Source organism: Cryptomeria japonica, chromosome 7 (genome assembly GCF_030272615.1).
Source record: "Cryptomeria japonica chromosome 7, Sugi_1.0, whole genome shotgun sequence".
In the NCBI taxonomy this organism is placed as follows: Eukaryota; Viridiplantae; Streptophyta; class Pinopsida; order Cupressales; family Cupressaceae; genus Cryptomeria; species Cryptomeria japonica.
The window spans coordinates 306,239,491-306,311,579 of NC_081411.1; the positions used below are offsets into that span (position 1 = coordinate 306,239,491).

Below are 72,089 nucleotides of genomic sequence, written 5' to 3' on the forward strand. Positions count from 1 at the left end.
TTGCATGAATTCCCTGAGATCTTTGCTTGGACATACTCTGACATGCCTGGTATAGATCCTAAGATTGTCACTCATAATATTGTCTTAGTTCCCGATGCTAAGCCCGTGAAACAAAAGATTCAAAAAATGAATCCTAAGGTGGCTCTGCTTGTTAAGACTGAGATTGAAAAGTTATTGGAGGCTGGATTTATCCGCCCTATTGACTATTGCCCATGGATTTCAAATATTGTCACTGTGGCTAAACTAGACAACAAAATAAGAATGTGTACCGACTTTCGGGATCTAAATAAGGCTTCTTTAAAAGATTATTTTCCTCTTCCAAATATTGACATGATAGTTGATTCTACGGCAGGACATGCCTTGTTATCCTTCATGGATGGTTTTTCAGGATACAATCAAATTTTTATTAACCCTCAAGATCAATTCAAAACTGCTTTCACCACTCCTTGGGGTACGTTTTGTTGGATAATGATGCCTTTTGGACTTAAAAATGCTGGTGCAACTTATCAACGAGCGATGACCCTTATCTTTCATGATTATATGCATAAGATTTTAGAGGATTATGTTGATGATATTTTAGCCAAATCATTTCTTCGCATGGATCATATTAAAATCCTTCGTCAAATCTTTGAAAGAATTCGTAAATATCACATGCGCTTGAACCCCCGAAAATGTGTTTTTGGTGTGGATAGTGGAAAACTATTAGGATTCATAGTTTCACATCATGGGATTGAGGTGGACACTAAGAAAATAGATGCTATTGTCAACATGCCACCTCCTAGAAATGTGTCTCAACTTAAAAGCTTACAAGGAAAGATTCAAGCCATTCGTAGGTTCGTGTCTCAACTTGCGGATCGTACCTTTCCTTTTATTAAACTTCTTAAAAAGGATATCACTTTTCAATGGAACAAAGATTGTCAGCAAGCATTTGAAGATTTAAAAGTGTATTTGGCTAGTCCTCCTATTCTTCAACCTGCCGAACCTTCTAAACCCTTCCTTCTATATACAGCTGCTTCTTCTCATGCTCTCGTAGCGTTGTTGGCACAACATGATAAAGATGGTAAGGAATGTCTGGTTTATTACATAAGTCGTACCTTACTCGATTATGAGACCTGATATTTTGCGATAGAAAGACAATGCTTGGCCTTGGTGTTTGTGACTCAGAAATTGAGACATTATCTTTTAAATTTAGAAGTCCACGTCATGGTAAATTTGATCCTTTGAAGCATCTTTTCTCTAAAACTGATTTATTAGGATGCCTAGCTAAGTGGGTTATGATGTTAACTGAATTTGACCTTAAATTTGTTTCACAAAGAGCAATTAAAGGACAAGCATTGACCGATCACTTAGTTGAGGCCCCTTCACCTTTCTCCTTCCCTAACCCTGAGTCTTTTCCCGATAACTTCATTCTTTCTATAGAGAAAGATGAAACTTGGGAGTTATACTTTGATGGCTCTAAGTGTCGTACGGGATCAGGGGCAGGTGTTGTTCTGATTTCTCCTACAAAGAAATCCATTCCCTTATCCTATCGTCTAAATTTCCTGTGTACCAATAACATTGCTGAGTATGAGGCTCTTATAGAAGGAATAAAAGCAGCCTTAGCTCTGAATATAAAACACATACATATCTATGGAGATTCGCAATTGATTATAAGACAAGTAACAGGATTGTATCAGGCAAAACAAGACAAATTATCACAATATAAAGACCTTGCCATCTCTTTATTACAAAAATTCGATTCTTATACCATGGAACCGGTTCCTCGAAAAGATAATCGACATGCGGACGTAATGGCATGTGTGGCTTCTCTTGTGTCTTTAGAGGACCCTGTGGTTGATCTTAAATTTGTTATTCACAACCTCATTTCTCTAGCTATTGTAGATGATCCTAGTCTGGTAACATGTTGTGACTTTATAGACTCAGATGAATGGTACTCGCATATTGTAAGATATTTGACCGATGGTACCTTTCCTGATTCCGCTAATAAGAACACTAGGGCTAGAATCCGCAAGCTGTCTGCTAGATATATCATTCTTTCTAATGTTCTTTACCGAAGGGGTTATGATGGTCTTCTCCTTTGCTGTCTTAACAAATCAGAAATCCCCGTTGCTCTTGAAGAGGCACATTCAGGTGCCTATGGGGGGCATTTTGGAGGCAAATCCTTGGTTCATAGATTGCTTCGTATGGGATACTATTGGCAAACTATGCAGAAGGATTCCTTTTCATTTGTTAAAAAATGTCATCAATGTCAACAACACAATAATCTGATTCATGCTCTTGCCCAAGAACTTCGTTCTCAAGTAGCTTCTTGGCCTTTCTCCGCATGGGGTTTGGATCTCATTGGTAAAATCTCTCCTCCTTCATCTCAAGGACACACCTTCATTATAACCGCAACAGATTACTTTACGAAGTGGGTAGAAGCTATTCCCCTTCGCTCTACCACTGCTGAAGTGATTTGTCAATTTCTTGTAGAAAACATCATTTCTCGATTCGGGATACCTTCCACTATAATCTCAGATAATGGGACATCATTTAAGAACAAGGACATGAAGAAATTCCTCGAGAAGTATCATATCAAACATCAATTTTCTACACCATACTATCCTCAGTCAAATGGTCAAGCTGAATCATCCAATAAAATAATTGAACAAATTCTTCGCAAAACCGTGAATAAGCATGGTAAGGATTGGAGTAACCAGCTAATCTATGCTCTTTGGGCCTATCGAATGAGTGTACGAATTGCTACGGGAACTACTCCTTATAATCTTGTTTATGGTGCTGACGCTATTATGCCCTTAGAGTTAGAGATTCCATCACTTAGGGTTTCTCTCAAAGGTATAGTAGATGATGACTCTTATAGAGAACAACGACTTCAACAGCTTGAGATGCTTGATGAATAGCGTATAAACGCTCTTGAGCATATTCAAGCGTATCACAAAACTCTACAACGAAGCTATAATGATAAGGTTATTCAACGTTCCTTCTCAGTAGGTGACTTAGTCCTCTATGAGAATCAGCGCAATGTGAATGCCTTACCTGCAGAAAAGGGAAAATTTAGTCCTAATTGGCTTGGACCATATATCGTTATTGAGGATTATGGATCAGGTGCTTACAAAATAGCGGATGTAGACGGTACGCCTCTTAAAGAACCTATCAATGCTATGCACTTGCGTAGATATTATGCTTAATTCTTCATTCCTTATTTATCTTCTTTTCAGTTCTTCAACATTGGATAATATGTTAGTATCTCCTAATTAGAGCAAAATAGAATTAAATGTTATGGTGTTTAATCTATATTGCTTCGTTCTTGACAAGCGTGTCTTCTTATTCCATAGTTTGTCTTGAATTCATTTATGTAAATTGTAAAAGATTTACATTTCCATTATGCTAGCTTATTATACAGTGTCTTTATGTGTTAAGTAGAATCATATCATGTTGTGTTTAAGTTCAAAATTAAATCACATTAGTTATATGATTCTTAGACTTAATGCATATCTCTTCCCTATCATCAATGTAGTACTTGATTAAATATTTTAATTAAGTCACACATGTATCAATTTAATCATGGAGCATTGAGAAATCAATCACATGGAAATTAAATCCTGAATATACATGTACACCTACCAAATGTATTAGATTTAATCAAAGCAAAATATACATTGTTTTAAGCATTAAAGATAACACATTTGAGACAAAAGAGAAGCATGTATATATACATATATATATGTGGATCGTATACAAATATAGGTCACTGTACATCCAAAATGTGATCGCTCCTACATCATAAAATCATCTCCTATCCCTAGGGCTGGTGGCTGGAGAATGTCGACTAGATGCTCCCTCCTGATCCAGCCGTGAAGGTGGACCCATGGGTGTGTAGCGCGATACAGACCGTGAGTGAATCCGAGAGGAACTCCTACGATCCCTATCCATAAGGATCGCGCGATAGGTGGTAGCCTCGGCCTGAGCTGCTGCTAGATCTCGCTGCGCCCGCTGAAGGTCCTCTGATAGGACTCTCTCTCTCTCCCTCCATATGTCTACCTGTACTCGGAATGGGGAAAACAATTCCTCATGCCGACCCGCGTTCCCCTAAGGCCTATAAGCAATTTCTGTGAGGAACTGGGGATCTGTGCTATCGTGGAAATGTCTGTCACTGCCTGCTGAATCAGGGAACGCCACTCCTGCACATTAGCTATGGCAGTAGAACAGATTTTTGTATTAGTACCATTCTATATCATCAAAACATTAATCAATCAATATAAACCTACTATACCTGGATCTCCCTCACGCCAGTAGGGATCATGATATGGTAGCATCTGTGACTGGGAACTACTAGGCTCCCCTCGCTCGAATAATCTGTGCATGATGGGTGTAGGCTGGACGGTACTAGGAACAGGTCTCCGTATCGCCTCATGTTCCCCCTATTGGGGAATAAGAGGAGGATCCAGAGCTATGGTATCGTCTCCTGAAGCTGCATCTGACTCCTCCTCATCATCTCTATCCTCCTCCTCCTCGTCGTCCACCTCATCCTCGTCCTCCTCCTCGTCCACATCCTCACCTGCATCCTCGTTCTCCTCATCTCTATCTGTGTCCTCCTCCTCCTCCTCCTCGGCACTAGGCTGATCTCCTGTAGGTGGATCAGGATCTCCTACCTCCTCATGACCCTCTCCCTCCTCTGGCTCCTCTGACCTGGATCCCTAGTCCTCATCTCGGTCTCCATGTCTCCATGGGCCTGGATGGCCTGTTGGGTGATCTGGTGGAAAGATAGGCCCTGGGTATGATCTCATAAACCATGAAACATACCTGCGCTATGCTCTAGGCTCTGCAGAGTAATCAGTGACTACATCCTGATTAGACCCCTCTATATCTGTAGTCTCAATGTCATCTATCGTCGGTCTCGCTACTGCTCTAGGTCTGGGAAGGACTCGTGAGTGTCGAGTATAGATGGGCACATCGGCTGGAACACACTGCTCTAGCCCAAACTGCCTCTGTACTTGGTCGAAGTAGAATGGGACTATGATGTGTGAATATCGTCCTTGCAATAGGTGGTTCCTTTGTAGGCATGCTAACTGTCTCTCCATCCCATCCCATCTGTGCATCCGCAGGTACGGTCTCCACACTGTCACCTCGGCTATCAATCTATCAAAAATCACTCTCCAATATAACAAATCTCCAAATCTCCACTCGCTGGTAAGTGGATAAGCAAACACCCTAGGTCGCTCGCTAGTCATACTCAGCAGAAAGCCAACAGGCCTAGTGCATGTGAAGTGCTCTAAAATCCACACCTGCAGAAGTGTGCATGTCATCAAACTGCAACCCTGTCCAAATACATACTCCTCAAGGTCGTGATAGAGATGTGCAAGCATACTCTGACCCCAAGCATACACTCTCCTGTGTCTCTCCATAGCTCTGATGCACCATGTGAGACCCCCATGCATGTGCGTACCTCGCCCATTAGGGCAGATGGCTAGTGCTATGATGGCGATCATAAGGCATCTCAGAAGGGGCACTTCCCCTATAGGATGTAAGAGCCAGCTGACCATGATGTGACCTCTCGTCTCGCTCGGCATGACTCTCCCTATGCAATATACCTGCTCTCTTTGATGATCCTCCGCTGACCGATCGGTCGCGTATGTAACAGTCGCTCCTCTGATAGGAAGATGAAGTATATGGTACACATCCTCGAGTGTAACCATTAGCTCCCTTACTGGAAGATGAAATGTGCATGTGTCAGGATCCCATCGCTCCATCAATGCCATCAGCATCACAGGATGGAACTGAATGGCTGGCATGAGGATCACATACCATAATCCCATGATCGACAATGTGTCTCTCTCTGCCTGAGTCAGCCGTGGAATTTGATCTCGCAAACTGCGAAGAATATGTCCCGTCGTATGCTCTCTCATGTATGGGAGACCCTGCAACACAAAAACACAACCGTCATCAGTACTCGATCATCAAAATCGCTCATGCAAACTGTCGAACATTGTATGCCAACCCTAAAATCCCTCGCCAAGCCCTGATTGGGACCATGTCGCCCTGTCAGGGACCATGGCACCCTGGGGGGACCAGGGTGCCCCACAGGGACCATGGCGCCCTGGGTGGGGCTCGGTTTGGACTTCAGGACCCGCAAACGATCACAGAAAAGTCAAAATGCGGAAAATCAAAAGTCAAACATTCAGTCAACTGACCTCGTCCAGTGGCTTGTCGTCAATCACGGCCTGGCGCAGGATCTCAATCCTCGTGGGACGCTCCGATCATCGTGAAGGCATGATGATGGCTATGTGGGCTCCGCTGCAATGAACAGTATTCAGAAATCAACAAAGTGACAAATGCAAATGTCACTTTCAAGGTATATACTTTCATTTCTTTATCTTTACTTTCGAAACCCTAATTTTCCTCTATCATTCATTTTATCATAACTTGGGTTTCGGAGATGTGATTTTTGAGCCGTTTGTTGCATCAGAATCGTATTTTCATTCCCCTACTCTTGGGATGTTCCAAAAAGTGCTCTGATGAAGCCTATTTAGTGAACGTCCCTCATTAATACTCTCTTACACAATTTGTCGCAAGTAAACATGCTACCCTATTTCACCTTCCAAATAAGCAAGTCGAAACAGGGGGGGCATATAGCTACTCACAGATTTCATCACTTTCCTTAGTAAGCATTAGGTGATTTTGTGATCTAACGTGTGTTTTGTAGGGTGCGGTTCCTAACTGTGTACTGCAGATACCGCTGGGGGCTTCGTCCGACAACTTATGGATATATACTTTTTCAAATGATGTTTACTTTTCTCTACTTTAACTTGCATATGCACGTAGTACTCATATGACCGCTAAAGTGGGGGCTAAATGTAGCGTCGTAAATTGTACGCACTCGCTAGGGTGGTACAATTTCACACTTAGTTTAGCACCCGCCTTAGTGCATTTTACATTTTGCATTGCATTTCTCCTTTAGCACTTAATTAATCAAATTAATTAGGTCTAAGGTCCTATTTCATCATCTTCTACATCATAAAGTTGGGCCCTTTCGTTAAAGCGTGCCCTTTTCATTTTATTCCTCCAATACATCATGCAATAAAAAACCCTAATTAAGTCCTATTTTGAACTTGGGGGCTTGGTTTCCGGGGTCAAAACATCTCAAAATCACCTGTAACTTCGGGATTCTCTCTAAAATCATCATATCCGACGGCCCTGAAAATTTGGTGAAAAGTTGTCAGGACTGTGGCGCCCGGAGTGCACATGGTCCTGGACATTTTTCCCGAAATTTTAGGAGCACAATCCAATCATAAAATAAAGCTTAATCCCAAGAAATTGGTGGGATATTCAATCTCTAGGTCGGCCAAAAGATGAAATTACGACCTAGGGTTTCCTACATAAGAGCTCTCTTTCTTCATTTGAAAGGATCCGATTTCTATTTTCAGGAACCTCATATGCAGCGAAAGAGAAGATCTTTGAAGACTTCAACAACATTCAACATCCCTCTATCAAGCACTTATCAAATTCATTCATCCACTTAGGGCTTGGAAGGCATTGAAGAACAACAGGAGATTACCGACTGAAGATTGGCTAGTACCCCTCCCTTGAGGGTTGGGTATGATTTCATGTTGTTTTCATGTCTTTTCATAAGCTTCAATATATCATTTATTCATGCTTTAGATCACTTTGCATCTTGATTTAGAGCATTTACATTATCATTTACAAGCAATTAGGGTTTACTTTCTAGGTTGCTCTACTTTGCTTTCTTGCATTTTAGGACCTTGCACACACACTATGTCTGCACACACAATACATTTTACAAAACAACTTGGCTATTCGTGGAGGTGGAAATCACCGAAGCGAGGGTTTGACTAAGGCAAAACCCTATATAGCCACCCATACCATTTTCAGATATTAGTACAGGTTTGGGGACTCGGACGATGCCGCAGGATACAGATCCGGGAAGAGCAGGTTGAGACAGCACTCCGCACCAAATTGCAGAGCAAAAGATCGGGACAGGGGCACTGGGTGCCCTGGTCCTGCCAGGACAGGGACGCTGGGCGCCCTGGTCCCTGGGACAGAGGCGCTGGGCGCCCTGGTCCTCCGGACAGATAGCATTTTCGACAGTGTTCCAGAGTGTAAAACAACAGTTTTCGGTGTAGTTTTCGGGACAGAATCAGGACAGTGGCGCCCGTGCCCCCATCTCGAACATTTTTAGTTCGATTTTGACTCCGGGTACACATCTGCATTCTTATTTCATCCTTGTATTTACAGCTGTTCATTGTTTAATCTCGATTCTGCAATCTTGTTATTAGTTCATACTTGCATTTTGGGATTAGGACTTGAACTTGCATCATTTTATCTTTCAATTTCAACGAAGGAATAGAAATCCTAATAGGTAGCCCGTGGCTCTCTCTTTCACAAGAAGAAGTAGCGAATTGTGTGATACCTCTAGGCTCTTTCGTATTCCGTAATGTGTGTCAAAAGGTAGGATTAGGGCATGTTAACCTAGTCTCGCTTTTTCCCCTACACAAGAATTTACAATAATATTATTGAATTGATTTGATTGTATATATAAATTATTTCAAGTTGTCATTTCATTGACTACCCATAGCGCTAGTTGGAAACTGTAAAACCCTACCCTTTTTCTTAAAGCCCTCTGGTTCAAGATTTGACCTATACATCCATGTATGCAATTATTTTTATTATTGCCATATCTCTGGTTAGTTTTCTATTTTTAGGCATATGTTTATTTATTTATATTATTTATTGCTATATTTTTTCCTTTAAAATTTCTTTTGAGCACTCTTAAAATCTAGAAACAGTAATATCTATTCACTTTATTAGGAAGTGTAAGTTTCTATATCATGGTCTCCTTTTTTGTTGAATATATATCTGTAACTTTAGGAATGACTAACAACCTACTTATGTGTTTAAATACAAAATATTTTTTAAAATCTATATGTTGAACACTAGATGTCACTTAAAGTGGGGGGGGGGGGACAGTGAATCAGTGATTTTCAAACTTTTCCCTTTTCTATCCTATGTGTGTATACTGGTTAACAGATCTAACATAAAGCAGACATACTGGTTAGATGACAAACTAACACAAATGCAATCACACATAAAGGGGACATCACATAACATTAGATGTACGAGGAAAACCCAATATGAGAAAAACCATAGTGAGAAGTGTTGTTGGAGACTATTGCTCCAATCCACCCTCACAATGAAAACATTTGTTACAACATTTAGGGAACCAACCCAAGGAGTACCACTGCTACTTTATGGCACCAACCCAAGGAGCACCAACCCCTGATTTTAGGGCACCAATCCAAGGAGTACCACTCCTAATTTAGGGAACCAACCAAAGGAGTACCAACCCCTTATTTTAGGGCACCAACCCAAAGAGCACCAACCCCTGCACTGATCTCCAACTCAGTGATTACAAAATCATATTTTGAATACAAAAGTTATCTTCTTGTTACAAAATAGCTTTGTAACTCTCATGTATGTCTCTCCATCGATTCTCCTCTCTATGGATCTCTGTCGGTTCTCTATTTACCTTTTATTTGTAGGAACCTTATCTCTTGCTACAACCCACTCTCTACTGCACCTTTCTCTTAGTTGCAGCTTTGCTAGTTCAGCCTATTCTTATTATCTTTCAATTCTGGTCTCTGAGGGTTTTGCTCTCTATCGGTTCTCTTTTCTCTCTTACACACTGCTACTATCCACTACCAGTCTTGATAACTTAGTCAAATGTCTACCATCTGATTCCTGGCGGTTCTCAGCTTGCCTTCTCTGCAATCTTTTGTAGCCCTTCTCTGTCAGTTTAGTCACCAACCGATGTACTCTTCTGTTAGACTCAATGGCAGACTACCAGTTGCCTCACTCTTGCTGGTTGAACTCTACAACCCAATTCTCTCTCTCACACAGTCTCTCCTCTGATTCTCATTGATAACTTGACTGATTTCTCCTCTCCTGCAACAGCACCAACAATATCTTTGGCTCACACTCTTATAGCCATATTTTCCCACCTAAACGTGAGTTTGAACATTGGCACGCTAGGGTATCCGCCATGCACTGAATCTGTATCTAATCTGATCTTTGATCATCATGCCATATCAAATCCAATTTGATATCATGCCCTTGATCAATTTTTCAGCATTCAATCAATGAGCATTACCCATCTGTTTACCTTGCAAAATACGTCTTCTCTGTTTAGCCATTTGTAGCATATTTCTTGACCTTCTGTCTGATCGATCATGTGAGTGATGCAATTTCCTTTATCCTCTTTGATCTACAAGATCAATCTTTTCTTAATCTCTTTTGCTTCCTTCATCTTGAGCCACAATCCTCTGCCTTTATTCCTTGAGCTTCATAGTCACCAACAACTTCATCAACTCACCACACCGACCTGTGCATGCATGCCACTTCACCTCCACGTGGCCCCTTTGTCGACATCCACCTTTGCTAGGTCAATTATATTAGTTTGGATAGGATCACCAACCAGCCACACGACTGGGTTCATCTACCAGTTCACAGACCCTATTGATTATACCCTGGCTGGTCTATCTACAACCTTGCACTCTACTTCTCTTTTGGTGGAGTACGTAAACTGGCCAGCACACAAGCCAACCCACCTCATGCACATCTTCATTAGATGGAAGCCTTCTGCATCTGCACTTTATCAGCATTAAGGATGGACATACTTACTAGTAAATACCTTGATGACACCATGTCATCAATATTCAACATGCTCCATCATTTTGCAACTACTCAACCTTGCCTTCTTCATTCAATACACCAGTTCTGCTATTAACATGTTTGTCAAAATGATAAACATATCCTTCCTTCTTTGTACAAGAAAATCATCATTATCTACCCTGCTCATCCGTTGCATATCTTTGATCTCACGCACCTAAGGCAACTTAGTGTTTCACCAGTTGATCTGGTGTGAGACATCAAACACCTACCTTCTACTCTTTTGTCTTATCTCGAAGGACTATGATGCATTCCATGCATAATAGGAGATAAGCTCCACTTACTAGTGGGAGTGGATCCTTGTCATCTGCATCCTACAATGTGCCAATGTGGCTTCCTTGTTTGACCATGCATATCTTCAAATGGGCACATGTGATCCGTTTGGGCACATTCACTGTCAGTCATATCTTTAAATGGTAACTGCATCTTTATCCAGTGGGAGTCCTATTCTTTCGCATCAACACAACATACAGGTGGCTTGCACATACTTCACCTTCGATGTATGATGTGATTTTGGTAACATTTCTCCTCTTCATCACAATCAACAACCTAGCATCTTTGTCTCTTGTTGGTTGGCAACCATGCACTTCCAACATGTCACTTACTGGTCTGCAGTCTTTATGTCTTCAACACAAGTTAACACTAACTTGTATACTGGTGACTCCAATGGCATTTCTTCTAAATGATCCACTCTTCCTTACCAGTTACCTACTTATCTAGATGACATTAATGACACCATTTCTGGTATTCATCAATGACAACACTTCTCATTAATTTCCCATATCAGTTGTCATCCTATATTGGCTGACATCAATGACAACACAATACCAATAATCTCCCCCTTTGGCGTTGATGTCAACACATACAGTATCCAGCATACTACAAATTCTCTCTCCCCTTTGTGTGATCCATGGATTCTCACACATTTAGTGTGCAACATACTACAAAATATCTCTCCCTCTTTGACAACAATGGCAACAGGCATGGCCATGGTTTCTCTCCTCCTTGTGTCTAGTGGGCATTGACAATTTTATAAACCCCTTTTTCTCAACTAGATGCATCTCCTCCTTTGACCATCATATGTTTCATCCTCTCAAATCACAACACTTGAGATGGAGGGCTTAACCACCAACTGACACCAATTTCTCAACAACCAAGTGTATATGCAAACTGAAAACACATGCATATACAAGAATGAAGCCAATTTAAGGCACATGTGTTAGTGAATACAATATACCTACCAGTTAGACTACATAATCTCCCTTTGATATGTGGAAGCCATTGTGACCCCAAAATGCTGATATCGAGTATTGAGGTTAACACTGATACCAATTTTATCTCTTCTGATACCAAATGTATGTTCTCTTGTGCAAGTAAGTCTCCCTATTTTCAAGCAACACTCCCTGTGGTCCAGTTGTGATTTCAATAGAATAGAAATTGAAATATCTCACAACCTCGGATACTTACAAAAACACCATCACACTGGTACAAAGATAGACACTTGCACATCCTTTTTGTCTAGCAAATCTGGTACAAGTCAGAAATCGTGGCTGTCAAGTCCTCCCAAGTCATGCATCTCAGGTCCTCATTGCAAGTCAGATTTAGAACCAAAGCCAAACTGCACTGTATACTAGTTGAGGTATGCATATGTGATCAATTAGATGATCTATCAGCTCCATTATATCTAGCACAACATATGACATGATCTTGGATGTACACAATGCCATAAAATATCATCATCATGCCATAAATCAAATCGGTTAGCCCACAAAGAATACATGCATACATGATCAACAAACAGACCACTAATGTCATTTAGGTCTTCTCCAATACCACCTGAGACATAAAATACTCATTCCATACTATTGGGGCTAATGCAATGATCCTGAACCTCATTGTCTTACATAACCTATAAGTACCTGTTAACATGCATACTAATAACATCCTGCACGTATCGGTTTCTTGTGCCTGTCCATCATCACTACCGGAGAACCTACCTATAACTCTTGTCTTCTTGTGTCAATTTGCATCTGATCCCAATTGTAAATTTTCCAACCATTGACACATGTAGTAGTGATCCATCTTTCATATATAGGTGTGTAGACAAGGCAACCACTATACACTCTTACCATCTCATTATCTTCCTTCATATCGACAGCATCTTGTTCTTCCATGTATCCTCTTTCACTGAGGGGGTGAATGATATGGTTAGTGTACTACTCCCCCTAATCTCATGCATCTCCTTTAATCCTTAAGAGATATCACATGTGCATTGAATGCACAGTGTCGGTACATGGTTGCATCTTCTTGCTTCTTCTTCCCATTTTCAATCTTGGGAGCAGGTATTACCTTCTTTTGCTGATGGGTCCTTGCATTGTCAAATTCTGCCACATGACTGGAAACATTGCTATAGAAGAAAACAACATTCATGCCACATGGATGATTGGGGGATCTTTTGTGAAACTGGTTAGACCACCTTCTTCTATTCTTGTTGTAACTGATTACTAGAATTGGTGGGCCTCTATATCCTAAAGGGATATTACTCCTTTGGTTCCATGCAGGTCTTCGACTTCCATATGTTCTATATCCATTTCTATGTTGAGCATATATACTATATTGGTTGTCATATGACTGCAAGTTCATCCTGCTACAGTTATAACTTTTATGGCCAAGGCCATTAAATTTCCAACATATGACATTATTGTTTCTAGGAAGAACATATTGTTTATTCCTAAACCCCATTCTGCATTTATCTTCTCTATTGCCATATTCCTTGCATGCAAAACAATAACCAGAGAAAGGGGGCACATAACTTATAGATTTGTTTTGTCATGTGTGTGGAGATCTTACCGATTTAGTATTTCCATTTTTGCTTCTCCAGGGATAGATTTTGGATTGTCCACGTTAAACAACTCTTCCATCCAATCTCTTATGTTCCCACACTTGCTTTGTCTTGTGGGTGGTAGTATTTCCTTGTCTTCTACTAGTATGGGGTCTTCTTTGTTGTCTTCTCATGTTATATCTTCTAGTGAAGCTGCCTTCTGCCATCTTTCCTTTTCCTTTGGGATCTACATTGTTTCTCCTTCTTGCAACACCAGTCTTCATCCTTTGCTTCATGTCTTCATCGGTTGTGGTTAGATCAACCTTCTTTCTTTCAGAATCTCTAACTATGAAGGTATAATCCTTGTCATTTCCATTTGAGGAGACAAATTTAATATCTTTGTGGGAGGTCTCCTTTCTTGTAGAGCACTCACTGGTATCCTTGGAATGCTTTTTCTTCTTCAACATTTTTTCCAAGGCATCACTGCTGCCATCGAACCAGATTCTTACCTTGAGGTCATCCTGAAATTTCTCAAGGTCATTTTGGAGAATCTCCATTTCTCCTTCTAGCTATTGATGCTCTTTATGTTTTTCCTCTATCTTAGATGCTAGATCTTTACACCTACATTCCTTGGTGTTTTCTTGTTGAGTCTTCAATTCTGAAATACATTTCTTAGATTCTTCAAGGAATTTGATTAACCGGTTCTATTCCACAACTGCGGCATTCTTGAATAACTTGTATTCATTCCTCACTCTCCTAAGTTCTTCCAGTGCACTTAGAAGTTCTCCTTCAAGGTCAACTTTGGCTTCATCTTATTCTTTACCTTCATTATCACTACCAAACACATGTCATTGGGAGGAATGATTTGCATGATCATTCATAGATGTGTGACTCTCATCTTCTAATTCTTGAGCCATGAAGAGGTGGGTTTCATCTTCATCATTATTGCACCTTGTAACAGATTTATATTCATCACCTATAGATACATGAGTTGCATTTCTCATCTTGTCTTCACAAACTGATTCTACAGTGGTAGGCTCATTTCTATAGAGCTTCTTCAATTTGTCTCATAGGCTTTTTGTCGATCTGCATTTGTCCACTTGTGAGGAGGCATCATCTGATAACCCACAGAGTATAGCCTTCATTGCTATATCATTACACCAGTTTCTTCTTTCTACATTTGCATCGGAGAGAGGACTAACTTTACTAGGGCAGACATTTACAACTGACATCCACACATCATTCCCTAAAGAGGATAGGTAGACTTCCATCCTACAACACCAAAAAGGAAAATTTGAACCATCAAATACAGGAGTAAGGATTGACACAAAACAAACCATTGTGTTCAAATACCAAAATCTACCCAAGCTAGAGAAATCTTATTAACCAAGAACCTAGGCTCTAATACCAATTGTTGAACACTAGATGTCACTGAGAGGAGAGGTGAATCAGTTATTTCCAAACTTTTCCCTTTTCTATCCTATGTGTGTATATTGATTAACAGGTCTAACATAAATAAGAGATACCGGTTCGATGGGGGACAAACACAAATGCAATCACACAAAAAAGGGACACCACATAACATCAGATGTATGAGGAAAACCAAAGATGGGAAAAAAATCGGTGAGAAGTGCTGCTAGAGACTACTGCTCAAATCCACCCTCACAATGAAAACCTTTGTTACAAAATTTACGGCACCAACCCAAGGAGTACCACTCCTAGTTGAGGGCACCAACCCAAGGAGCACCAACCCCTACATCGAGCTCCAACACAATGATTACTAAATCATATTTTGAATAGAAGTTATCTTCTTGTTACAAAAGAACTTTGTAACTCTCATATATGTCTCTCCACCAGTTCTCCTCTTTATGGATGTTTGTTGGTTCTCTATTTTGACCAGTTTGCCTACAACCTTGCATTCTGATTCTCTTTTGGTGGAGCACCCAAACCGGTCAACATACATATAGAACCGACACATGGTGACTATGTGGACTATACATATGCTAATGTGTCCACCTTCATGGCTTGTATGGCCGCTGACCTGGCGCCTTGTGCGTTGACTGAGTGCTAATGGCACAGGTAGTACTGATACGTGGTGTTGGCGTCAGCAAAAAGGTTCCTATGCTTGCATGAATTCTAACTCAAAGAGGGAGTCATGGGATGGGACTGATGTGCGCCGTGGATGGGAGGAGTGGTAGAAGGAAGTGATGCGGTTGGTTGGGAGCAACTTCATAGTCTGACAAGTGGGAGGAGTAGACGATCGGTAGGAGTCGGACGCAGTGGAAGAATATGGGTGATCGGCTAGCGACGTTGAATGGAGGAGAACGAGAATCTTGGGCCGACAACATTGACCACTTGAGTTGTTGGGAGTCAACACCAGCGGTAGCCAAAGGAGCTGCTTTGGGGCAGTCATGGGGTGTCGGAAGACAAGAGTACAGGTGGCAGTGTTGGCATGGTTTGGCTAGAGGACCAACGACGACGACTAGAGCACCATAGGCTATAGACAGAGTACGGTGTTGGGGGGGTTAAATCCTCGCATAATATATATATATATATATATATAATTTATTTTTAAAAATAAATAAAAATTTTACAATAACAAAAAAAATTGCAATTTTTTTTTTAATTAAAAATGAAAAAAAAAAAATTCATAGAAAAAATAATAATAATTAAAAATAAAAATCATACCATACTAGCCTAATAGGCTAAATTTTTTCCTCCAACACCTAAAATCTTTTCACCAAATATAGGCAATTTTATACTCAAAATTCATGGAAACAGCCTCCCGAACTCAACTGTGATGTCCAAATCACCATAGGATGCACCTATAATGAGAATCCCCCAAATGTGAAATTGAAGCCTCCAAAATGACTAATCAATGAAGCCCCCTAGGCTCTGATATCAGGTGAGATTTTGTCAAGATCAAGAGCTCAATGAAAAGTACAAAATAGTCTCTGATATCATGTGAGATTTTGTCAAGATCAAGAGCTCAATGAAAAGTACAAAATAGTGAGACAAAATATTGATAGGAATAAACTATATTCTACCAAGAGCAAATACTGACAACAGGATCATCAAAAGTTATGTATAGAAAGAATATGAGCCTGCTTATATAGGTAAGGCTATATGGATATGTGAGCACACAAACATTACATGTGGCTCAATGAGAAGCAGGGGTAGGTAGGAAATAGGTGTGGTAAGTAAGAGAAACAATAAAATATTCCACATGAGGTGGATAACCCACCGAAGTTGGAATTATTGTCCCACAATAAGTGGATATGATAAAGTAATAACATGATCACACCATTAAAGGTGGAAATCTCCTACAACACACTATCTGAATGTGGCACAAACACCCAAGCGTCTCATATGCAAAATACTATTATATGCATGTACCTAAGTAAAATTAAGTTAGGTGTAATAATATCCAACATGAATAAATAATTACACCAACACAAACATCAAACTAAAAACAACGAAATTTGGATAGAGAAGATTTATTTACCATCAATCGTTCTTTAATTGAGGGCATAAAATATCAATGCCATTTCCACATGAAATTAAACATGTCTTTACATGATATTTAAAGACAACGACACTTTTTAGAAAAGGGGTTAAAATTTAATAGTTATCTCTATATATTTTAAACTACTATTTATGGTGAAAGTGGTAACAACAACATTGAAAGACTGGATAGATTCTACCACAAAACCCTAGCCTAACAACGACAAAGATCCACCATAACATTTGAAGATTACTTAAGACAATGTAAATCAACAAAAACCAAAAAAATGATACCATCACATGTCCAATAGGGTTTGAATCTCCATTCTTCCTAGCTCCATTGATCTTGCGTGATATATTTGCTCTTAGATTTTATGTGTGCAGAAGAGCTTAATAAAGAAGGGAAATGTGGTTCCAAGTAGCCTTGATCGCATATGAAAGTTTGAAAGCATCGTTTAGGAGGATTGATAATGAAGGGAGTATCTCCTTATATAGAAGATACTGTAAGAAATGGAAAGATAAGATTAAGAGGTGTAAAAAGATAAATGGTCGGCTAGGATTAGAGGGTAGGTAGAAGAAAAAGGAAAATAGTGAGAGGGTAGGTAGTGTAGGAATCAAGAGATGAATGACATGTGTCATGGGTAGAAAAGGCTAATGAATTAATTAAATAAATGAAGATTTATTTAATTAACAGAAGAAATGCAATCAATTAAATAAATAAGATATTTATTTAATTTAGGAAAAGGTAAATTTAAATAAATAAATTTGTTTATTTAAATGAGAAATAAGGCTAGAAGAGGATAAATGAATTAATTAATTAAATAAATATTTATTTAATTAATAGAAGAAATAGGCTTAAAATAATTAAATAAATAAAAATATTTATTTAATTAGATAGGACAATTTTAGGTGTCTACAACAATATTAGTTGTTTATATATATAATATTATTTTTTTAAAATTATAATAATAAATTGATTTTGGAATAAAATAAATATATTATTAAAAATTTAACGTTTTCATTTTAGTATTTAATATATAATAATGTATAATATATAAATATTTGACTTTTATATATATGTGTGGAAATTTAGTTATAATAGATAGTTTTAATGTTCATCAAAATCAGAAATTTTCTATTGACATGTTTTGCTCTCAAGTATGCAAATCTTAAGTAATTTATTTTTCACTACTAACAATTTTATAATAAGCATATTTTATATTTAGTAGACGAACAACCAAAATTTTTTTGTATAATATTACTTTCTAATGTAGTTATCTATAATATATATAACATCATGTTATATATAATTGTTGAGTAGACGGAAAACCAAACAACTGTTGTATAATATTACTTTGTAATGTAGTTATCTATATTATATATAATATCATGTTATATATAATTTTAATATAGTTATAATTATTTTATTAATAATATATAATTATGCTTATTATAATTTTTTATGCCTAAGGTGTCTCTTATATGAAGTGAACAGGCTAACTTTTGTAATCGATGGTAGATATAGTCTGAGAGACCATGCAAGACGATTCAACTTGTTTGGACCATTAGATGAGTTTCTCCCTTCCTTGGTAGGATGCTACTTCACCTTTCTCCTCACTAGGCCAGTGTAAGAAGTAAGTACAGGTAACTTCGAGACTAGCTAAGCTTTCCATTTCTCGTATTTTGAAAGGGCTTTACAATTTTTAATTCCTCATTGAATTTCACCTAGCAAATTCATCTATCTATGCTCGATCAATAATGTAGGAACAATTTAACAACTACACACAGCAATTTCTTTGTCTAATTTTTTCCTTTATTCACGATTTAAAAGATACATAGAGCAATTTCTTTGTCTAATTATTTCCTTTTTGTTAGGCTTTTTGTGTGACAAAATAGAAAATCTTTCAAAGAAGAGAAAAACAAAGTATTTGCTGTAAAATTTGTGGCTTCAAGCAGCGTCTTTTGCATATTAGCTTTCTCTTTCTTACTACTACTAATAGCGGCAGTTCAATCTTTTCAATCATACCCAGTTTCTTATTTTTTTCACATATATAAGAAATTAAACTAAGAATATTGTATTTGAATATCATGGAATGCACATTTTTCTTTGTTTAACCTTGAGTTTTGTAGTGTCTTGTGTAACCATGAAGTTTGGGAAAACAACAAAAGGCCAAGGTTGGAACACAGCGATCATAATCCATGGCATGAAAAATGGGAGATCACTTGGAGTGTAGAGGAATCAGAGTTTGTTTAGCTACTCAATACCGAGATCAAAAAGTTCAATTCCTTCTTTGTGGAGCAGAAAGAAGAATAAATTATCCGTCAAAATGTATGGATTTGCCATAGAGTTTTGAAATATTTCTGAAGTATGAGAGATTATGAACGGTTCATTTATTGATGTTTATCTTAATTTTTTTAAAAAATTATTTAATAATGGAAAAGAACATAAGAATTTTAATGTTTGTAGGGTTAAAAATAATCTATAAGATGGCATACACTGTCATTTTCTCTTTCAACATGTCCACTGTTTCTTATTATTTCCTCGCTCATAGGAAATTTGTGCCAATATGCTTATTAACATGTATGCCAAGAAAAGACATGAAAGAAAAAGACAACGCCTTACAAAATGTGATTATCGTAGCATACAGAAGATACGAATATCCTAGCGAGGTAGTCATACTATTTCAGTATATGCAACAAATAGGTTTCCAACCCAATAAGTTCACATTTGCTAGCGTGATCCTAGCCTATACCCAAATGGGAGATTTGGAATAGGGTATGGACATTTATCAAAGCATAATGGAAGGAGGCCTTTTGTCAAATGATATAGTTGGAAATTTTCTGATAGACATGTGCATAAGATGTAAAAGAATGGAAAGGAATGATAACTATTTGACAAAATGACTAAAAGAGATGTCATGTCATGGACTACAATTATCGGAGGATACACACAAAATGGATGTGTTGATAAAGATTTAGAAATTTTTAATCAAATGCAATTGACAGGTGTAAATAATAATTCGACAACCTTTGTCAGCATCCTCCCTACCTTCGCCAAATTTGGAGCTTTTGAATAGGGTATGGACATCGATCAAAGCATAAGGGAAGCAATTGTAAATGCCTTGGTAAAAATTATCCAAAATATGGAAGTATAGATAAGGCATGTGAGTTGTTTGACAAAACGACTCAAAGAGATGTCTTATAGAATGCAATCATTATAGGATCTGCACAAAATGGATTTGTTGATAAGGCCTGATAAACTTCTAAGCAAGTGCAATTGGCAGGTATAAAACAAAACTCCAAAATCGTTGCCAGCATCCTCTCTGCCAGTACCAAAATGAAAGCTTTTTACCATGGTATGAATATCAATAACAACATATATCATGGTTGCAAATGCTTTGGTAGACATGTATGCAAAATGTAGATGCATATACAAAGCACATATAGTGTTTGACAAAATGCCTCAAGGAAATGTGGTTTCATGGACTGAAATGATTGCAGGATGTGAACAAAATAGATTTATTGAAAAATCTTTAGAAACGTTCAAGAAAATGCAATTGGTAGGTTTTATGTCAAACTCGACAACCTTTTCCAACATCCTCCCTGCCTGCGCCAAAATGGAAGCTTTGGAACATGGTATGGATATCCATCAAAGGATAGAGGGAGGAGGATTTTTATCAGATATTATATAGTTGGAAATGATTTGATAGACATGTGTGTAAAATGCGGAAACATTGACAAGGCACGTGAACTATTTCACATAATTCCTCAAATAGATGTTATCTTATGGGCTGCAAGGAATGTTGGATATATAGAAAAATGGATTTATTGAAAAGGCCTTTGAAAATTTCAACCAAATGAAGTTGGCATGTGCAAAGCCAAATTCTAAAACCTATTCCAGTATCCTCCCTACTTGTGGCAAAATGGGAGTTTTTAAACAGGATATAGACATCCATCAAAACATAAAGGATACATAATTGGTTACATGTGCTTGGTTTGTTGTATAGATATTAATATCTCTACATGTAACGAGTATGTTAAAAACTCTAAACCACAGTAGAATCGTACCCCATAATGAAATTCATAATCAAGGAAGAAAATATAATAGAATTATAGCTTAAAAGATGTTTTGAATGAGGAAGAAAGTCTTCCATAAAACAAAATTTAAAGTAGATGATAAGTAAAAGAGGCATTTAGCTTTTTTTGAAGTGGGAGATTTGACGTTGCAAATTTAATGTCTATGTTTAGTTCTGGTTTCAAAGATTGTAGGTTTCTTTCAATTTATGAATAGTTTATGATTCTTTTTTCTTAATCATATATTAAAAATTTAGGATCTTAGTTTACTTTAATTTCTATCTAATATTTTAAATTGTTTTGTTTTGATTTTAGTATATGAGATCATTAGAAGTGGTTCCTTATTCAAATTATTCTTGTATGATCTTGATTTGAAAATTTTCTTTCTTTCAAATGGTTTTTGTTATCACAAAGGATTGCACGCATGATGCTAAGTGTGAAACCAAGCAATCTTGTGAAACATAGAAAGACCTTCGAGCCTATGGGTTGATCAAAGTGAAGGTGAATCTTCGGGTTATGGGCTGACTTCCCTTGAATCTCTCCTAAAAACTAAACTACCAATGTGAAAAAGAGTGAAATAATCTGAAAATATTGAAATTTGCAACTAAACTAGGAGGTGATACACCAAGATTATGATGATAATAGCCTAAAAAATCACAAAAATATGACAAAGCTTTACCCACACAAAGTAATTGTACTCTTCAACCACATAAACATTTCCCAGGAAGGCTAAGGAAATTATAAACTTGGAAGGAAAACTAGTTTCACAACCAAATTGACAATTATCTCTTCTACACAACTTGAAACTTGTGATTATATAAAAAGAAAAGATACATGCACATGAAAGAAACTAAAATTCAAAGGTTTCTAGATCAAAACACAGTAATTTTTTGTCAAATCTACAAAATGAAAATGCACAATTACCAAGGAAAACTCATGAAACTTTGTAATATCAAAGGAATCCTGCTATATAAAACTAAAAATAACTAAAGTGCTGAGATACAATGATTTTTTGCAAAAAAGTGTATGCAAAAAAGAAAGAACCAGAGCCAAAAAAAGAAAGAGAATAGAAGAATATATATGTCTCATTAAGAATGTCTCCTCCAAAACCTTAAAATAGAAAAATACTGCATGAGAAAAAGCCTTGGGCGAAGTTTCCCAAAATAGCCTAAAAAACTCATGTGTAACCTTGTCAAAAATAGCCCTCAAAGCTGAAAATAGGCCTCTAACTGATGTTGCATGAAATTGCTAAAAATAGCTCCAGTAAAAAAACAACCTGTTTCCCAAAATTTGCATGCCCTGTTGTGCCAAGGTAGATTGTGAACTGAAAAAACACCTCTCTCTCAAAATAGAACTCCATGTCAAGTTGCCAAATATAGAACTGAGAAAACAAACTCTCTCTGAAAGTTGCATGATATAGGAAGCCAAAAATAGCCCCCCTGAGAAAATCCAACTACCTCTTAAAAATTTGCATGCCATCTGTGAGTGCCAAATATAGCTCTGAAACCAAAAATATCGCTTTCTCTGAAATTTTTTGTATCCCCTTTCCTTTCTTTATCTCATAAAATAACTTTATTTTAGCAATTAAAATATAAAACAATTTGTTTTATTTTTATGTGCCAAAATAAGTTATTTATTTTACTTTTCTATTTCTTTTTATAATTTAATATAATTTTTAAAGATTTTTTGATAAAATAAATCTTAATTAATTTATATTAATTCTAAATACAATTTTAATACATTTTATAACTTAATATATATATATATATATATATATATATATATATATATATATATATATATATTCTAAGAAATTAAATCTTAATTAAGAAACATTAATTTATAATGGATAAAGAAAAAACAAAGAGCTCTTAGCCCTCGTGCATGGGCTCATTACAAAAATAATGCATGCTTTGATTTGTTTTCTAAAAAATAAATAAAATAACAAGGCTTAAACCACAAATTAGGGCATGTGAAAAGAAATTCAAAACCTAAAAAAGCATTCACACTTTTCTCATTCTTCTCGAAAAAACTCTTCTCTGGTCGACATGCATTTTTCTGTTGGGACTTGAAATGGAGCTAGGGTTTGGCTTCTAACAACTATTTTTGGAGTTTTTGCATGTTGTGGAGCACAATATGTATTATTTTTCCCTTCTTCACACCTTTCTTTCTTGGAAGGAAGGAAGACTGTAATACAAGCATTAGCTAGGGTTTTCCTCATGTGAAATCTTTTCACATATGCACTCTTTTCTTAATTCAAACTTTGAATCAGGAACCTTACTATACTTCTGTGAATCTTTTTGAATATTTGTTTGTGTGAAGTCATTGTCCATTGTGAAGACTTTCTTATATTGGAGGCTACTCTATGATTGATATAACCCTTATAAGTTATGTTATAGTAGCTCCTCTAAAACTTATCTATCACTAACGATTGCTATAACAGTGTATGGCCTCTGAAAGTCTATAATAAATTGGAATTCCTACACTTTCATGGGTTGTGTATAGATTCTGTAAAAACCCCTGTTCTGAACCTCATCGTTGGTTCATTGTTGGTTCATTTTCTCCTTTGCCTTTATTTTTTTAGAATCTTGTTACTGAAGGTGATCATACATTTATTCTTATTGTTGAAAATGTAGCACATATTCTTGAGACTGAAATGGCAGTCATTAAAGTTTTCGTGAAATCACTATCGTACTTTCCCTAGCAAATTTGACTATCTTAAACACTATGATGACTACAACAACAAGTTTCTGTTATACACTCCTCTTCTGGTTGCGACCTTTTGTTGCATCTTTATTGTAAAATGCCTAAGGTTTATCATTATCATTGTATTTTATCTTCAAAGTTATGATAGACTCTCATTTGCACCAGTCAAAGAAACTCAAGAATTGTGCTTTTCATGAGGTATTCCTCTAGCTTTTATGAAGATGGACTTCTGAGATTCATTTCTTGGCTACTTTTGACTGTCTCTTATATCATGATACCTCTATAATTTCTTACTATCAAAATACAATGATATATCTAATGTATATCATTTTTGAAGAAAGTTAAAAAGTTGCTCAAAATGTTTTTAATTATCCTCTGTGGTGTTCTTGTCATTGAAATCTATATAATGTCTGAATGTAGCATTCTTTTTTATTTGATACTTGGAGGAATTTAATACCTGTATTCTCATTGTTAATTAAGATTGTTGTTATCTTTTGACATGAATAAGCATTATGACTGCAAATGTCATTCATTACACCGTCTTCTAATAGCTGATGATAATGGGTAGCCTTTTCTCTTTGATGGTCTATGCACTAAGCTTTTATTGGTCATTGTCTTCTTCTCATTACATTATGTGTCAGATCTTCTATGATATTAGACCTTTCATATGATCTCGAGACTAACCTTTGAACTTTTGAGGACTGCTAAAAAGGATATTGTGACTTCATGATTATCTAATGGCTGCTCATTTGTTGCTATAATTCCTTGTGCCTATTATTGTAACTTACTAGATTTGTGAATGTTTGTCTCTCTATCAGCATTATATCATATCTATTCTCTATTAAAAGCTTACATCTGTTCATTTACTCATATCATGTTGTTTCTCATAAATGATTGTTCCTTCTTATCTTGTATGTGAAATGACCTTGTACCCATATGACAACAAAGATATCAATGTTCTAATGTATCATAACTTCTAATTCACTTCTTTATTTCTTTGATGGGGTTGTAATAAACCTTTGAGAATATCACTATTTTGATGATGACTGTAGTTGTTATTTTATGACTATAATATACTGTTGTAATCATATCAATGCCTCTCAGACTCTGTATTCAATGTTACTACAATTATCTTTTTTCAAAAATATCGGTTGTGCTTGATGTCCTCTGGAGCCGTACTTGTGCATCATGAGTCTTAATAGTGATCTCTTTTGATATTTGGAGTTCTCATAAGATGTCCTCTAAATGCTGCTACACTTGTCTTCATTGTTGGAATCTCTTTGGATGATTTAAAGAGATCACTGTTATTGTCATTTCGCTTGTAAAATTGTTCCATTCTTAGGAAGGGTTACTTAGATATTCATTTTATTTAAATAATTTAATTTTTTTTTTTTGGATCCCAACAAATAGAGCTAGCCATATATTATATGGAGCTCATCCTTTTTGAGAGCAGAAATGTTTCCCTGAACATGAACATGAACACCATAACACACTTCATTGTTGTAGTTGTGACCACTTGGAGGTGAGGAAGCATTAAAAACGCTGTGGCACAATTGTATGTTTTGTTATTGAAATATGGATTTATTTAATGAAACATTTCACAAGATTAACCTAACTGGGATGTAAGACTTGGTTAGCGACCTGCACATTATTGTAGTAGATAACACCCTGTTTTGCTCTAGTTTGTCCATCATTTTCCGCCATGGCCAATTAATGCATCCAAAATATTAGGAAATTGGAAATCATTAGTATTGCTATAGTTAATTTTTATTTCATATCATAAAAATCAAACCCATTATATTTTTTTCCTCACAAACTCTTTATTCAAGACCAGACATGCCTATCAAATCTCACAATATCTTCGTTGCTATTCTCATATCCAAATTTTCATTCAATGTTTTAGTATATTTGATTGATCTAATATATCTAGAGATTCCTTTTGGTTCTCAAGATTGACTATCATCTTGGAAGAAATTGAATTTGAGATGCTTGCAGTACGAGTAATAAAGGAAACCTTGATTAAAAATACTTTTCTTGTCTTGTTGACACTACAATTTTTAGGTTCTCATAAGTGTCTTTGTTGATGGCTTGATAGGGAAAATGACTGAGTAGTTGAGTATGTTCAAATAGTTGTTGTACCGATAGTTGTGACCATAACTTGTGTTTCCTCTAAAAGAAGATGCACAAAAGTTAGTTTGCAAACTTGAAAAGCCTACTTTTTATAATGGTGCAGTTGCCCATCCTACTCCTCTAATCTTGAAATCAAAACTCTTTTAAATATGGATAGGGAATAGAAAATAGTAACATTACATACTATAATGTTTCTTTGAAGATCTTCTATCATAATTGAAACCTCTACACCATAAAACTCTCTCAACGGTTCATATGTGATTTCCAATGTGTATATACTTTATGCAGATTTGTTTCTCATGTGTACCACTATATTGGTAGTTTATTTCCTCCTAGATCGTTAATCAATCACAAATGGAGAGGCTAATGAATGTCTCCATTTAAGTGGGAAAGGAACATTAGACTTTTTGTCAGATTATCTACCCAAAGTATTCCACTTCACAAACATCCTAAATCAAATCCCCCACAACAAAGTTTGAATAAGGAAGTGGAGAAAGACAAACCTTAACCAAAACACTTTGTATTACAAAAAAATCTTTTATAGCTTGACAATTTAAATCATAAGTTGCATCCATTCATATTATCTCAAGATCAACTCAGATATATCCTAAATAATTACTCCTAACAAAGGTAATGTTTGTTTCTTCCAACTTTTGCCTACCCTCCAATATATTACTCAAAGCATATCTTGCTATCGGTGTAACTATTGCTCATCCAATATATATTATCATTTATGTTACTGGTCCCTGGGGAGGAACTCCCCTTCGGGAAATTGTCTCATGTTAGAATCGGTGGTCTCAAAAAAAAATTCCGAGCATTGTTTGTGTTACTTAAGATAATAATTTTTTGAATTGGCCTTCCACTCCTTTTCGATGTACCCATTGAATGCTAAGGTGCAATTGCTAGTTTAATAATAGAATAGAATGTATATTATATCAAGATAAGTCACTTGACATGGTTTTTATATTATATATTATATATACTATATTTTATAAATATAAATTTATTTTAAAAATATTATTATATTATTATAGTTATGAATATATACTATACTATACTATTGTAGCAGAAGAACCCGCATCCAAAGAACCCGCATCCAAACCGCAGGCTCTCACCACCACATGAGATATTGTTGGTGAGAAGAATTGACCTGACAGTGAGTGTGCCTATGTCAGCTGATCAAGGTGTTCATGATTCTAAGGAGTGGATGTTATTGATCCACGTTGTTCCTCCATATCCATTTGAAGCAGGCAGAGCAAATGGCAGCACAAAGAGAGCGAATGACATAAGGAAGATACTAACAAGAAGTGAAACAGAAGCAAAACTGGAAATGAAATACCTGACTACCGTCCTCCCTCAAACTAGATAGAAAAACCAAACAACAGAGAGCAGTGGACAGACATAGTTATATAAACAGTGCATACATTTAAACTGGATAGTCAATGCACGCACTTGAAACTATAGCTTACTTATGTGCGTTTCTTCGGAGAAACCACACCGATTTAAACAATACTTCAATTGATTGGTCCACACCGACTTAACAGTTTGATAATTCACGGCTTTTGCGGCTCTTCTTCCAAATGATCTTAATAGTGCTTGGTCCACACAAACAAACGAATATGCAACCAATTCTGCCGTCCTGAACTTACAAAGTCGTGGCTTGGAAATCAATTCTACAATCCAAAGCTTCGGGTCAATTTTTAGTTTTGAACTGTGCCTCATTTATAGAATAACATAATAAAACATTCTGAAATACACTAATGAATAAATAGAATAACGTATCTCCATAATAATATACTAGTTAGTAGTTTCTTCATGTAATCATAAATGATACTTTATCGAGTAGAATAATTGAACAGTTCCTACTACTCGTAAACAATATATCCAGAATCGAATCAATCAAAATTCACAGGTATGAAAGAGGAAATATAGAATCATCTTCCAGCTAATGTAGAAGACTCTGCGGTGTACGAGTGTTCCGAATTATGAGGTTCAGATAAGAGCGGGACTGAGTGGTTCGAAGCAGGGGACGAAAGAAAAGGGAAACTGCCCAACTCTACCGTCCCCTCCAATGCCCTTATTACAGTTGACATCGCTGGCCTGCTCAAAAAATCATCCTGTATACACAACATCCCCACTCCTAACATTTTGGTTGCCTCTTCCTTTACAACATCCGCTTCATCTTGAAGCCTTGAGTCTAACAAATCTGTCAATCTCCCTTCTTCGGCTTTCATCTGTAATACCGAGAATAAGCGGAACTCAGTAAGCTCTCTGCTTCTTTTTCCGCTCACAATTTCAACCAACATAACACCAAAGCTATATATATCTGCCTTCTCTGTAATATGCATATTCAACAATTCAGGAGCCATATAACCAGGTGTTCCTCTCAACATAGTTATCACTTCACTTTGCTCTCTGTTAGTCAACTTTGCAAGCCCAAAATCTGAGACCTTGGCATTGAAATGCTCATCCAGGAGAATGTTTTGGGGTTTGATGTCGAAATGAATAATTCTCTGTTCACACTCTTCATGTAAGTACACCAATCCCCGCGCTATATGAAGAACTACTTTGGATCTGGTCTTCCAATCCAGCACAAATTGATCGGAATGATTGGGAAATATCCATTTCTCAAGAGACCCATTTGGTAGATACTCATAGACGAGCATTCGATGGGATTTCTCAGCACAAAAACCTTTCAGTCTCACCAAATTAAGATGATGAATACTGCCTACCGTTTCTGCCTCTGCTTTAAACTCTTTTGTTCCTTGCCCTGCTCTGTCCAGCCGCTTCACTGCAATCTTTGTGCCATCAGACAGAACGCCTTCATAAACAGATCCGAATCCCCCGCTGCCAAGCTTCGAACTGAAATTGTTTGTAGCATTTTCCAATTCCTTGAATGAGAAACAAAAAGTTAATCCAGCCGGCCAGTTCCGAGAAGCGTCCTCATCCTCACGCTGATCACTTTTCTCCCCTGTAATGCATTTTCCAGATTTCGCCTTCCATGCCCCCAATACGAGAAACAGGACAGCGAATACACAACCAATAGCAATACCGATATCTTTAACAGAGCGATTGGCGTGCTTGGAGATGGAGATTCTCTTAACTTTAATATAAGCACTGGAATTGTAAAAGGTATCAATTGGAGTGTTCATTTGCAGAGAGTAGACATTGGACTCCAGATAACAATGACCACTAGAACTATTGCCAAAGATACCATACCTGAAAAAAGCAGCTTTGCAAGTGCAGTTTTTGAGGCAAAGAGTTTTGCATTCATCACTTGAAACCAACTCTGTGGTAGACGCATTTCCATAAGAATAAGTAAAATACGACACGTGATCCATCTCCAACAACTCATAATCTTGTAGACTGCTACTGATTGTAGATGTCTCTGGACAGACGAGAGGACTAAGTGGTAGACAGCCCGAACTGGGTTTGGAGGCATTAATCTGAGCAAAAACAACTATTGGGGTCTATTTTGCACAACTATTGGGGTCTATTTTGCACATCTATTGGTCTCACCTTTTTTTGGGCTGTTTTGGACACCTTAGCAAAAAGCATGCTGATGTGGCATCATATTTGATGATGTGGCCCTGAAATCTTAGTTATAAGCAGAGGACTTGTCAAATAAGCTGTTGTAAAAAAATCGAAGTGATTTCAAATTTCCAAGTAAGATTTTGAGAAGCGCGAAGTTAGGGTGCACAACTATTAGGTCCTTTCCCCTAGTCAAGTGAGTTTATGCCTCTCTCTCTCCTTCCAATTATCTTGCTGGACATTTTAAAATGTTATGGAACAAGTTGAAAGTCAGTGACTACCAAATCTTCTGAGATGCAAAAAGACTCTCCCATCATTGTTGCAGATTATAGCAATTAATTCTGCCATCTTAAATTTCAGACTACTTTTTCACATTTTTTAAAAATTAGTCTTTGGTTTGAACTTTGCTAGTATTTTTTTTGTTTTCATACTGGATTTTATACAACTGTTCAATATTGGATTAATGTCATGGGTTCAGACCACCTTCAATTTATTAAAAGTGTTCTGCTATTTTTTGTATTGTTAAAAGATAGACTTTATTAAAGTAATAATAGTATGAAATTTCAACGAGGATATTTTTACGGGAGTTTAATCAAATTTCACTATTGGAAAAAATCTAGTTTCTTAATTTTACACATTTAGTAAGTTCCTAAACAGTACATCAGATTTTGATGGTTTTTTGGGGATATTTTTTTACATAATTTAAGAGCTTAAAGTTATTGCTTTAGCTTCTAATTAGTTATGAATGCAAGGATTCGTTATGTGCACAAGGTCACAAAGGAGACATTTAGAAGGGATGCCCAATATCTATTCATAGGTGCCCCAAAAACCATGTGCTACAACCACACAAAAAATATTGCACAACTAATCTAATACATATTCTTCTAATAAATGTTTTTACCAATACCAATGCGCAAATCACCCAATAACCATGTGCTATGGGTACCAATAAAGTTGTGCAACACTTGCAATAATATATTCAAATTTAGATCTAGTGAGTGTACAAGTGGACAACTATTGGTACATGTGAAATATTTTAGTGGGTTTTTAATTATCATGTGTTGATTATTTTTAATTAGCATGTGTTGAATGCATTGAATGTGTCTTTATTGATAACACATTCAATGGGATAAGATTTGTCCAAATTTTTCTAACAACTGGTTACATCTGATTGGATCCTTTCTCCTTGCATTAAAGAAGAGGATAAGATTTTTGACTTTTGTAGATCTTTCTAGATTTACTTTTTCCCATTTTATTCACACCGAACTATTAAGACTAGAGAAATAAATATTTTTCTACAAATAAAAGGAAAAAGTTTGAATTATGCTAATGACTATAGCAAATATAAGCCAATAGGAAAAGAAATAAATAATTTTGATAATATTATTAAAATATGTAAAAATAATAAAACTATAGAAATGTTAATAGATTTTTTTAATTCAATGACATGATTGGACAACAAAAAGAATAAATTGCATCTAACGGATGCATAAGTCATATCATTGCATTCAAAGACACATTCAATGCATTCCAAGACACATTCAATGGGATAAGATTTGTCCAGATTTCTCTAACAACTGGTTACATCTGATTGGATCCTTTCTCCTTGCATTAAAGAAGAGGATAAGATTTTTGACTTTTTTAGATCTTTCTAGATTTACTTTTTCCCATTTTATTCAGACCGAACTATTAACACTAGAGAAATAAATATTTTTCTACAAATAAAAGAAAAAAAAATTGAATTATGCTAATGACTGTAGCAAATATAAGCCAATAGGAAAAGAAATAAATCATTTTGATAATATTATTAAAATATGTAAAAATAATAAAACTATAGAAATGTTAATAGATTTTTTTAATTCAATGACATGATTGGACAACAAAAAGAATAAATTGCATCTAACGGATGCATAAGTCATATCATTGCATTCAAAGACACATTCAATGCATTCCAAGACACATTCAATGGGATAAGATTTGTCCAGATTTCTCTAACAACTGGTTACATCTGATTGGATCCTTTCTCCTTGCATTAAAGAAGAGGATAAGATTTTTGACTTTTTTAGATCTTTCTAGATTTACTTTTTCCCATTTTATTCAGACCAAACTATTAAGACTAGAGAAATAAATATTTTTCTACAAATAAAAGAAAAAAAATTGAATTATGCTAATGACTGTAGCAAATATAAGCCAATAGGAAAAGAAATAAATCATTTTGATAATATTATTAAAATATGTAAAAATAATAAAACTATAGAAATGTTAATAGATTTTTTTAATTCAATGACATGATTGGACAACAAAAAGAATAAATTGCATCTAACGGATGCATAAGTAAGCTTGCCTATCGGCAGGAACTAATAATATTTTATAGCTTTTTAAACTATTATATATGTATGTAGAGACATAATAGATAAGGAGTTGACTATAAGAACAATTTAAATGTTTAGTTAAAAATATTTCATTTTAAAATTTGTTTACTTTATCTTATATTGTAAAGATACTTTATTTCTAAATGATAATGTAATTAAGCATAAGAACTACTCACAAATAAATGAATCATTTATTTTGACTTTTAGTTGAAAAACTATTTTTATTTTCAATCAAAATAACATTTTTTATATCTATCTAAAATGCTAAATAGATAAGTAGATAGATGAGAAAATATAGAAACTACTTATTTTAATATACAAAACCTTTAAATATGAAAAATCTAAGGCCAAATAACCCATTTCAGAATACTATTGACATTGTAAGAGGATGCCTTAATAGTTCAAAAGTTAACTTCAACAACAACCACCAACTTGCAAAAAAATTTACATTAGAAGAGACAAAGACAACCCATATCAATTAATGTGTGTACATAGGTGGTGTGAGAGAAGACAATAGTGACATAAATTATCATGATAAAGCGTCTCATTGAGTTGTTAATTCTTTTATAGCAATAATCACACCAAAAATGAAGAGGGGATTTAGAAGACATATCAAAATCAAAAGTTGATTAATAGATTTTGTGAGGGGGTCAAAGGTAGAAACCCAAGGTTTCAACATTGTATGCTATGCTCAAAACTAGGAATGGTCATCAAGGATAGCATCCTAATTGGAGGGAAAATAAAAGATTACTAAAGGAATTCTTTAGCACATTAAATTTTTTTATTTCCCTATATACGAGAGGTTATGGCTCCAACAAGTAATTATTCTTTTATTAAAGGTACAACAACCAAATGGGTTCGAGAAAAAAAAAAGGAATCATAGAGAAAGATCTTCAGCAAGAAGATTTGAACAATAATAAATTTTGTTCATAGTACAACAAACCACAAAATCACTATTCAAGGGAGAAATTTTATTTTGAAAAGATCTTTATCTAGATTTACAAGAAAGAAAAAGCAAGGATCTTAATTTTTGTTTTCTTTCCCTTTTCTCTTTTTTGTTTTCCTCTAAAAAAAAACTGAATTAATTAAAAAGAAATCCATATTTCCACTAATTGGAAGAAACGTTTAGCTATGCATTTCTCGAATAAAAGAAATGAATTTCCTTTTGATTATTCCTCCTAACAAATTAAGTTGAGAAATTTTTTTTTATAAATGAAGAATCAAGAGATGGATAAAAATTGTTTTTTTTGAAAAATACAAATTTTTACTCGTATAAATAAACGTAGAGAGAGGAGAACATGGATCATTGAAGCTTGATGTTGAATACTCTCCAACCTTCTAGCTATCCTTTCTAGATCTTCCTTGCAACTTGATGAAAATACTCAAGAACCAACTTAACAATCCTACCAAAAGATTGAAACTACAAAAGAAATCCTACTTCTATCAATGAAAAACTTGACAGAAATTTCTTCACAATAAAAACCATGAACTCCTTTTTTGAAAGCTTGCATACATTATCTAGAAAAAAAAACCCTCAATTCCACTATCTAGGGAAATTAGTTGAAAATGAGATTATTTTCCAATATTGGTTCCATGCAAAATTGATTAATAACTTAGTGGGGGAAGTTACATGCAAGAAATTAAAGAATGAAGATTCCTCTAGAAGTTTCTAATTTCTCGTACAACATGCGCCTATTTGAAAATGAGAAATTAAATAATGTCTAATTAAATTATATTGTCCAAGTGTGTATGCAAGTCCATTAGTTAACCTTTTATAATAATTATTCAACCATATTCAATAGCTCAACCACAAAAAGATATAATAGTAATAGTATCAAATCAAAAGTGATAAAGGAGGGTTATGACATCCTTTCCCCCTTAAATTGTGCATTGTCCCGATGAACTTATTCAATGTATCCATAAAAGATTCTATAGTTCATGATTAGTCTAAAACAAAAAGGAAACAACTGCTCCATTTCCCTAGTATCTCCCCATTTGGCATTTTTTCATCATATTGATTCCATTGTACTTTGCATTGATCAACCTCTTTGCTGTGCAATTGGTACTGGTGCTTCTCGAAGATTCTAAATGGCTATATCATTATTCCTCCTATTTCTTGGACCTGTAAGGCATCCCAATTCAGGATATTTTTTTCATCAAGCACATACTTTTTAAGAAGAGATACATGGAAGACATCATGGATTTAGCTCAATTGGGGAGGTAAGGCCAACTGGTATGCAACTAGATTAATCCTATCCGAGATCTCAAAAGTCCCAACATAACGAGGTGCAAGCTTAGTCATTTTACCAAACCTTATGGAACTCTTGTGTGGCCTAACCCTTAGGAAGACTTTCTCTCCCACCTCAAACTCCCTTGGTGTCTTGTTCTTATCTGCATAACTCTTCTGCAAATCTGAGGATTCCTTCAATGTTTGCCTAATATCCTTAGATTTCCTTTCCATTTCCTTCAACATATCTAGACCAATAATTACTCTATCTTAAAGATTGTCCCAACTCAAAGGTGTTTGACATGGCCTACCATACAATGCTTGAAAAGGTGACATTCCCAAGGATGTTTGAAATGTGTTATTGTAATTGAAATCTACTAGAGGTAGGTACTCTTCCCATTTATTTTGTTGGTCCATGCAGTACATGCAAAGTAGATCTTCCAAAATCTAATTTGTCCTTTCTATTGGACCATTAGTTTTAGGATGGTATGCAGTACTATAATTTAGATGAGTTCCCAAAGTTGATTGAAGAGTTGTCCAAAACCTTGAAGTGAAGCTATCATTTCTATCTAATATGATTTTCTCTAGCATTCCATGCAAGATAAATATTTCCTTAACAAAGCACCTTGCCAAGGTAGGTGCGTCATCCGTCAGATTCCTTGGTATAAAGTTTGCCACCTTAGTGAGTTTTTCAATTACCACCATTATTGTATCATGCCTAGAAGGTGACATGGGAAACCCTTGGACAAAATCCATGCTAATAACTTGCCACTTATGTTGAGGTACATCATGTAGCTGTAATAATCTAGCTGGATGTCTATGCTTTGCCTTTACTTTTTTACACTCCAAACATTTAGACACATACTTAACTATGTCATTCTTCATCCCTTGCCAAAATTATAGCTTCTTTACATCTGCATAAAGTTTATTAACCCCTGGGTGCTCTAAGTAAGGGGTATTATGGGCCTCCAATACGACTACCTTCCTTAAGTCCACTAAATTTGGAACATAGATTCTGTTATTTTAACTGAGTAACCCTTCTTTATCTAACATATACCCTTCAACCTTAGGATCAGTTGGATCATACTCTAAAGTTAATTTGACTTCCTCATACCATGGATCAAGTTATTTCCCATCTATTATTTTCTTCTTGAAAGTGGTTTTGAATGTTGCTATAGTCATCAAGTGCCTCCTCCTACTTAAGGCATCTACCACCCTATTTTCCTTCCCCTTAATATATTCAATTTCAAAATCATATTCACTTAGAAATTATAACCACCTTCTTTGTCTAGCATTTAAATGGGGTTGGGTAAAAATGTACTTTCGTCCTTCACTATCTGATTTTAACTCAAAGGGCTTCCCAAGTAGGAAGTATCTCCATTTTTGTAGGGCATGCACAATTGCTGCTAACTCTAAGTCATGGGGTGCATAATTAACTTCGTCAGTCTTCAACTTCCTCGATTCGTAAGACACTACCTCTTCATCTTGGATAAGTACTCCTCCTAAAACTTCAATAGAAGCATCTGTTACAACTATGAAGTGTCCATTCGGATCTGGTACCCTTAAAAAGGATGTTGAAGATAGTTTTTCTTTCAAAATTTGAAATGCCTTATCACTTTTCTCTGTCCACACAAACGTTTTACCTTTCCTTTGCAATGATATGATAGGGTTTGCTATCTTAGAGAATCCTTCAACAAACCTCCTATAGTACCCTGCTAGCCCCATAAAGCTTCTTACCTCAGAAACATTTTTAGTGGTTGACCATTCTACTATTGCCTTTATCTTATCTAGATCAAATGCTATTCCTTCCTTTGATATGATATGCCCAACGTTGTGAACCTTTTCTTCAAAGAAGGCACATTTTGATAGTTTTCCATATAAATTATGTTTCCTCAACCTTTGCAAAACCATTTGTAGGTCTACTAAATGTTCCTCCTCATTCCTAGATTAAATCATGATGTCATCCAAAAATACCAAGACAAATTTTTCCAAGTATTCATGGAGTACACTATTCATTAGGTTCATAAATGCAGTTGGGGCACTGGTTACACCAAAAGGTACTACCGTGAATTCATAATGCCCATATATAGTCCTGAAAGTTGTCTTCAAAATTTCCTCTTCTTTAATTCTGAGTTAATGATATGTTGATCAGAGGTCTATCTTCAATAAAACTACTTCTCCTTTCATTTGGTCAAAAAGATCCTCTATTCGAGGTAAGGGATACCTATTCTTTATTGTTACCTTGTTCAACATCCTATAGTCAATGCATAGTCTTAAGGTCCCATCCTTTTTCTTAACAAATAAGACTGGCTCTCCCCATGGTGATACACTTGACCTTATTAATCCCTTGGCTAAGAGTTCCTCCAATTTCATTTTGAGTTCATGTAATTATGTTGTGTTCATTCGGTAAGGTGCCCTTGATACTAGTTCAACTCCTTGTAGTATGTTGATAGAAAAGCCAAAACTTCCTCTTAGGGGGTAAGCCCAGTATATTTTCTAGAAATACATCCTTGAATTATCATAAGGAAGGGGTACTTTCAAAGGTTGGGGTATTTTCCTCTTCATCTTCATCAATTCCAACCATATAGATTAGGCCTACTCTTCTTCTTTCCTTCTTTATTTGCATGGCTGATATGGTTTCTATGTTAATGGGTTTAAACTTTCCTTGGATTTTTACCCTTTTTCCCCCATTATCCAAACATTCAACAACTTTGTTATAGCAATATATGCTAGCTTGATAATCTGTTAACCAACTCATTTCAATAATAATATCATATAACCGTAGGAGTGCCACATAGAGATCTACCCATGTTTCCAACTCAGGAAATTGTACCCTTGCTTTTGACAAACACTTAGTTACTTCCCTAGTTGCGTTATCCCTATATTGAACCGTCCACGATGAATCCATTTTTTTAATTCTTAATACATATTTACTTACTAATTCAGGTGAAATGAAACATTCAGATGACCTAGTGTCAATTAAAATTGAAATTGGTTGTTCAAATAGTGTACCTAGATATAGTTTCCACAGGAACATTCTGAAATCTTGTTCTTCGGTTCCAAACTGTTGCATGACTACTTTGTTGAGGTCCTTGTTGTTCTTGATTGGCCCTAATCCAACCTTGCATTCTGGGGCATTCTCTATCAAAGTGGTTTCCCTGACACATAAAACAACCACCTAGAGGTCCCCTCCTGCCTTAATTCCTAGGGGGATCATTCCTTGTTTCGTTGGCCCTGGGTAGATAAGTTGTCCTATTGTGTTGGTCATTCTTGTTATAATTTTCCCTGTTATTATTATTATTATTATTATTATTTTCATTCCTCTTATATTGATTAGGGAGTGGCCTTCTTTCGAAAGAATTATTCCTTTGACTTTTGTTGAAGTTAGTGTCCCACTTGAATTCATGCTTCCTTTTGAATGAGTGGTTCCCATTATAGTTTTGCCTTGCTGTTGTTAGGGCTTGAATCTTTCTATCCTGCCTTAGGGGCTTTTCAAGTACTTCGTTCATATTTTTGGGTCCATAGATGTTGACCTCTACCCCTATGTTGGTATTCATTCCCAAAATGAACTTCCTCGTTTGACCTTCTTCATCCTTCCAGTATGTAGAAACGTACTTAAGAAATTTAGCGAAGCTATACCAATATTGCTAGACTGATAGGGACCCTTGTCATAGATTATGGAACTTTGTTGCCTTCTCTTCAAACAACAATTATGGTAACCACCTTGTATGGAAATGGTGAACAAATTGATCCCATGTGATCGTATCCCTGCTATACCCATTTTTATCCTTTGTGTTGGTCCACCAACTAGTTGCCTCCCCTGTGAGTTGATAGGAACCCCATAAAGCCTTGGTTGTTTTGGTTAAATCCCTTAGTTTGAAATATTTTTCCATTTCATTTAACCAATTTTCAGCTCCTTCACCAATTTTCTTCCCATAGAACTTAGGGGGGTGATTTTCTTCAAATCCTCAGAGAGTTCCAACAAGTTATTTTCTCTTCTATTATCCATCACATTCCCTTGATTATTACCAGGGTTCCCATTTTCAATTCCACTTCTATTTTTGATGTCATTCCGCCTTTCCCTAAGGTCTTGCATTGATTGCTCCAAGAAGTTGATCTTATCCCTTTGTTTGGTTAACAGATTGATTATAGCATCAACCTCATCTTCGTTATTCCCTTAGTTTTGTTGATTCCCTTCATGATTTTCCTCATGATTTTCTTCACGGTTTTCCTCATGGTTAGGTTCCCTTTGTCTCCTAGTGGTAGCACGTCTTCCATTTCCCCTTCCTCTTCCTCTTCCTCTTCCTCTTCCTCTAGCCATCGAGGGTTTTACCTGAAATTTAATTTATATAGTTAGTTCTTTGATTTTAAGATTTTATAATTTAATCTCTAGAATTGCAAGACACTCTCTTAGTTGTGTAAGTTGAAGTGAGCACAAGGCCTCATTTTGAACCTTCACTTTGATACCACATGTAAAACCCAATCCACTACATAAGAATTTTGACCATTTTTAAAAAAAAATAATTTATGTTTGATTCAATCACATAATCTGGGAATCTATCCAATTGGATTAGGCATTCATTCATCTGGGATGAGCATCTAACCATATGGATTAGACATCTATCCAACGGGGCAAGAGGTTCCATCTATCCAATATGGGATAGACAGCTACTCAAACGGGGTAGGCATCTATCCAACTTGGGATAGCAAGTTCTCTGGCCAGAGACTTAGACTCATCAGAACCATCCAGGTCCTGAGTCACTTACTAAGAACTACACTTCTCTAATAGGAGTGCACCAAGGTCATCATCCTTAGGAGAAAATAGAATAACATAATGCAAGCTTGAATTTTGCCTTAGAATTTTGCCTAAATCCTTGGGAAGTCAAGCGAATCCATACGGGATTCCTTCCGAGTATGCATCGATTTAATTTTTCCTTCATTTCCCTTATCTTCTAATTAGGAGGCTTCACAATCTAACTACTAACCAAAATCCTAGACCTCATCCCTGAACGCCTGAGAACTAGGGACAACTTCATCCCTAAACTGCCTACATACCCATTTTGGCATAGGATCAAAGCGTAACTTATGTAGTTTTTTTTCTAATCTATGGTTTAATGTAAATTGTTTTGTGAGTACAAAACCCTTTCTAGGCTGAATGCCCCAAACAGTTTCTCTAAGCTTGCTACCCATGATGGTAGCTTTTAAGAAAAGGCTCAAGGTGGCCTATTGCTTGTGGCCTAACACAAACAGGTCCTAATACCTATCATAAGCGTCACCCTTGACCCAATTATCAATCATCAAACATCCTTCAAGATTAAGCCAAGCTTTAAAGGCATCTCACTCAATCAACTCTAAGGGGTTTACTAAATTTTTATCTAGCGGATGTAAATTCATTTAAAGATCTTATTAGGTTGTCGATCAAAGGGGGATTTCCCACCCCCTGGATTTTAACTTCCAAGTGTCCCTTATTACTCCCCAATGATTTATAGGGATGATGCTATAGACGTTGTTGATACAACTTTATTAGGCATTAGGTGCAATAGTTCAACATGACGACATTACCCGTAAGCGTGACCTAGAGACACCGTATATACCGAATGCTTCTAAGTTTTTTGTTTCCAACTCCTCTTGCTTAGTTTTTTAAAAAGAGGTCCAACTATTATTCTATGGACGATTAAAATAAACATCACTCTAGAGTAATTTAAAGTTGAGACTATTTTGCAAGAATTAAATAATTGAAAAAAAATAACTCATGAATTTAATTATACATATAAAGGAAAGAGATTTACTTAAATGTAACAACTTAATTTACTACTAGGTGGTCTATATTCAAAAGAAAGAGTTATCATGTAGTTTTCATAAAATGTAATAACATAACTAGGGACGTAATAATGGCTCAAATGTGTAATTGTATGAGAGTGATTAAATTTATAAAAGGTGTACATTGTCTAGCAACCAACTAAAATTTTCTTCCATCAAGAATTATACTTCATGTCATCAAATCAAATATTATAATAATCAATACAATTTATATTCAAGTTCAACTACCTATACAAATCAAATTTATTTATTTTTTTTGATAAAAAAATGTTAAAATTACAATCAATTAGTTCCAATTAACTTTGATAATTTACTAATGCATTAAAACAATTACCATATGATTATCTTGTAAAGATAATTTACTACTGATAATTCCAATTCATAATTTACTAATGCATAAAACTAAATACCATATAATTAACATGTAAAAATAATTTACTAATATTAATTCTAATTAAGATTGATAATTTACTAGAGCATAAAAATAAATACCATAGTTAACATGTAAAAAATAACCCACTTAGTCTATGTATTACTAATTAAATTTATTATTATTATTTTTCTTTGTAAAAACTTATGGTACCACTTATAACCATAACTATATTGTTTACTTTAACCTTCTAATTAGTTAATGTAAATTAAATTATATCAATATGAAAATCAAATTTATAATGGCAAAACGATTTCAAAATTATTAATACAAATGCAGTCAAAACAAATTTCATAGTTATAAATGTAAAAGTCAAAACGAATATTCAAACACCAAAATAGGCAGTTACTCTATTAAATTGCATGGAGATGTAATTAGAAAATGAGTGGGGAGTGTGGAGTGGGCCCACGACACCCCCCCACCCTGCCCCAACTTCCCATGTAAAAAGTATTTCCAATATAAAAGGATTCTTTTTAATGGAAACAACATGCCCTTTCTTTCTTTAAAAAAAAAAATACATTTATATCAATGAATAACTCCTAATTAAAATTTATATTGTATTTCAATATGCATGATATTATTAACATATTCCTATAATATATAATCTGATTTGTATTAATATTCATTGATAGACTTAAATAAATAAACAATATGGATAACAAATTTAATTTTTCAAAAATTTTAGATAAATAAATAATAATAAATAATCACATATGTCAATTTATTTTTCACAGGGAGATTTAAATGAGTAAAAATAATCATAGATAACAAAATAGTTTTCATAGAGAGACTTGGAAATATAAAATCAACTGCACAAGAGACTTAAATAAATAAATAAACACTGATATCAAATTAGTTTTTACAGAGATTTTAATGAACAAATAATCACAGGTAACAATTATATAGTCAAAGGAGACATAAGATTTAGAAAACCATAATAGATTGTAAAAGTAAAATTACATATAGATTTATCCAATTCACAGAGAAGAACAAGTGGAGTAAAATTTTATCATAGATGCATTTTTTTTGGATGAACAATATCATACTCTCAAAGGAAGGGTATTGTTTGTAGGGAAATAATATGGTAAAATTATCCCCAGTTGAACAATGAGAAAAGTATTCTTCATAGAGAAGTAATATGGTAATATTTCTTTTTCTATAGAGAAATAATCTGATGAGTTTGTTCGTAGAAGAAGAAAATAAAATAAATAGAACAACTATATTTGCAAGAGATAGGAAAATGTATTCACAAAAAGATTCATTGACATGGAAAGGAAATTATGTTCACAAATGTACTCTTCTCAGATAATCTTCACAAGGTCATAAAACACTCAGAGATTAATATGATGGAATTAAACTTGACAAAGAGGGGTTTCCTCGTAACAAGTAATTATTTACTTATTGAACGTAAAACAACCAAATGGGTCCGAGAAGAAAAAAAGGAATCATAGAGAAAGATCTTGAGTAAGAAGATTTGAACAATAATAAATTTTGCTCAGAGTACAACAAGCCACAAAATCAATTTTCAAGGGAGAAATTTTCTTTGAAAATATCTTTATCTAGGTTTACAAGAACGCAAAGGCAAGGATCTGAATTTTTGTTTCCTTTCTCTTTTTTTTTTTCCTCTAAAAAAAATAGATTGATTAAAAATAAATCATTATTTCCATTAATTGCAAGAAACATTTATCTATGCATTTCTCAAATAAAAGAAATGGATTTCCTTTTGATTATTCCTCCTAACAAATTAAGTTGAGCAAATTTCTTTTATAAATGAAGAATCAAGAGATGGATAATTTTTTTTTTTTTCAAAAATACAAATTTTTACTCGTATACGAAAAAGTAGAGAGAGGAGAAGATGGATTGTTGAAGCTTGATGCTGAATCCTCTCCAACCTTCTACCAATCCTTTCTAGATCTTCCTTGCAAGTTGATGAAAATCCTGAAGAATCAACTTAACAATCCTACCAAAAGATTAAAACTACAAAAGAAATCCTACTTCTATCAAATGAAAAACTTCAGAGAAATTTCTTCACAATAAAAACCATGAACTCCTTTTTTGAAAGCTTGCATACATTATATAGAAAAAAACCCTCAATTCCACTATCTAGGGAAATTAATTGAAAATGAGATTCTTTTCCAATATTGGTTGCATGCAAAATTGATTAATAACTTAGTGGGGGAAGTTACATGCAAGAAATTAAAGAATGAAGATTCCTCTAGAAGTTTCTAATTTCTCCTACAACTTGTGCCTATTTGAAAATGAGAAATTAAATAATGCCTAATTAAATTATATTCTCCAAGTGTGTATGCAGGTCCATTAGTTAACCTTTTATAATAATTATTCAACCATATTCAATAGCTTAACCACAAAAATATATAATAGTAATAGTATCAAATCAAAAAGTGATAAAGGAGGGTTATGACAATAAAACCTCCCAAAGGAACCCCTCAAAGAAAATGGTGGGCACACCATTCACCATAGAGTAGTAAGAAAGAAAGGGTGGGGTAGAGTGAACTACAACATGAGAAGGTGCACAACCAAGAACTACAACATAATTGACACCATTGGCACAACCCAAAGTTAAGTTGTTAAAAGGGAATGCAAAAAAGAATCATCATTCAAAATGGGCTTTCTTTGAGCTGGCCCAATGATCATATCAGCAACCATATAATCCATAGAACATGAGAAAATATCCTTATTAGTACTTAAATATATCAATTCAACCATGAGATCATTGCAGTCTCGAAAATACAGTTTGGAGGGTGGGAAAGAACAAATTATTTCATATTTCTAGTCACGTTCCATGGGTAAGAGAGTCGGGGGTTAGATATTTGATAGTTATTATAAGAGAGTTTCACTAAAATCATGCATATTCTTAAGAGATGAAAAATTGAATTATATGTAATATTAGATTTTGCATATGCTTAGGAGATAGAGAATTGAAATGTACGTAATATTCCTAGAAATGTGATTTACATTTAAAAATCAAAGGATGGAGGATGTTTTGAAGGTATTATAGCTTTATAGTTATTATGGTTGAGATTGTCATAATGGGTTAAATGTGATGTAAAATAATATAACAATTTTTTTTCCTTATAAATAATTTATCACAAATTAGAAAATAAAATATACAAATCTATAAGAAAACCTTAAATTAAATTCAAAATTCAACATGTCTAAGATATTTTCCATAGCATATTTATCCCACTTAATATTAAAAATGTAAATTATTTTTATGTTTGTAATAGTAAATCTCGCACACATGTCAATTTTCATTTAATTTTTTGTTTGGTTTATGAAATATGTGATACATATTTGTATTGAAATATAGCATATTTTTGTGTGAATATGGAATCACTCCCGTAACTTTTACCATTTGTATATACACAATATTCCTATATACTTAGTCTTTACCTCATTATTATATGCACATTCTATAACATTTTCCTTATCCTCCTATTTATCATACTCAATATACATCTACTTCTATATGGAAATTAGCTACTTGATATTAAATTATTTTCCCACCTAAATTTATTTTCATTCTTTCAAGGTTGACCTCACAACCATAGACATGTATCTTTCAAAAATAACATTTTAATTCAAGTTTTGGCTAACTAGGCTTGTTTATTTGTTCGTCATTAACTAAAGTTATGTGCTATTGTTTAAAGACATTTAATGCATTCAATCTAATAATCCAAGCATTAATTAAAATCCTCTCACTCTAGATCATTAAATGAGAAGTAAAGAGCAACATGGTTTGATTTGGACCATTAGTAATACAATTAATGTGCATACATCATATTAAGAAGCCTCCTTGTTGTCTTCCAACTTTGTAGACATTTCCCAAGTTTAACTTAGAAGAACATGTCTCCTTGAAAAAAAAAACATCCAAAGGTATTTTAAATACCACTAGCCATCAAATACCAAGAAAGAGAAAAAAGGGTCGAGTGAGTAATAAGAAAAGTTTTATTTTTGTATAACAATCACCCCAAACTTAGAAGTTGAATTAATCACATGAAACTTGACCTATACCTACAAACTCATCTATGCAATAGCACTAGAGACAACATAGAATCCAAAAAAATATTCCAACAAAAATATTACATTTCCATACTGAAACAAAGCATATTTAAATTATAAATTTTGAATAATTTAATGGCAGTTACATATTATTAGTTTATTACAACTATGATTATTTAATCTACTCTATAAATAGTTAATTAGATTTCAATTATGAACGTGAATTAATGTTTAGGAAAGTTTTCTCCTTCAAAATTCTATGGCCATAAATATTTGGATATGGATTTATTTAAGTAGCTTAAGAGGATACAACTCAATTGATTCATTGAAGCATATGTATTGAATAGGTATGTAGATCAATAATCTTTAACTTCAAACATTACATTTGTCTATGGATGTATAGTGTCATGGTTAATACACTTCATTGGTGAAATGACCACCAAGATTCAAACCCCTTACCAGACATCATAAATAAAATAAAATTAAAAAAAAAATACAACACAACACAACTACTTAACCTTCAAACCTTACACGTCAAACTCTCTCAACTAACATTTTTTCCTATTGTTTTAAGCGATTAGATAACCATCTATAATTTTCATGTAAAATTTGGATAGAAATGTTTATTCATGGATCACACTGACACAATATTGGTAAAAGGAGCATGTTCAAATCGACATTCTGAATCTTCCACCATTCATAATAATATCCTAGTGCTAAGAACAAGGGTGAAGAAAGTGTGCAATAATCACCAATCAGGATAAGGATGTTGTTGTTATACACTATTTATCGAATGCCAAAGTTGAATCCAAGTAGTGTGTCATAGCAACCAATATCCACGCTAACCACTTCTCTTTTAAATATTCCTTTTGAACTTATATTTGGTCTTCCAGTCCAACACAAGCTTCAGACTATCCTTCCTAAAATAGTTAGTAGACATAGGATCTCCTCAAGTTGTTAAACTTCTGCAAAACGAGGACTAAGCTCTGATACCAATTGTTAGGTCTCGGAGGAAACTGAGAGGGGGGGGTGAATCCATTGTCTATTAATTTCAAGCCAAATATACTTTAACCAAACTTAATGCTTAATACCAGTAAACCAAAATTTAATGCTGGTAGATAGTTTAGTAGTTAATAATAGTACCAGTAAAGTTTAATGCATGAAATAGAAAGACAAATAACATACACAACACATAACATAGTTATTTGTACGTGGAAACCCTGCAAGGGGAAAAACCATGGTGTGAAACCTTACCCACAATCAAATGATACTACTGCAGATAGTATTTGTGTACAAATGGGGTCTGCACATGCAGAAAGGCCAACTGCCTAGAGCTCACTGCTCAATCACAAAAAGAGAGTCACACTGACTACAATTGGATGGATAAATCCAATGATAATGTACTGCTTAAAATAGCATCTTCATATGCTAGATTCAGTATTGGTTAAGCTCAGATTGTCTTCTTCATACCTTTCTTCAATATTCAAATGATGTTTGTGTGTATAGCTCTGCTTATATTTGCATATACCTTATTACAATCCTTTTCGTACTCTTCTACATAATCTCACAAATGAGATCTTACATATATACCAAAACCTAAGACCAAATGTGCAGGTCAGCTTACAAAGAATATTACAATTAAATCAATTACAAATGAATCAATATGCGATGCATGATGTTGGCTCAATATATTTACAATAATAACCAATCATCTTCATAATGTGTCATGCTGATTTGGAGTAGATAACGCTTGTCGGTCCATAACCTAGACCTATTTGCCAGAAACAACAAATATGCAAACCCAATTAGATCGATGACCAAATCACCAAAACAAAGTGTCCAAACAATGTCTTCAATATAACCTAGTAATCTCCAAGTCATTCTAAGTGCCAGTGAACAATATAACCTGCCGGTGAACCAGATACTAGTGAGTATGCATAAGTCAGTGAACATGCCGGTGAACATAACCAAAGATCTCCGAGTGTTTGACAAGTGTTGAAATCAATGACAAAACTAATGCAACATATCCAAAATACCAACAATATCCCCCTTTGGTATTGATGACAACACAAGATGGAAAAACCATCTAAGTGCAAAACCGAAATACCAGAAACCAAAAACCAACAATCTCCAAAGAGATCATTATCCAGAAATCAAAATACATAATATCTCTCCCCCTCGGAATAATCTCTCCCTAAATATAGTGTGCTTTTCCATAGATATCTCTCCCCCTTTGACATCAAATGCCAAAGTAATACAAAACCAAATAAAATAGTTCATAGAATTTATTACAAAATACCAACTTATCCAACTACTCCCCCTGAGAAGTAGTTCTCCTCATCAAGGCTGGAAAAAAGATTTCTCTGTTAATTCTGTCGGTTTGATGCCATGCTCCAACTGTCTAAGTTTCTATTGATGAGGGTATAACTCCAAGCTGATCTCTAAGATATTCAAAAGTTTCCTTTGGCAAAGGCTTAGTAAAAATATCTGCAATCTGTTCTTTAGTATTCACATAAACCAATTTCACTTCTTTTCCTTCAACATTCTCTTTCATAAAATTTAATTTGATAGAAACATGTTTAGTTTTAGAGTGAAATACCGGATTCTCAGATATATCAATTGCTGCCATATTATCATAGTAAATGATTAGAGGTTCCTTGCATTTTACCTTTATGTCCTTCAACATTTTCTTGATCCATAATACCTATGTACAATTGGTTGCTAGTGCAACATATTGTGATTCTGATGCTAATAAAGATGTACAAATTTGTTTCTTTCTCAACCAAGAAATTAGTCTGCTACCAAGAAAAAATGCTCTGCTGGTGGTTCTTTTTCTGTCATCTACATCTCCTACCCAATTTGCATCTATGTATGCACATAAATCTAAATTTTCATCTTTAGGATACCATTAACCAAGATTTGTAGTGCCTTGTAGATACTATAAAATCCTTTTCACTGTTGATTCATGATTTTCCTTAGGATTACTCTAAAATATTGAAACAATACATACTACATTCATAATATCAGGGCTTGTTTGTGTCAAATACAGTAAACCTCATATCATAGACTTGTATCTTGTCAGATTAATAGGTGTTGATTCATCCTTCAATGATAGTTTATTAGTTGTAGTCATAGGTGTACTTATCGGTTTAGAGTTTTCCATGCCAAATTTCTTAAGTAATTCCTTCAAGTACTTTGATTGATTTATGAATATACCTCTATCAGTCTGTGAAATATGCAATCCCAAAAAGAATTTTATCTCTCCAATCATAAACATTTCAAATTCTTCCTACATCTTATTAGAAAATTCTTTACACAATCCATCTTCTCCTCCAAAAATAATATCATCAACAAAAACTTCAATAACCAAGATATCATCATTAGTCACTTTGTAGTATAATTTTTTGTCAGCATTACCTTTAGTGTAACCAAGCTTGAAAAGATATGTGTCCAATCTAGCATACCAAGCTCTAGGAGATTGATTCAATCTATATAAAGCTTTCCTTAACCTGCAAACCATAACTTTGTCATCTGTCAAAGAAAATCCATCAGGTTGTTCAATGTAGACTTCCTCTTCAAGATCACCATTCAAAAATGCACATTTAACATCCATTTGATATACTTTATAGTTCTTGTGTGCTGCAAAAGCTAAGAATAGTCTGGCTGCCTTAATTATAGCTACCGGTGCAAAGGTTTAATTGTAATCCATTCCTTCTTTCTATGAATATCCCTTACACACTAATCTTTCTTTGTTTCTAATTACCTTACCATCTTCATTGAGTTTATTTCTAAATACCCATTTAGTTCCAATTACATTTTTGTTTTTAAGTCGGGGAACCAATGTCCATGGGTTATTCTTTTCAATTTGTTCCAATTCATCTTCCATAGCTTTAATCTAATGTTTATCTTCACATGCCTCATTAATAGATGTAGGTTCAATTTGAGAAATTAAACATACCTCTTCATTTTTCAGTCTTCCTCTAGTCATAACTCCTTGACACTTGTTCCCAATTATCTAACTTTCAGAGTGATTCAATCTTACATACCGGGGTGTTTTCACTTGCTATTGTTCTTTAGCCACTGTGGAATTCTCAGATGATGCTAGTGTGACTGGATCAACATTCTATACCAGTGTACTTATAGTGAGTTCATTTGTGATTATTTCAATTATCGGTTCAGAGTCCATTGACCTTGAATTACCTCTAAACTGCTCATCAATATTCACATTTGCAATTTCAACAATTTTCTGCAATCTCTTGTTAAAACATCTATATACCTTGCTCTTAAAATAATAACCAAGAAATATTCCTTCATCACTTCCAGGATCAAATTTGCCAATATTCTCATCTCTCCTAATGTAACATTTACTTGCAAATATTCTAATATATTTAAGAGTAGGAGTATTACCAAACCATAGTTCATGAGGGGTCTTACCAGTTTCACCTTTGATGTGAACTCTATTGAATTTGTAAACAATTGTATTTACTGCTTCTCTCCAATATACATGAGGTAGGTTTTCTTCAGATATCATGCTTCTAGCTGCATCCAAGATAGTTTTGTTCTTCCTTTCCACAACTCCATTATGCTGGGTTGTATGAGGTGCATCTTTAGATGTGAATTCACCTCCTTGATAGGATCTCAAACATTTCATTTCCTTACCAGTTTCATTCTCTACCATCACCTTGAATAGTTTGAATTTCCCAAAAGCTTCTGATTTCTCCCTGAGAAAAGTAGCCCAACACATTCTAGAATAATCATCAATGATTAGCATAAAATGTCTATCTCCTTGTAAACTTCTAGTTCTTGCTGGACCACATAAATCAGTATGAATTAAGTCAAGAATATTATTAGATTTCTTTGGAATAGTCTTTAAAGTTTCTCTAACTTTCTTTCCAAATTGACATTCCTTACATACCAAATTGTGAGGTTTAACAATCTTAGGTAAATCCCTTACTGCTTTAGTTGTACTAATTTTCATAATGCAATCAAAATTTACATGACACAGTCTCTTATGCCAAAACCATCTTTCATCAACATATGCAATCAAACATGCTTTCTCATTGTTATTCCAATGAAAAATATTACCTCTAGTCCGATTACCAGTTGCAATTTCCAAACTAGTTCTATTCATGATCTTGTATTTACCATTCTTGAATTGTAACTGAAATCCTTTTTCAACTAATTGACCAGCACTCAAAAGATTGTGCTTCAAACCTTCAACATAGTAAACATTATCAGTATTGTGCTTACCATCAAAAGATATAGTGCCTTTTCCTCTGATCAAACAAGCTTTGTCATCTCCAAATATTACTAGACCTCCATTGTATTCCTGAAAGGTTAAGAATTTACTCTTATCACCAGTCATATGATGTGAACATCCATAATCAATGATCCATTCATCCTTTTCTTCAATTTTAGCTGCTAGGGCCTTCTCTACCGATTGAACAGTAGGTGTTGGTTGATCTTCTGCTATAGCAACAAAAGGCCATCCATTGTCTATTGGTTCCTCATTAGAATCATCAGTAACTCCTTCATCAGCATAATAACATGATTTGTCTTTATTCTTCCTAAATCTGTACCTTTGATATTCAGGGTTAGGCTTGTATGTTCTTTTAGCTTCCTCTTTCAATCTTGCATGTCTATCAGGACACCTAGATGCCATATGACCAATTTTATTGTAGTTAAAACATTTAAATGGTTCTTTACCTTCATACTTACTTCCAACTGGACCTTTAGGCATTTTCCTTGCAAATAGTGCTTCAAGTTCTTCCAATTCTTCATTATGTCTTCTGATTTCTTCAAGTTCTCTAGCATAGAGTGCTTTCCAATCAGATTTTTCAGATGATGATGATGATGATGCAGATGATGAAGCTTTGAAAGCCAAATCTGTCTTAATTGTAGCAATAGGACCAAATTCCTCAAGTTCAAAAGCTGAAAGTTTTCCAACCAAAGTATCTCTAGATAATGATGCATTAGGCATTGTTCTCATTTCATTAATAGAAGTTACTTTCATTTTATATGCCGGTGGAAAATCTCTCAAAACTTTAAAAACAATTTCATCTTCACTTGAGGATCCTCCACCACATTGTATACCCAAAACAATTTCATTAACTATTTCCATAAAAGCAAAAATTATTTCATCTTCTTCCATTTTCAGATTTTCATACCTGGCCCGAAATCATTCTTGTTTTGCAATTTTAACAATGGTATCACCTTCATTCAATTTCTCCATTTCATCCCAAAAAGCTTTAGCAATAGATCTATCTAATAATCCCATGATTTGTTGATCTGACAATCTGCTCAAAAGTGCTTATCTTTCTTTGCAATCATTTTCTTCATCTTTAGCCAAGGTTGGTGGATTAGGTTGACCATGAGTAGGAGAAACATAGCGATTCTTTATAACATCCGATATGTCCTTTCCAATGCAATTCAGATGTGTCTCCATTCTGATCTTCCATATGCCATAGTTAGTTCCATCAAGCTTCGGACTATCCTTCCTGAAATAGTTAGTAGACATAGGATCTCCTCAAGTCGTTAAACTTCTGCAAAACAAGGACTAAGCTCTAATACCAATTGTTAGGTCCCGGAGGAAACTGAGAGGGGGGGGGGGTGAATCCGTTGTCTATTAATTTCAACCCAAATATACTTTAACCAAACTTAATGCTTAATATTGGTAAACCAAACTTTAATGTTAGTACATAGTTTAGCAGTTAATAATAGTACCGGTAAAGTTTAATGCATGAAATAGAAAGACAAATAACATACACAACACATAACATAGTTATTTGTATGTGGAAACCCTGTAAGGGGAAAAACCATGATGGGAAACCTTACCCACAATCAGATGATACTACTATAGATAGTATGTGTGTACAAATGGGGTCTGCACATGCAGAAAGGCCAACTGCCTAGAGTTCATTGCTCAATCACAAAAAGAGAGTCACACTGACTACAATTGGATGGTTAAATCCAATGATAATGTATTGCTCAAAATAGCATCTTCATATGTTGGATTCAGTACTGATTGAGCTCAGATTGTCTTCTTCATACCTTCCTTGAATCTTCAAATGATGTCTGCGTGTATAGCTCTGCTTATATTCGCATTTACCTTATTACAATCATTTTCGCACTCTTCTACATAATCTCACAAATGAGATCTTACATATATACCAAAACCTAAGACCAAATGTGTAGGTTGGCTTACAAAGAGTATTGCAATTAAATCAATTACAAATGAATCAATATGCAATGCATGATGTCAACTCAATGCATTTACAATAATAACCAATCATCTTCCTAACGTGTCGTGCTGATCTGGAATAGATAACGCTTGTCGGTCCATAACCTAGACCTATTTGCCGATAACAACAAATATGCAAACCCAATTAGACCGATGACCAAATCGCCAAAACAAAGTGTCCAAACAATGTCTTCGATATAACCAAGTAATCTCCAATTCATTCCAAGTGTTGATGAACAATAGAACCTGCCAGTGAACCAGATACCAGTGACTGTGCATAAGTCATTGAACATGCCGGTGAACATAACCAAAGATCACCAAGTGTTTGACAAGTGTTGACATCAATGACAAAACCAATGCAACACATCCAAAATACCAACACAGATATGGATTTCTATGATAGTCCCAAAATATAGGAAAACAATGGTTATAGAGATGGAGAAAAAAGCAACTTTGGGAGGAAATACTTAGATAGGGTTCCTAGTGCTCTCGTCATGCACATTTTTATAGGAATTTTAAGGAACAAGAGCTATGAGTGTCATGATCCCAAATTTGGGCAAGTTCTACAGTTTGGACACTTCTAAGAAAGTGAAATCTAGCACCCATATCTAATACATTCAATCTATATTTTAGATATAGGTGCACCTTAGTGTCTCTATTTTATTTATGCATCTCTTAGTGTGTTTTTTTTTCTATATAATTTTGTTTCATCCATTTACATCATCGTTTGTGCATGATCTTAAATTTAATTAGCCAACATAAATTAGTCAATCCATTTTCTATGCAATAAAGGAATAAAACTTTGGTTGTTTGTATATTTTTTATTAGGGTAATTTAAAATATACACCTTCAGTCTATTTGTATTCCATTTTTTTATAGAAGAAAAGTTTATACTAGTTCTAGATTACTAGCATTTTTAGTCCATCTCTTTTTCACATCAGGTAGTTTTTCAATAGAAAAAAGAGAAAAAAAATTGTAGAGTTTTTATCTCTCCATATGCTAAACAAAATACTCAGCTTAAAAGCATGCCATATTTGGTTAAATTTATGAGGGAAACAAGGATAATCCCACAAAATAATCACGTGCTAGGAAAAAGGCTTTTCCCTAAAAGGATGAGAAAGTCACAAATCTAGTTCTAAAGTTTTTAAGCTTTAAGAAAAAATTAAAAAAAGGTCCTTAAAAGACTTTGACTACCCTTAGAAGGTCAATGATGGTCTCGGATTCCCATATGACTAGCTAACAAGTCATGTTATGCTAGGTGATCCATGGAAAGAGGCATAGATTCTACTTGACAACAAGGTGTGTTATGTTATGGGATTTGTGTAGTGCAACAAATGATTACACTAGAAAACTCTATCATGCTAGGCAACCAACAATGACAATCATACTGACAATTTGTTTTATATTAGATGAGAAATGTTCAACAATCAAACTAGCAAACCTTGCTATTCTAGTTTACCAATGCTTTGGGAGCGTGCTCATATTTTGTGAAGGGATCAAACTAGCAAGTTGTTTTATGCTAGAAGGTTGGCATAATATGGAGACACACATGTTTGGTAATGTGCATTATGTTAGGTTATCCTTAGATCATAAATTGCTTTAAATATCACACTAGTAAGCCATGCTTTAGTAGATGATCAAAATATTAAATGCCATATAATTTTTTAGAGATAGATTGTTGACCATGCCTCCAAGTGTTCTATATAAGACAACACCACTACTTAAAGGGTAAAACAATGAATAAATATGAGGAATGCGGAGGCCTCATATGCCCCCCTTAAGATATTAATATATTATCATGCTGACATCTTAAAGACGATATATATCTTCATCAGGGGCAATACACCTTAAACACCAAGGAGATATCCTTAACAAAAATGCATGCGTTCCAAGCTAGGAAGAATATCCTTATTAAGAATACAAATCTTCAAGAAAAAAAAAAGTAATTGTGAATGATATATTTCAGAAATTGTAAACAGATCCTTATGAAGGATACATAAATATCAAATGGAGGGGGGGTAAGAGATATTTCTCTAAAGATATATACCTCCATAAAGAAAAGATGTCTTCAAACAAAGATGACATCTTCAACACTAAATTGGGATGGATGTCAATAACACACACCTTCCTTCTTGCAAGGAGAGGGGATTCTTGATGAAGGATTGCACACAATTAATAGCAAGGAGAGATCATTTATAAGAGATGTATGCTTTCAAGAATGGAAGACGTCCTAATCAAGCATAGACACCTCGAAGCAAAGATAAGATCCTTATGAAGGACAAACAATTATATGCAAGGAAAGATATCTTTATAAAAGATACAACTCAATGAAAGGGAAAATGGATCCTTAAGAAGGATGAATGTATCAAAACTATTCCTAGGTCCCAATCTAAAAAAAATAAAAAATTAGGCTATTATGATGCTAGCCGAGTGTGATTGCACATAAAATTATATCACCATGAAAGATAATGAACACCTATGAGGTTAGCTACTATTGTCACAGAATGAGAAGCAACATAATACATCTTAAAATGTTATAATATTATATTGTTATTTGGATTAAGAATAAATATATGGAATCGCCTTCTCTAGTTGAACCTTGTTTCTTATGGGAGGAAGGATGAGAAAATTATCTTTTAGGAGTCTCATACAGGTTTCCATCCTCTCTAGAAATTATCCTATTTTGTGTGGGTGAATGGTTAGGTGTTGGTAGTGGGATAAGTAAGAAAGGAAAATGAAATCCTAGACTTGCTCTACTATATTGAAATTCAGGTTCTATAAGGACCTTGATTCCTTGATCCATACATCCAAAACCTTGTCCATTGTATCCTTGTTTAGAAATCATGTCAAAACCACATTAGTTATTTGTTTGCACTTTTATTGGGAAGGACTTCCATCATCTACCTCACTAAAATTTGTAATGTAAGCATATTTTGAAGCACCAAAGGGGATGAATGGATGGATAAGGATGTATCCTTGTGGGAGGATGCACATCTTTATTAGCATTATTCATATCTAGTCGAGAGGTATAAAGGTCCGTTTAGATTAAGTTGTTGGGATGGGAAGAAGTGCTTTCATAATACAATGTTTCAATTCTATTCAATGTAATGTTAGGTGACACATTATTAAGGAAATGAATAACATAATCTTCCCTCAAGACTTTGGAAGATGTATTTGTAGACCATACCAGACTGCCAATTGCGTCCTTCAACACAAGATTCCCACTGGAGGTGACTCCAATGGTGCTGTTGTCTTGCACTAGATGCTCTCTGTTTGCAGTCCACACCATTTGCAAATCACTTGGATCAGTATGAATAGAGTAGGAAAAGAATCCACATCCAAACCACGGGCTCTCACCGCCATAAGAGATATTGTTGGAGAGAAGAATAGGTGTTATGCCACTCGATTGAGGTGTTTATGACTCTAAACACTGGATATTATTTATCCACATGGTGCTTCCATATTTGGTTGTAGAAGGTACAGCAAATGATTGTAGAACGACAGGAGATGATATAAGGAAGACACAACTACAAGTACTGAAATATAAGCAAAAGAGGAAATAAAAGAATCGGTCTTCTCAATAATTAAAGAGAATTTTAAAATTCAGTTCTGTCGTCCTAAATTTCAGACCAAATTTTCATTTCTAAAATTGGTAGATTTTATGTACAATCTTTTACATTGGAAAAAAATAGATTTGTCAAACCAATAATAGTAAGAAACATCAGCGAGCACATTATGAATGAAGCTAAACTAAAGCCCACTCTTGTTAAGATTATTGTTTTCTTGGTTTTACAATTGTTCTATGTAGATATTATATGGTTTAATAGATTAATATTTAATTAATACAGATATTTAAAAATATATTTAATTTTAAATTTAACAATTTAAAATCTTAATATCATTTAAATAAACATATTTGAAGTATTTACATTAATTTAGAATATATATTAAGATCTATTATTCATTATTTGTAAAATTATAAATTAATTAAATTTTAAATTCGTATATTTGAATGTATTTATTAAACTAATTTACATTAACATAAAGAAAGAATTTTCTTTACAATATATTATATCATATTTAATATATCTTGAAATTATATAGACACATAATATGTAATCAATAGATGAGAAATTTCATATATAGATTTTGTTAATGTTTAATTAAAAAATATTTTATGTTCAATGAAAGTCTTTATTGACAATTTATTTTATTTTAAGTAATTTACATTGAATTTTACTTCAAGATATATTTTGGTTTTTAATACTAATACCATTTTAATACCTATCTAAACTATTTAAAAAGAAGTGTGTCTAGTTGATACTAAGGAGAAAGCCCCCTTCACCCCCTCCATTAGAGTCCTCTTCACAAACCAGTGGTGTTTCTACTACCAAGCTTGACTCCCCTACTCTAGTTAAGAAAGTTTTTTAGTTGGCTGAGGTGATTAATAGATAGGATGTGGTCGTTTGTTGGCTCCTTTCATAGTTGAGTGTGCCCAAGAAGATGATTGATAGGCTTGAAGTGGTGGTTGAGGCAAAGGCTAGTGGTAGCAATTGGGTGCTGGATAAAAATGACGAGAGGATACGGAAGGTTTCCAATGACATGGCTAGGAAATTAGAGAGTTGGGTGATTGTGGAGGATAAATGTAAGGATCTTAATGCAAATATTTATCAAAGGGACGAGAAGAAAGATGTGGTTAAGCTAAAGGAAAATCATGAGGCCCTGAAAAGAAAGGTAGAGGAAATTGTTGCTCTTAGCCAAGAAATGGCGATGAAGAACTTATCCTCTCCACATGCAATTGAGGAGGATCTATAGAACATAGGAAGATGAAGAGGAAAAGACACTTGGAGTCTCCTTCTATAGAATTGGACCCCCTCACCTTTGCTGTCAAGGCTACATCAGATTCAATCACTCTAGGCTTTAGGAAAGGTTCTAACAAAAAGCTATTTTTTTTTTTAGAAAGTTAAAATTTTATGCCACAAATAGTAGGATGATAATGCCCCCGCTTAGTAGATTGTTCCTTCGTGTCTTTGCCGGGTGGTTGGATATTTAGTCTATTTTTTGTTTCTCTACTTTGATTTTTTGTCCTCGTCGTTTATTGGTTTTTTGTGTGTTTTGGTCTTGTATAGTATTTTGGCTAGGTGTGCACTCCTTATGCACCATAGGTAGTTGCTTTTTAGTAGATATGTAAAATTGATTTGGGCCTCTCCTACTTTAATTAATTAGAACTATTTAATAGATACATGAAAATTTAAATAGGTAAGTAGATAGATAATAAAAATTAGAGACTATTAATTTTAATGTTTACTCAAGAAATATTTTATTTTTAATTAAAAATGAATATTTTTTAATTATTATTTTAATGTAATTTTCTATTTTTCATTATTTCATGAGACATCACTAATATTATTTTTATTATTGAATATTAATAATTTGACATATATTAAATTTAAATTAAGAATCTTTTTAACGCATTCATACTATTACAATCCACCCCTTATTATTAGAACTTAATGCTAGAAAATACTATTGCATTGTGCAACTATAACTAATTGAAAAGATTAATTTATTTCTTTTTAAAAAGAATCATTTTTCTAAAGATAAAATGTAAAAAATTTAACTTTATTAATTATAAATAATTATTTTTCTTCATTATAATTGATTAAAAACTTTGAGGTGTTATAACATAGCCTATTTTTCATGGAATAATCTTCTCAATGCAAATACTAGCACATTATTTATGAAAAATGGGAAAATCAATCTACAATTAGACAAAAGCTCCAAACAATCACTTTTCATTATCTTTGTATGAAAACATATATATATATATAAACTTTATAAATTATAAATTATTATTTTTCTTCATTATAATTGATTATAAAGTTTATATATATATATATATATATATATATATATATATAAACTTTATAAATTATAAATATTTCTTCATTATAATTGATTAAAAACTTTGATGTGTTATAACATAACCTATTTTTCATGGCATAATCTTCTCAATGCAAATACTAGCACATTATTTATGAAAAATGACAAAATTAATCTACAATTAGACAAAAGCTCCAAACAAACACTTTTCGAAAAAAAAATTAAATATATATATATATATATATATAATTGCTAATTAAAATGCATAGTCATAATGAAAGTGAATAAGTTTAAGTTATTGAATTGCTCGAGGGAGTGCAAATGCTCCACGGTTTATGCTGCTTTCATTCACTGATGATCCAAAGTTAGGGAGAGGGTGTTCGAAACAACACATCATGTCGAGATTCGAACAAAAGACCTTTCTTGAAGCAAGGCTTACAACAATTTATTTCTCAATAATTTTTAATAATTATTATTTTTCTTTGTATTGTAAAAAATTTGAATTCAACAACATTTAGGTGTCTACAACATGAAATTTGTCATTAAACGAAGTGACATTCGATAATTAAGTTAATTATAACAAAAGAAATTAAAATCTCATTTTGGTATCATAGATTTAATAAAGAATTTAAGGATAAATTTAATAAAATGACATCATAAAATTTAAATGAGAAAATTTAATGATAATTGAATATAAATGTTTAAATTTATAAATTAAACTGTAAGAAGATTATTTTTTATTAGTTTTATTAATGCGTTTTGTTCCAACATGTTTATACATGTCTCACTAAACTGTAAGAAGATTATTTTTTATTACTTTTATTAATGTGATTTGTTCCAACATGTTTATACATGCCTCCTTTGTGATATGACAATTTTGAAATTGAAACACTATAATATATAGGATACTATAAAGTATATAATTCAATATATTATATTTTTTCTTAATTTTAAGAAATATAAATAAAATAATATTTAGATTACTTTTAATTCATAATATGATATATGGTTCTTAATATATTTAATTCACATATAATATATAATTTAATATTATACATGTACAATATATATACTATATAATATATTAGTATAGATATCTTAAATACATCTATCTAAAGAAATGTTGAGAGATATCAATTGGAACTATTTTATTTCCCTTGAAATTATTTTATTTCACTTTAAATTCTTCTTTTTTTTTAATAAGTAAATAGCTGCAGAGGGGAAGCACCCTAGTATTAATCAAAAAAGAGAATAAAAGGCCTGATTTAGTGAGATTGGTAGGGGGAAAGAACCAGGAAGAAAAACCCATACCTTAGCTCTATTCCTTAAACAAAGAAAAACTAGCACTGAAGGCTGGATGAGTACAAGACAAGAGATATCAACCTCTTAGAGGTAGATAATAGAGGCCTTAAAACAACTACAGCAAATAACAAAATCAGAGAGGTCGGAGAGAATGAAGACAACTGGAGTCAAAGGGAGTCTTCAGAAGCACTATCCACAGGAGCATGAGATGCATCTAGGACAATAGGGTATTCAATGCCACAATTTGAGTGAGCCCCTGATTCTGCCTTCTCCCTGGAGAGTCGATAGTCATTTGGGAACCACTCCTCACCCAGGCTGAACCCCCACTCATTACCAACCACCAAGTCTCCATTCTCCAAAATCCCAAAATCAACAGCACCCGCTAGCTCTTCATCATGAAGAAAATTTGCCCTCCAATCCGACATGAAGCCATTTTGTATGCCAGCCACTTTAAGAAGGAATTCAATGTTCCTGGTAATGACAGGCCAGGTTGCTTGAAGAGCATCAAAGTCCAGGGAATTAACAATCACAAGATTCCTCACCTCCATCCCATTGCCAAAGGACATATAGTAATTTTGGGGAAGCGAAATTCTTAGATTGTCATCAATTTTGTCCAATACAGCATCAATTTCCCCCAGCAGGCGATGTTTAAACATCATTTGAGTTAACAATTTTGCTCTCTGCTTGCTAGTGCCCATGTATATTATCATTGCAAGAAAAAATGTTGGGATATCGGAATTAGCTTTGTACCTGTGATAAGCCGTAAGGAATTCCTTTCCCTGAATCCTCTTAAGGCTATGGAGAATAAGAGGATGTCGAGAGAAGAGGACCTCTTGTAGATGTTTGTCCATGATTTCACCCAGGAAAGCCATCTGGCGACAAGTAGCTTGGGGGAGAATTGGGGTCTCCATAGCAAGTCATCGAGAAAAGAAAGCAATAGTTTGATAGAAAAATGAGGACATTCCATTATTAAATAGAAAGACATCAAACCAAAAATATATGGCAACCTGCAAGTGGTTCATGCCAATTGAATACACACACGCGTGAAATGCCAGTGTCCAAACAACATCTGAGCCCAAGCTTATCAACTTACAGGTGATTATAGGCAAATCTTGCAAGGATATAGTAATAACTAGATATTAATTAAAGTACACTTATATCCACTTGCCACAGGGCCCAAACCGACACAGATCAATGATGAAGGCAATGTGTCATATCTCAGAGACAAGCAGAAACCTTAATATGATATCAATTCATTCAGTCCATCTATCCACCACTAACCACGACCATTAGTTTGAGTGGGAGTAAAGTGGCAACCAAGAAGTAATACACCAGTTTGCACCACAACCGGTGATTAATATGGAGAGAAACTCAATCGGAAGAAGAGCACAGAGTGCAACCGACAAGAGACCCAACTGGTGAGCACCCCCCTTAATGAGATAGTGAGAATACCATGTCAACTGGTGGAGGCACTACTACGTCACCAACTGGTCCAACATAGAACCATCATCTAGGAGGAGCAGACAATCGGTAGAAACCACTATCGATAAACTGAACCGAAAACCAAATTGTTTGGCAGGACAAGCATGCCATAACACTGGTGGAAGATCAGGGGGGGTCACCAACGGCTAGCTCCAATTTAGAGAGTCTATCATCCTCTCCATTCCCTTCCCTATAGATGTGGCTAACCCGAAATTCACCAAAGGTGGCTAACAGCACCAGAATCAGTTGAAGCCATTGATTAAGGCACCAATTAGGGATGTTATTATAGGGGATCACATTAACCATATTCAATGAGTCTCCCTCTAGATGATTTCTCTGCACCCCAAGTTCCTTTCCTAACTAAAGACCTCTTAAAGTTGCTCTAAATTCAGCTTCATTGTCAGTAGCAACTCCAATCTTTTAAGAGATTTCTTTTATACAGACACCATCAGAGTCACTCAAAATACAACTAATACCACTTTGACCTGGGTTTCCTGCAGAAGCACCATCAAAGTTTACCTTGCTCCACCCAGACTCTGGTGCAACCCATTTCATGCCCACTCTTGGATTGACCTGATCCATCGAGGTTCCCAAACCAAAAAGAGGTGGAATGAGAATATTTGGAAGAGCTAACTTAATCTTGCAATCCCAATCCATGAACAATTTTTTCTTTAGTGATTTGGATTGAGCAGCCTCATTCAGGAGCTCAGTCAGAAGATTCTCAATTTTCCCACAAAGAGACATCAAGCTCATCTCTTTACCCTGGAATATTCTATGATTCTTTTCTTTCCAAATTTCTTAAATCAGAAGCAATGGTAGGATAAAAAGTAAATCAGCAAAAATAGCCTTACCTGCCGGTTTAGGCCATTGCAAAAACCACTTATCCAGCCCAGATGGGAAGGGGCCTAAGATTCTTAATTTTGCCATGAAATGCCACCAACAGTGGCTGGAGAATTTGCAGTGGAGAAGTAGATGATCCACAGTCTCTTCCTGCTCTAGACATAAAGTGCATCTGTTGGGTCCATTGATACCCATTGAATGAAGTCTTTCTTTAGTTAAGATCTTTTTTTGACAAACCAACTAGGCAAAGGAGCCTACTTTGGGAAGGAGCTGGCAATGCCAAAAAATATTAGCAAGCCAATCCTTTTTGTCTACGGCTGCTTCTTTCAATTTGTAACCAAAACATACCTTGTATTTACCATCAAAGGAACCGCACCACATAATAATGTCCTTTTCAAGGGAAGGGAAAATAATCCTTTTGCTGAGAATGTCGACAAACAAGTCTTTCTAATGCTGATCCAAGTCCAGGGGATCCAAGGAGTTCCATATCCATTTAGCAATACCATTTTCTTGGATAGGATAACCATAATCACAGATATTGTGCCCCCAAAGGTGACAGGTTTCTACCATAATAGGTTGCATTGAGGGATTGAGACATAGGGCATCTTCACCAGCCCAAGAGTCAGTCCAAAATAAGGCATCCCTTGTTAGCATTTCACAAAGGGAGATTGTTGGCATTCCAGTAAGTTTGTTGGTATGAGGATATTGAGAAGGTTGTTGAAGATTGTGGATATAACTGAGAAAGGATGATTATTGTCTTAATAATATTATTTTGTCATTGATGTCAAGCAATTGATTTTCTGATTCAGTATGATGTTGCCATATCTTAATGAGTATGTTTCTGATAAGTATACAGATGTCGGTAAGTGACACAGAAAGAATGAAAATGAAGGAGAGTAATAAGTTATTCAATGGGCAACAATTACCGAGTTAGACAATGATGTGATTTTGTTGTTTTGATTATTTTGATATCCTATATATATATGAGTAATCTAATAATGAGAAAGGATTTCATTCATTAGATGAGTTAAGGTTTGATATTGTTCTATATTACCGAGCATGAAGCTAGTAGGTAAACACTAAGGTTATTGATATCGGTTAAAGAAGGCAGAATATCTACCGAGTAAAGGTTTAGTATTTACCGAGTAACAACCGAGTAATAATAGAATGCATTGGATGGATAAAAGCATTATTAAATGAAGAATTCCAATGAGCTGGAGATGTATAGATGATTGGTATGTCATTAAAGAAGTTTATTGAAGATTTATGACAACAAAAATATAGGAGTTAGATCCACAACATAGATTGAATGGTCATAACCTAGCACAAGTTCCAAGGAAGGAATACAACTTCCAAGGTGAGATAACACATTTTTAGATCGAAGGATACAATGAACCTAGTCAAGTTTGAAGATCTGATGGCTAAGATTGATCATGGGAAATGTGATCAAGGAGATTAAGTGGTTAGGAATTGTTGATGAACAATAGGAGCGGGCAAATAGAAGAACAGTCATACTATAGTAGTGATCACTGAGCACAGAAGATTGAATATCTTATTAAAGAATAGATTGAGAAGCCCAACAAGGAGCAAGATAAGTCTTATGACAAGATTATTTTGAGCACATAGAGTTTGCTTTAGCATTTCAGATGTGAAGTTGCAGATATATTTTATACTATTATTTATTTTGTAAGTGACAAGAAATCTCTTAACCGAGTGGACCTAATAGTCTTATTTGTAAATCCTCTAGCAAGGTAGCATTCTGAATGAGTGTTTGAAATCGTTTGACAAGGTCACTTCTAACAAAGTATAAGATTCTAACAAGTTTGAGGGAAATCCCTTAACCAGCTCACATCTAGCAATGTGTTTATTTAATCTGTAACAGGATTGGCTTTTAATCGAGCATACTCCAGAAGGGTATATTTCTTAGTGGGTCCGAAATCCCACAGTGGTTTCTCCCTATTTGGTTTTCCACGTTAAATCTAGTGTTAAATGTGTTATGATGTTTTAAATGTATCTGTTTATGAGTTTGAATGATTTACAGTCATAGATGCATATCAGTAAAGGCTATCGAGGTTGAATCTGATGAATACATTGATTATTGAGTTTTTATGATTCACCCCCCCCCTCTCATCTTACTAACAATTGGTATCAGAGATTTGGACTTCGAAAGAAAAGTTTAAAGGTACCTGAGGAAAGATCCGAAGATGTATAAAAGGGATGCACCAAAGCTGAACAAGTCTAGTTTCTCCACATGGAAAAAAAGAATGAAGCTGCACTTATCAGGAATTGGAGAATATGCAATATAATACCTGGAGAATGATTACAGTGCACCTAGCACCTACCTGATGACAATGGAAGAGATAAAGGAAAAGCAAGAGCATATTCAAGCAATGATTGGAATAACATCAGCATTAACCGACTCAAAGTTTAATGATCTAGAAGGTTGCACTAGTTCCAAAGCAATGTGGAACAAGCTTATATCTATGTATGGTGGTGATGAACATGTTCAGACAGCAAAAGTAGACAGTCTAAGAGGTCAACTTGAATCCATGAGAATGAATGAAGGTGAAACATAACCCAATACAGTACAAGGTTAAAGGAAACTATCAATCAAATCAAAGGAGCACGAGGAACTATTGAAGAAAAGGATGTAACAAGTAAGTTGCTCAGAACACTTCTACCTGCTTATGCCATTCAAGTCTCTGTGATCAATGAATTAAGGTCTATACCAAACATGCCAGTCTCTTTGGATGCTACTATTGGTAAGATACATGCATTTGAGTTAAGTAATTTTGATAACAATGGGTCTTCGGTAAATAAAGTTGAATCTGCATTGAGTTCTTTTCATATTGGTGAATCTGATGATTACAATGATAGAATGTATAAGTATACTGAAGGAAATCACAGTGGAGCAAGTGAGAGATTTCACAAAAACATGGAAGAGGTACACAAACTATATGAGGAAATCAGAAAGCAAGAAGAGTTTGAAGCATTATTAACCAAAAGGTTACCAAGAGGCAAAGGTAAGTATAAAGGAAAGTTACCTTAAAATGTTTTAACTGTGATAGAATAGGACATATGGCTTCTAACTGCCCTAACAAAGAATCTAGTAAAAAGAGAGAATACCGAGATGACAGATAGAAAGACAACCAATACAGAGGACACTGAGACTTCAGAAGGAGAGATAGAAAGACATGCCTAATAGCTGATGAGAAATCCAATGATGACAAATCTGATGGGACTGAGACAGAGGACTTTAGGGCACCAACCCAAGGAGCACCAACCCCTGATTTTAGGGCACCAATCTAAGGAGTACCACTCCTGATTTAGGGAACCAACCAAAGGAGCACCAACCCCCTATTTTAGGGCACCAACCCAACGAGCACCAACCCCTGCAGTGAGCTCCAACTCAATGATTAGAAAATCATATTTTGAATACAAAAGTTATCTTCTTGTTACAAAATAGCTTTGTAACTCTCATGTATGTCTCTCCATCGATTCTCCTCTCTATGGATCTCTGTCGGTTCTCTATTTACCTTTTATTTGCAGGAACCTTATCTCCTGCTACAACCCACTCTCTACTGCACCTTTCTCTTAGTTGCAGCTTTGCTAGTTCAGCCTATTCTTATTATCTTTCAGTTCTTCTCTCTAAGGGTTTTGCTCTCTATCGGTTCTCTTTTCTCTCTTACACATTGCTGCTATCCACTACCAGTCCTGATAACTTAGTCAAATGTCTACCATTTGATTCCTGGCGGTTCTTAGCTTGCCTTCTCTGCAATCTTTTGTAGCCCTTCTCTGTCAATTTAGTCACCAACCGATGTACTCTTCTGTTAGACTCAATGGCAGACTACCAGTTGCCTCACTCTTTCTCGTTGAACTCTACAACCCAATTCTCTCTCTCACACAGTCTCTCCTCTGATTCTCATTGATAAGTTGACTGATTTATCCTCTCCTGCAGCAGCACCAACAATATCTTTGGCTCACACTCTTATAGCCATATTTTCCCACCTAAATGTGAGTTTGAACATTGGCACGCTAGGGTATCCGCCATGCACTGAATCTATATCTAATCTGATCTCTGATCATCATGCCATATCAAATCCAATTTGATATCATGCCCTTGATCAATTTTTCAGCATTCAATCAATGAGCATTGCCCATCTATTTACCTTGCAAAATATGTCTTCTCTGTTTAGCCATTTGTAGCATATTTCTTGACCTTCTTTCTGATCGATCATGTGAGTGATATGGTTTCCTTTATCCTCTTTGATCTACAAGATTAATCTTTTCTGAATTTGTTTTGCTTCCTTCATCTCGAGCCACAATCCTCTGCCTTCATTCCTTGAGCTTCACAGTCGCCAACAACTTCATCGACTCACCACACCGACCTATGCATGCATGCCACTTCACCTCCATGTGGCCCCTTTGTCGACATCCACCTTTGCTAGGTCAACTATATCAGTTTGGATAGGATCACCAACCAGTCACACGACTGGGTTCATCTACCGGTTCACAGACCCTGTCGATTATACCCTGGTTGGTCTATCTACAACCTTGCACTCTGCTTCTCTTTTGGTGGAGTATGTAAACCAGTCAGCACACAAGCCAACCCACCTCAAGCACATCTTCATCAAATGGAAGCCTTCTGCATCTACACTTTATCAGCATTAAGGATGGACATGCTTACTGGTAAATACCTTGATGACACCATGTTATCAATATTCAACATGCTCCATCTTTTCACAACTACTCAACCTTGCCTTCTTCATTCAATACACTAGTTCTGCTATTAACATGTTTGTCAAAATGATAAACATATCCTTCCTTCTTTGTACAGGAAAATCATCATTATCTACCCTACTGATCCGTTGCATATCTTTGATCTCACGCACCTAAGGCAACTTAGTGTTTCACCAGTTGATTTGGTGTGAGCCATCAAACACCTACCTTCTACTCTTTTGTCTTATCTCGAAGGACTATGATGCATTCCATGCATAATAGGAGATAAGCTCCACTTACCGGTGGGAGTGGATCCTTGTCATCTGCATCCTACAATGTGCCAATGTGGCTTCCTTGTTTGACCATGCATATCTTCAAATGGGCACATATGATCCGGTTGGGCACATTCACTATTAGTCATATCTTTAAATGGTAACTACATCTTTATCCAGTGGGAGTCCTATTCTTTCACATCAACACAACATACAGGTGGCCTACACATACTTCACCTTCGATGTATGATGTGATTTTGGTAACATTTCTCCTTTTCATCACAATCAACAACCTAGCATCTTTGTCTCTTGTTGGTTGGCAACTATGCACTTCCAACATGTCACTTACTGGTCTGCAGTCTTTATGTCTTCAACACAAGTTAACACTAACTTGTATACCGGTGACTCCAATGGCATTTCTTCTAAATGATCTACTCTTCCTTACCGGTTACCTACTTATCTAGATGACATTAATGACACCATTTCTAGTATTCATCAATGACAACACTTCTCATTAATCTCCCATATTAGTTGTCATCCTATATTGGCTGACGTCAATGACAACACAATACCAATAATCTCCCCCTTTGGCATTGATGTCAACACATGTAGTATCCAACATACTACAAATTCTCTCTCCCCTTTGTGTGATCCATGGATTCTCACACATTTAGTGTGCAACATACTACAAAATATCTCTCCCTCTTTGACAACAATGGCAACGGGCACTGCCATGGTTTCTCTCCTCCTTGTGTCTAATGGGCATTGGCAATTTTCTAAACCCCTTTTTCTCAACTAGATGCATCTCCTCCTTTGACCATCATATGTTTCATCCTCTCAAATCACAACACTTGAGATGGAGGGCTTAACCACCAACTGACACCAATTTCTCAACAACCAAGTGTATATGCAAACTGAAAACACATGCATATACAAGAATGAAGCCAATTTAAGGCACGTGTTAGTGAATACAATATACCTGCCAGTTAGACTACATCATCTCCCTTTGATATGTGGAAGCCATTGTGACCCCAAAATGCTGATATCAAGTATTGAGGTTAACATTGATACCAATTTTATCTCTTCTGATACCAAATGTATGTTCTCTTGTGCAAGTAAGTCTCCCTATTTTCAAGCAACACTCCCTGTGGTCCAGTTGTGATTTCAATAGAATAGAAATTGAAATATCTCACAACCCCGGATACTTACAAAAACACCATCACACCGGTACAAAGATAGACACTTGCACATCCTTTTTGTCTAGCAAATCTGATACAAGTCAGAAATCGTGGCTGTCAAGTCCTCCCAAGTCATGCATCTCAGGTCCTCATTGCAAGTCAGATTAAGAACCAGAGCCAAACTGCACTGTATACTAGTTGAGGTATGCATATGTGATCAATCAGATGATCTATCAGCTCCATTATATCTACCACAACATATGACATGATCTTGGATGTACACAATGCCATAAATCAAATCGGTTAGCCCACAAAGAATACATGCATACATGATCAACAAACAGACCACTATATGTCATTTAGGTCTTCTCCAATACCACCCGAGACATAAAATACTCATTCCATACTATTGGGGCTAATGCAATGATCCTGAACCTCATTGTCTTACATAACCTGCAAGTACCTGTTAACATGCATACTGATAACATCCTGCACGTATCGGTTTCTTGTGCCTGTCCATCATCACTACCGGAGAACCTACCTATAACTCTTGTCTTCTTGTTTCAATTTGCATCTGATCCCAATTGTAAATTTTCCAACCATTGACACATGTAGTAGTGATCCATTTTTCATATATAGGTGTGTAGACAAGGCAACCACTATACACTCTTACCATCTCATTATCTTCCTTCATAACGGCAGCATCTTGTTCTTCCATGTATTCTCTTTCACTGAGGGGGTGAATGATATGGTTAGTGTACTACTCCCCCTAATCTCATGCATCTCCTTTAATCCTTAAGAGATATCACATGTGCATTGAATGCACAATGTCGGTACATGGTTGCATCTTCTTGCTTCTTCTTCCATACCTTCTTGGTCTCATTCTTCTTCCCATTTTCAATCTTGGGAGTAGGTATTACCTTCTTTTGCTGATGGGTCCTTGCATTGCCGGATTCTGCCACATGACTGGAAACATTGCTATGGAAGAAAACAACATTCATGCCACATGCATGATTGGGGGATCTTTTGTGAAACCAGTTAGACCACCTTCTTCTATTCTTGTTGTAACTGATTACTGGAACCAGTTGGCCTCTTGATCCTAAAGGGATATTACTCCTTTGGTTCCATGCAGGTCTTCGACTTCCATATGTTCTATATCCATTCTTTGTTGGGCATATATACTATACTGGTTGTCATATGACTGCAAGTTCATCTTGCTGCAGTTATAACTTTTATGGCCAAGGCCATTACATTTCCAACATATTCTAGGAAGAACATATTGTCTATTCCTAAACCCCATTCTGCATTTATCTTCTCTATGGCCATATTCGTTGCATACAAAACAATAACCGGAGAAAGGGGGTACATAACTTATAGATTTGTTTTGTCATGTGTGTGGAGATCTTACTGGTTTAGTATTTCCATTTTTGCTTCTCCAGGGATAGATTTTGGATTGTCCACGCTCGACAACTCTTCCATCCAATCTCTTATGTTCCCACACTTGCTTTGTCTTGTGGGCAGTAGTATTTCCTTGTCTTCTACTGGTATGGGGTCTTCTTTGTTGTCTTCTCATGTTATATCTTCTAGTGAAGCTGCCTTCTACCATCTTTCCTTTTCCTTTGGGATCTGCATTGTTTCTCCTTCTTGCAACACCAGTCTTCATCCTTTGCTTCATGTCTTCACCAGTTGTGGTTAGATCAACCTTCTTTCTTGGAGCATCTCTAACTATGAAGGTATAATCCTTGTCATTTCCATTTGAGGAGACAAATTTAATATCTTTGTGGGAGGTCTCCTTTCTTGTAGAGAACTCATTGGTATCCTTGGAATGCTTTTGCTTCTTCAACATTTTTTCCAAGGCATCACTGTTGCCATTGAACCAGATTCTTACCTTGAGGTCATCCTGAAATTTCTCAAGGTCATTTTGGAGAATCTCCATTTCTCCTTCTAGCTATTGATGCTCTTTATGTTTTTCCTCTATCTTAGATGCTAGATCTTTACACCTACATTCCTTGGTGTTTTCTTGTTGAGTCTTCAATTCTGAGATACATTTCTTAGATTCTTCAAGGAATTTGATTAACCGGTTCTATTCCACAACTGTGGCATTCTTGAATTACTTGTGTTCATTCCTCACTCTCCTAAGTTCTTCTAGTGCACTTAGAAGTTCTCCTTCAAGATCAACTTTGGCTTCATCTTCTTCTTTACCTTCACTATCATTGCCAAACACATGTCACTGGGAGGAATGATTTGCATGATCATTCATAGATGTGTGACTCTCATCTTCTAATTCTTGAGCCATGAAGAGGTGGGTTTCTTCTTCATCATTGTTGCACCTTGTAATAGATTTATATTCATCACCTGTAGATACATGAGTTGCATTTCTCATCTTGTCTTCACAAACCGATTCTACAGTGGTAGGCTCATTTCTATAGAGCTTCTTCAATTTGTTTCATAGGCTTTTTGTCGATCTGCATTTTTCCACTTGTGAGGAGGCATCATCTGATAACCCACAGACTATAGCCTTCATTGCTATATCATTACACCAGTTTCTTCTTTCTACATTTGCATCGGAGAGAGGACTAACTTTACTACGGCAGACATTTACAACTAACATCCACACATCATTCCCTAAAGAGGATAGGTAGACTTCCATCCTACAACACCAAAAATGAAAATTTGAACCATCAAATACAGGAGTAAGGATTGACACAAAACAAACCATTGTGTTCAAATACCAAAATCTACCCAAGCTAGAGAAATCTTATTAACCAAGAACCTAGGCTCTAATACCAATTGTTGAACACTAGATGTCACTGAGAGGAGAGGTGAATCAGTTATTTCCAAACTTTTCCCTTTTCTATCCTATGTGTGTATATTGATTAACAGGTCTAACATAAAGAAGAGATACCGGTTCGATGGGGGACAAACACAAATGCAATCACACAAAAAAGGGACACCACATAACATCAGATGTATGAGAAAAACCAAAGATGGGAAAAAACTCAGTGAGAAGTGCTGCTAGAGACTACTGCTCAAATCCACCCTCACAATGAAAACCTTTGTTACAAAATTTACGACACCAACCCAAGGAGTACCACTCCTGCTTTAGGGCACCAACCCAAGGAGCACCAACCCCTACATCGAGCTCCAACACAATGATTACTAAATCATATTTTGAATATAGAAGTTATCTTCTTGTTACAAAAGAACTTTGTAACTCTCATATATGTCTCTCCACCAGTTCTCCTCTTTATGGATGTTTGTCGGTTCTCTATTTTGACTAGTTTACCTACAACCTTGCATTCTGATTATCTTTTGGTGGAGCACCCAAACCTGTCAACATACATATAGAACCGACACATGGTGACTATGTGAACTATACATATGCTAATGTGTCCACCTTCATGGCTTGTATGGCTGCTGACCTGGCGCCTTGTGCACTGACTGAGTGCTAATGGCGCAGGTAGTAGTGATACGTGGTGTTGGCATCAGCAAAAAGGTTCCTATGCTTGCATGAATTCTAACTCAAAGAGGGAGTCATGGGATGAGACTGATGTGCGCCGTGGACGGGAGGAGTGGCAGAAGGAAGTGACGCGGTCGGTCGAGAGCAGCTTCATAGTCCGACAAGCGGGAGGGGTAGACGATCGATAGGAGTTAGACACAGTGGAGGAATATGGGTGATCGAATAGCGGTGTTGAATGGAGGAGAACGAGAATCTTGGGCCGACAACACTGACCACTTGAGCTGTTGGGAGTCAACACCAGTGGTAGCCAAAGGATCTGCTTCGGGGCAGTCACGGGGTGTCGGAAGACAAGAGTACAGGTGGCAGCGTCGGCATGGTTTGGCTAGAGGAACAACGACAACGACTGGAGCACCATAGGCTGTAGGCAAAGTACGGTGTCGGGGGGGTTAAATCCCAGCATAATATATATATATTTAATTTATTTTTAAAAATAAATAAAAATTTTACAATAACAAAAAGAACTGCAAATTTTTTTTTTAATTAAAAATGAAAAAAAAAAAATTCATAGAAAAAATAATACTAATTAAAAATAAAAATCATACCATACTAGCCTAATAGGCTAAATTTTTTCCTCCAACACCTAAAATCTAATTTTCACCAAATATAGGCAATTTTATACTCAAAATTAATGGAAATAGCCTCCCGAACTCAACTGTGATGTCCAAATCACCATAGGATGCACCTATAATGAGAATCCCCCAAATGCAAAATTGAAGCCTCCAAAATGACTAATCAATGAAGCCCCCTAGGCTCTGATATCATGTGAGATTTTGTCAAGATCAAGAGCTCAATGAAAAGTACAAAATAGTCTCTGATATCATGTGAGATTTTGTCAAGATCAAGAGCTCAATGAAAAGTACAAAATAGTGAGACAAAATATTGATAGGAATAAACTGTATTCTACCAAGAGCAAATACTAACAATAGGATCATCAAAAGTTATGTATAGAAAGAATATGAGCTTGCTTATATAGGTAAGGCTATATGGATATGTGAGCACACAAACATTACATGTGGCTCAATGAGAAACAGGGGTAGGTAGGAAATAGGTGTGGTAAGTAAGAGAAACAATAAAATATTCCACATGAGGTGGATAACCCACCGAAGTTGGAATTATTATCCCACAATAAGTGGATATGATAAAGTAATAACATGATCACACCATTAAAGGTGGAAATCTCCTACAACACACTATCTGAATGTGGCACAAACACCCAAGCATCTCATATGCAAAATACTATTATATGCATGTACCTAAGTAAAATTAAGTTAG

General features: G+C 35.2%; 1 protein-coding gene across 1 annotated transcript; it reads right to left on the reverse strand.

Annotated features, from left to right (window-relative positions):
- Positions 1-27,868: 27,868 nt before the first annotated feature.
- LOC131039834 (G-type lectin S-receptor-like serine/threonine-protein kinase SD2-5) lies at positions 27,869-54,910 on the reverse strand. Its single transcript, XM_057972686.2, has 2 exons — positions 54,809-54,910; positions 27,869-29,424 (listed from the first exon to the last, which is right to left on the reverse strand). Exons 1-2 carry the CDS (start codon positions 54,908-54,910, stop codon positions 27,913-27,915), a joined length of 1,614 nt encoding a protein of 537 aa, XP_057828669.1. The 3' UTR covers positions 27,869-27,912.
- Between the last annotated feature and the right edge of the window lie 17,179 nt (positions 54,911-72,089).

What these genes read in the sequence shown, in the direction of transcription:
- LOC131039834 (XM_057972686.2), bottom strand. Translation starts at nt 54,910, where the DNA reads ATGGTGTGGACTGCAAACAGAGAGCATCTAGTGCAAGACAACAGCACC. An exon ending in AGGACGCAATTGGCAGTCTG is followed by an intron (nt 29,425 to 54,808) that starts GTATGGTCTACA and finishes GTTTTTGCTCAG; the next exon opens with ATTAATGCCTCCAAACCCAG.